Source organism: Argentina silus (genome assembly GCF_951799395.1).
Source record: "Argentina silus genome assembly, chromosome: 2".
Lineage (NCBI taxonomy): Eukaryota > Metazoa > Chordata > Actinopteri > Argentiniformes > Argentinidae > Argentina > Argentina silus.
Genome location: NC_139656.1, coordinates 26,778,182 through 26,848,497, shown reverse-complemented (window position 1 = coordinate 26,848,497; position 70,316 = coordinate 26,778,182). Strand labels below are relative to the sequence as shown.

The 70,316-nt window shown below is 44.9% G+C and overlaps 6 protein-coding genes across 9 annotated transcripts in view; 2 read left to right on the top strand and 4 right to left on the bottom strand.

Moving 5' to 3' along the window:
• Window positions 1-12,552: 12,552 nt before the first annotated feature.
• LOC310801283 (GTPase IMAP family member 8-like) lies at window positions 12,553-16,700 on the bottom strand. Its single transcript, XM_083665277.1, has 3 exons — window positions 16,587-16,700; window positions 14,148-15,709; window positions 12,553-13,535 (listed from the first exon to the last, which is right to left on the bottom strand). Exons 1-3 carry the CDS (start codon window positions 16,696-16,698, stop codon window positions 12,564-12,566), a joined length of 2,646 nt encoding a protein of 881 aa, XP_083521403.1. The 5' UTR covers window positions 16,699-16,700; the 3' UTR covers window positions 12,553-12,563.
• Window positions 16,701-20,442: 3,742 nt separating this feature from the next.
• Window positions 20,443-26,671, bottom strand: elmod1 (ELMO/CED-12 domain containing 1; the record flags this gene model as incomplete). The annotated part of the gene is made up of 10 exons (XM_083691099.1): window positions 20,443-20,618; window positions 21,051-21,184; window positions 22,244-22,294; window positions 23,071-23,139; window positions 23,433-23,566; window positions 24,161-24,290; window positions 24,541-24,638; window positions 24,777-24,805; window positions 24,937-25,082; window positions 26,655-26,671. The coding sequence occupies 10 exons, from the start codon at window positions 26,669-26,671 to the stop codon at window positions 20,443-20,445; spliced, it is 984 nt and encodes a 327-aa protein (XP_083547225.1).
• A 1,334-nt stretch (window positions 26,672-28,005) lies between these two features.
• On the bottom strand, window positions 28,006-33,427 carry LOC310815808 (solute carrier family 35 member F2-like). The gene is made up of 9 exons (XM_083685740.1): window positions 33,306-33,427; window positions 32,530-32,653; window positions 31,363-31,535; window positions 31,007-31,134; window positions 30,508-30,667; window positions 29,899-30,055; window positions 29,703-29,755; window positions 29,345-29,499; window positions 28,006-29,122 (listed from the first exon to the last, which is right to left on the bottom strand). Exons 1-9 carry the CDS (start codon window positions 33,370-33,372, stop codon window positions 28,856-28,858), a joined length of 1,284 nt encoding a protein of 427 aa, XP_083541866.1. The 5' UTR covers window positions 33,373-33,427; the 3' UTR covers window positions 28,006-28,855.
• A 1,435-nt stretch (window positions 33,428-34,862) lies between these two features.
• Window positions 34,863-46,220, top strand: cul5b (cullin 5b). 4 transcript variants are annotated; one of them, XM_083697478.1, is made up of 19 exons: window positions 34,863-34,897; window positions 36,086-36,195; window positions 36,339-36,438; window positions 36,713-36,889; window positions 37,012-37,153; window positions 37,717-37,862; window positions 38,662-38,742; window positions 38,930-39,023; window positions 39,454-39,584; window positions 39,723-39,830; window positions 39,975-40,039; window positions 40,492-40,624; window positions 40,725-40,856; window positions 40,983-41,106; window positions 42,779-42,954; window positions 43,161-43,322; window positions 43,946-44,064; window positions 44,432-44,555; window positions 44,860-46,220. In XM_083697478.1, exons 1-19 carry the CDS (start codon window positions 34,874-34,876, stop codon window positions 45,052-45,054), a joined length of 2,343 nt encoding a protein of 780 aa, XP_083553604.1. In that variant the 5' UTR covers window positions 34,863-34,873; the 3' UTR covers window positions 45,055-46,220. The 4 variants fall into 4 exon arrangements, with proteins under 4 accessions (XP_083553604.1, XP_083553603.1, XP_083553602.1 ...); XM_083697477.1 differs by having other exon boundaries at window positions 40,465-40,624; XM_083697476.1 differs by having other exon boundaries at window positions 38,930-39,068.
• Window positions 46,221-51,366: 5,146 nt separating this feature from the next.
• The window catches only part of capn5b (calpain 5b), a gene marked incomplete at both ends in the record, with an annotated part of 21,624 nt that continues 2,674 nt past the window's right edge, over window positions 51,367-70,316 (top strand). The window contains 10 exons of the mRNA XM_083664994.1: window positions 51,367-51,531; window positions 57,288-57,419; window positions 62,366-62,574; window positions 63,381-63,573; window positions 66,405-66,598; window positions 67,794-67,871; window positions 68,146-68,341; window positions 68,510-68,632; window positions 69,007-69,203; window positions 70,305-70,316. The exon at window positions 70,305-70,316 is cut by the window's right edge and continues 110 nt beyond it. Coding sequence (XP_083521120.1) covers window positions 51,367-51,531; window positions 57,288-57,419; window positions 62,366-62,574; window positions 63,381-63,573; window positions 66,405-66,598; window positions 67,794-67,871; window positions 68,146-68,341; window positions 68,510-68,632; window positions 69,007-69,203; window positions 70,305-70,316 — 1,499 coding nt within the window. The remainder of the gene's footprint in view (window positions 51,532-57,287; window positions 57,420-62,365; window positions 62,575-63,380; window positions 63,574-66,404; window positions 66,599-67,793; window positions 67,872-68,145; window positions 68,342-68,509; window positions 68,633-69,006; window positions 69,204-70,304) is intronic.
• ompb (olfactory marker protein b) lies at window positions 59,967-60,488 on the bottom strand (the record flags this gene model as incomplete). Its single annotated transcript, XM_083693689.1, has 1 exon — window positions 59,967-60,488. One exon carries the CDS (start codon window positions 60,486-60,488, stop codon window positions 59,967-59,969), a length of 522 nt encoding a protein of 173 aa, XP_083549815.1.

Sequence of the window (70,316 nt, the reverse complement as noted above, 5' to 3'; positions counted from 1 at the left end):
CCCCTTGCTGCGGGCTCACCTCTTTATCTGCTCTCCCTCTCTCTCTCTCTCTCTCGTGCGCCTCATCCCAACCTCTCTTTCTGTCTCTCTCTCTTGTAACCTTGTGAATTTGCTTTAATATTCATGGTGATTGAACCAGGGGGAATTCTGCATGTCTCTTTAATTTATGTGAGATAGGCTTCATTATTCACAGGCTGATTTAATATTCATCACAGGAGTAGTGAAAAAATAAATGGGGAAATCTAAGAAACCTGCTTGCAGGATCACTATGCTAAGATAAAAGTTCTGAGAGATTGAATGATATTTCTGTCTTCAGGCAAATGACTCTGTACTCCTGTACTCTGTACTCCTGTACTCTGTACTCTGTACTCCTGTACTCTGTACTCTGTACTCCTGTACTCCTGTACTCTGTACTCCTGTACTCCTGTACTCTGTACTCCTGTACTCCTGTACTCCTGTACTCCTGTACTCTGTACTCCTGTACTCTGTACTCCTGTACTCCTGTACTCTGTACTCTGTACTCCTGTACTCTGTACTCTGTACTCTGTACTCCTCCCGGTAATTTCCTCCTTCCCTTTTTTGTCTGTTTCTCTCCCCTCACTGCATCTCTGGTTGTCCTTCAACCTCTCTAACTCTCTCTGTCTTTTGCTCTTCCTCTCACACTCCCTCTCTCTCTCTCTCTCTCTCTCACACACATCCCCCCCCTCTCACACTCCCTCTCTCTCTCTCTCTCTCACACACATCCCCCCCCTCTCACACTCTCTCTCTCTCTCTCTCTCTCTCTCTCTCACACATCCCCCCCCCCTCTCTCTCTCTCTCTCACACACATCCCCCCCCCCTCTCTCTCTATATATATATATATATCCTCTCTTCCTCTCTCTCACACTCCCTCTCTTCCTCCCTCCCTCCTCCCTCCCTTTCCACCAACCATGCATTTCTATGCTATCTCTCCCTTTCACTTCTTCTGTATGCTAAAGAGGGCATTTGTATTCTGAAGTCATCGTGGCCAGGACACGCTTATCTCTTCAGAGAGCCTTTGAGAGAGGGGGGTGTGTGTGGGGGGGGGGGGGGGGGTGGGGTGGGGTGGGCTGATTCTGCATGAAAAGGATTTTTGATATGCAACCTCTGTGACATCTTATGACACGCTCACATACCGGCAGGGCTGAGAGCAGGAGGCTCCCGTCGGCCTCGGGTTTAACCCACCCAAAAGGATTGGAAGATAACAAGCACTTGACACAGTAACAAATGAACTAGATTACGCCACGCTTTCGCATGAAATGAGCGAGAAATTCCATACATTCTATTCAAGAGACTCCGTTCCTTTGATGTGTGCTCGTCAAAGAGCAGACCGGCAGAGGAGTAGGATGGCGAGAGTATATAGCTAATGGTGGCCCTCGTAAAGAACCAAAGGCCAGTTACTTGTATGAATTCAACACACTGCGCTCACAGCTGGAGATCCGCGGTTCAGTGGCGTAGCACACTAAGGGGTATACCACATCATCGCAAGGTCCCTGGTTCGATTCCAGCCATCGATATATCCTGCATGTCATCCCTCCTCTCTCTCACCCATCCTTCCTGTCAATCTCTACTATCTCTATCCCAAGAAAAAAAAAGCAGAAATGGCCTAAAGACATATTTAAAAAAAAAAAGAGAGTGTATGGGTGTGTACGCACTATGTGTGTACACACTGTATGTGTTTGTGTGCCTGTGTCTGTGTGTGCATGTATGCATACTGTGTGTTTGTATACATGTGTCTGCCAGTGTGTGCACATGCACAGAGTATATGTTTGTGTGTGGGTGCGTGCGTGCATGTTTGCGTGCGTTTGTGCATGCGCATACATACTTGCTTGCGTACGTGTGTGCTTGCCTGTTTGTGCATGTGTGCTTGCCTGTGTGTGTGTGTGTGTGTGTGTGCTTGCCTGTGTGTGTGCTTGCCTGTGTGTGTGAGTGTGTGTGTGCTTGCCTGTGTGTGTGAGTGTGTGTGTGCCTGCGTGCCCGCCTCAGCCCAGGCTCCAGCATGCTGACAGAACTGTTATCTGTGGACAGACTGCGGGTCCTGGCGGCTCTCCTCCTTGTGCCCTGGTGGATAATGTTTGCTCAGAGATGTGAAAGCTGTCAGGGGGATGCTGCTTACTGAGGCATATATCCATGTGCAGCCTCTCTGTCTCTCTCTCTCTTTCTCTGACCCTCTAGTTCTATATCTGTGTGCTGTATTACTCTATCACCCCCCACAGTCTCTCTCTCTCTCTCTCTCTCTCTCTCTCTCTTTCTCTCTCTCTCTGCATTTTCTTCATAATGATCCCCCATGGGGAATTATTTTAGAAAAAGGAAACAGAATTATAGGGGGAAAGCGGAACAGAATCAGTATGCTAAACAGGCTGGCTAGTGTTTGTGTGTGTGTTTTGCGCTTCAGAAAGAACTTGTCAACAAGGCAGGGACGCTCCAGGAGAGAAAGAACTCTGGTTAATCAGATGAAAGGCGGGAAATCAATGTCAGGAAGGTGTCAAAATATGAGAGCAGACGTTCCCCTCTGTGGACCATCTTTAAACAAATATATTAATCAGCCAGCCCCCATGCACCCTGACATGAGGTAGTCAAGCAGGTGTTACAAGGCGATACACTTCACGTGATTCCAATCCCAAAGATCTCCTGCACATCAAGGAGCAGGTATAAACTCAGCATCACTTACATGTGTGTGAACTGTTATACGGCCCAGAGACTGGAGAGAGAGAGATGTGCTCCCATAGGGAGTTGATGCATGTACTGAATGTTTGTGTTTGTTTTCCGAGGCATATGTTTACATTTCTGTCAAGACATTCAGTATACATTCATAGTGTAGTCACAGTCATGACCTTTCACCTGGGCCTCTGCTATACTCAGCCTCCACACCACTGGCTGTTATCCCAGTGTGTTGAGTTCATACAAGGAACTGGCCTTTGTGAACATCACAACCAACAAGGGTTGAGACCCTCTTCTTTATGAGACTGACCATTTGCTCTATATAGCTATCCTTTACCTCGGCTGGTCTGCTGTTTTGGTGGAAAAATGCATTTACATTATGTTTGTATTTGTTTTCTTGGTCAATCTGCATTTCTGTTGAGGCATACAGAGTAACTGGAGAGCCTGGACACAATCGGTATTTTTTCTCCCTAACCCTAACTGTTTTGCATAACCAATTACTTGTACATGACAAAATGTAATTAAAGAGCACAAGGGTCCAAACAGGGGCTACGTGGAGCACAGGAACAGTTTTTTGAAGTGAAATGACAAAGCAGTCCTTGTATTGATGAAACACGGCCAGAAACTGTATATTTCGATAAAGAAACCAAAGGGAAACCATCTCAAAGGAGACCTCTGATCTGTTCCGGGCTCTGTTCCTTTGCCATATGGAAATGTGGTACCCATTCACCTTCTCAAGGAGAGTGTGCTATTATCACCATGACAACATTCTCAAAACGTCAGTCAAAAGAGACACATTTGACGTGCTGCTGCTGAGGTTGTATCACAGCACGAATAACCGCTTTCAGTGGATGAACACAATAAATGAATCTGAGCGTGAATGAATGCCCATATAGTTTGAGAACACCTAAGCTCTTGCTTTTCCTCTACCTCTGCAAAGGCCCAAGGACTGTTAGCGGACGTTGAAAGAGCGTTTCTTTCCATGTACATAGGGTCAGTGCTGAGAGAAACCATGTCCTCTACATGTCCTGCTGCAGCCTGTCGCTGCTGTGTAAAAAACAACAGACTTTGTCAGTCTCCCTACTGTATATGTTTTTCTCTCTCCTACCGAACCGATAGTATCTTTCTTTTAAATGACGTCCCCAGATACTCTTGAAGTGTATAATGCACTGATCCATTGCGGATGGAGACACGGCAATTTCCCTCTTCAATTTGGGAGGACGGGAAAAAAAGGCAGCTCCACTGTGCGAGATCAAAGCACTCTCCCGCCCTAAGAGAATCAGAAACTCATTTCTTCACACTTAACTCGCTTAAAACCTTAAATGGGTTCAACACTTTTTTTTCTGCATGTACTTACCACAAATTGAAGTTTGTCAAGTGGGTTGTGTTACTCTGGTTCACGCTGTGAGCTGATCACTGGAGGGGAGACAACCGGCGTTTTTTTTGTTCTCGGACGCTGCTATTTCATTGGCCTGTCAGGGCGATGAGCCAATCAGAAGAGCGGGAGGTGAGGGAGACCTGTCTGTGACGTCATCTCTCCATGAGCTGGGATTTGAACAATCGCAGACATCTGACACATTCATGATGAGATTGACAAGTGAGAGGAAGAAGCCATCAAATATACATACTGCCTGCTGGCACCCAATTAGTATGCATGACGTGTAAGTCGAGCCCTACCAAGAGGTTCTACATGCATGCCTGGGTACAATATCCAGATATTGGGCTACGTTCAAAGTCACTGATCTGCTGCATTGCGTAAATGTTTCTAAAATGGTCCTGAATTGCATTGCCAGTCCTTGGTGGATGCAATTACCTGTACCTCAGCCACCACAACAGTTCAACAGGACGATAGTCCACTGTCAGTCAAATGTGGGCATCTTCAGTGGATTTATAGGCAAAGAGAAAATATGGTGGTTATTTGACGATTTGATCCAAAGCACTGCTTCTCCAGTCACGTACAGTACAGAGCCACCTTTGTTAATCTCTCCTACCTGCTCCTCCCTCTCTCTCTTTTTCCCTCTATTACCCTCCTCCTATCTCTATCTCTCTCTCCCTCCCCCTCCTCTATCTGTCATCCACCTTTTCTCTCACATTATTACCTCTATCTCTCTGTCCCTTGCTCTGCGGTTTGATTAAAGCTTTTTTCTCTCCTGTATGCTAATGTGAGGCCAGACCAGCCTGCCAGGGTTTCTGTTTTATTTAAAGCCTTTTTGTGAGATTCCAAATTAAACTCTTACTCACCATTCGCATAATTCATCATGACAAATACCCTCTCAAGTCTACAGTGGAAATCGGCTAGGATCCGATAACCTGCGTTTTCCTAGCATTAGTGGCAGTGAGGGGAGCTGCTTCAACATTCAATCCTCACTTGTCTCCCAGAGTTTCTGAGATCAAGGAGTCTGGGTGTCTTAAATTGCAATTAATCTACAACCGTACCTATCTGAGACGTCGGCGGTGCTACTCCTGTGTGTCGGCAGGCGCCGCGGTTCCCGATCCCACACGTTGGCTCCCTCCCGGTATCAACTATTAACAGAAACGAGTCTTAAGCACAGATAATGCATCATAAGGGGTCTCCAAGGGGCCCAATCAGCTACTGGTGATGAGAAAAATTAGCATACACGCATGCTAATTACCGATTGAGACTCTAATTGATCAAAAAGTGATGAGGACAGTGATGGCCGCGAAGGTGGTGGTGAAGACGACGATGATGATGATGAGGGTGATAATGTCATGATGGAGATGTCAGTGGCAGTGATTCCCTGTCGATATGAAACGGATGACAACAGCGATGACGATGATGATATTAGTGATAGCGGTGATGATGACGACGATGATGATGGGTATACCTGCGGAATATTAGCTCATCTAATTTCCCCCTCTGATAGTCATGTGTGATGGAGTTGCAGTAGTGGGATTATGCAAATGGGGCGTGGAGACGCTGGCGGTTCCCTCGCAGTCGACTTCAAAGCAGCAGGACTGGAGATGGAATTAGTGCTCTGCCTAATCCCGATGGAGGACGGAGGGGAGGTTTGACTTTATTAACACACCAGAATGCTTAATCAGAGAGAGAGAGAGAGGAGGAAGAGAGAGAGAGAGAGAGAGAGAGAGAGAGGGGAAGGGTGAAGGATACAGAGTGTGAGAGAGTGAGAGAGAGAGAGAGAGAGAGAGAAGAGAGAGCAACTGAGAATGAGAGAGTGAGTGAGTGAGTGAGAGAGAGAGAGAGAGAGAGAGAGAGAGTTGGACTGGGTGAGAGAGAGCGGAACATCATCGAGGAGTGGATCAAAGAGAATGGTAGCGCTAACCTGAACACTCCTGTGATTTCTCATCACCATTAACACGGATCTTCTCCTGCCGAAACACCTCACTAATACTGTTCATCCAAAGAGCAGAACAAGAGAAGCAGGAAAAGAACAGATTAAGAGTCAGAGAGTCAGAGGAAGAGAGGGATAAAAGAAGACAAGGGAGAGGGAGTGAGGGAGATCAATGATGGTACTGCAGATAAACAGAGCCACAGAATGTATCCTCAGTAGTCTTGTTTAAAGTCTTATGAAAACATCGGCAATGACCTCAGTCCATTGCATCATGCTGTTATCTCATAGAATATGCAGGAATAGTTCTGAGATCAAAGCAGCAAGGTCCTTTCATTGATCCCAGAGAGAGGCTTGACAGTGGAGGGTGGTCGGGCCTGAGAGTATTAGCTCCTAGAAAAGAAATGGTATAATTATTTATTATTTTTTTTCTGGGGGGGTGGGGTGGGGTGGGGGGGGGGGGCAATACAATTTCATCTTTTTAGAGAGAGAGAGAGAAAGAGAGAGAGAGAGAGAGAGAGAGAGAGAGAGAGAGAGAGAGAGAGAGAGAGAGAGAGAAAAGAAAGGGGAAGATTGGGACCCAATTCACACCAGAGTCAATGCCCATCTCATCTCTTGAGCCGAAGTTTTCTCACCGGCTTCGACACACATCTCATGATGCAGTTGCCAGATAATCAAATGCTAATTCTGCCAGCCCCCCCCCCCTCCTCGAGGCTGGCTGACTGCCCAGGTCTGCAGTGCTCCATGTACAACATGCATTTTACTAATTGGTTCTTATATGCCGATGGTTTGTATGTGTGTGTGTGTATGTGTGTGTGTGTGTGTGTGTGTGTGTGTGTGTGTGTGTGTGCGTGTGCGTGTGCGTGTGCGTGCATGCGTAGTAGCCTATATGTAAGGGTGCATGCTGTCCATTGATTTTTAGAGTGATCAAAGCGTGTGTGTGTCGTACGACTCAGCGTGTTTCATATGTGCTTGTACTGAGTATTCTACTTTACTTTGATGATTTAGATTGAGGCGCTATTGATATCAGGGTGTCAACTGAAATGTGTGTATGTGTGTGTGTGTGTGTGTGTGTGCTTGCCTGCGTGCCTCCTTGCGTGCGTCCTTGCGTCCGTGTGTGTTTACACCTATGTGCATTCATTTGTACAGTATGTGTATGTGCATGCATGTATGCAGCAGTCACCCAAGCCCACCAATGGGACTGCAGCATAGCTTGCAGTGTTGAGTAAAGGTTAATGAATTGATGAATGATCTGTACGTGCAATGGGTACTCAGAGAGAGGACAGACCTGTGTATGATCAGCTGATTTGTGTAAAGTACACCTTGATTACAGACCTTGTCTAAGTGCTGGGCTATTAACCTTCCTGTGATTAATTGTCGGAGTGATGACTGACAGTATGGAGCGGGCCAGAGAGAGATGTGTGTGTGTGTGTGTGTGTGTGTGTGGGGGGGGGGGGGGCGTTGATTTTTCATTTTCATATCAAATGATTGGATTCAACTGCACCTATGAAAGGGTACTGATGAAAGCAATTGAATCATTTCATTCAATAAAATCAAAGTGTATTTTCAATGTGAGTTGAAAAGGAAAAAGAAAGCTCCCTGTTTGTGCGTGTGTCTTAGTGACCTTGAGTTTTAACTTGAGTCCTTGAGTCCTACAACCACAAGCTTTGAATCAAAGCTTTAGCAGGAAACAAAATGGATGTCGCAAATCAACTTTGTTTATGTAATGAATTATTCCTGATTCAACCTCTCTGGATTCGTTAGCGAGATACTGTATGTATTCAGTCCACGGTGCATATGAATCTTTGATGGTGCATAAAGAGAGAGATTCATGAACTTGCCATCCAATAAAGCGTTGTGTAACACTCAATAGTACTGTATCCGCATGAGAGGTCCTGGGTTCCTGCAGGGGTGGCCGCACCACATGCCTGATCAATAAGGCAGTGTTGAAGAATTTAACACAATTACAGTTTTGAATATTAAATGTGTAGTTATTCAGCAATGCTCTTTGCCTGCTCCTCAGCATGAAATTGATTTTCATGGAAAACAAGCTATTGTTGAGTAATTGATAAAAAAAATTAAAAAAACCTGATGGTCCCATTTCAACCCTCTGGAGGTTTGTATGTGTGTGTGCGTGTGTGCGTGTGTGCGTGTGCGTGTGCGTGTGCGTGTGTAGGTTGGGATTGATAGCAAATACTAGCAATACAACATACAGACTTCTGCCATTAATTTGGGTTTAATATGACTTTGCAATACACATTCAATTTCTCAACTCACTGCAGGTATATGTATTGCAGCAGCAGCAGCAAACAGACACAGAGGATGACGAATGGAGGAGTGGAGGAGAGCATACTCGAAGTCACTGTGTGATGGCGCCTCCACATGGTCATTGACTGATACTGCAGACATTTGGCAGCACCAGACACATGCAACATTTTGACAAGGGCTCAGCCTTCAGACTTGTATAGAATCCAAGCATGGAGCGACGTAGAACAAATAATGACTGAAGCAATCCGAGTAAATGGAGGACATAACATGAGATATTATATTGAGAGAGAGAGAGAACCAAATCCTGCTTGGTATGTGTTCACCACAAGCCATGGCAACAATATATTCCAACTGCCTTTTCTCATTGGTGAACTCACAAAGTTACTGTCACTCTTTTCCTCTGTCCCTCACACACGCAATAAACATACAGTCACACGCATGCATGCACACACACACGCACGCACGCACACACGCAAGCACACACGCACGCACACACACGCATGCACACACACGCATGCACACACACACGCATGCACACACACCACATACACCAAACCATACATTCACAAACATCCAGTCAATCTCGGCCCCTAGAGCAATCAATAGTGCCTAGTCTCATATGATCCTGTTGTGTCTCTCCACACAGAGAAAATGCTGGTGGTCTTATGGGACTTTCATGAGGACTGACTGGTGGTCGGATCAAATCAGGCCTCAATACAAGACGGTGATTTCCCATCAAAAGTAGCAACACCTGATGGTAGAGTACCCAGTCTTTTTTGGTTGCTCCTTGCTGATAGAACATGGGCAATACAGTACTAGTATGAGTGGCAATAGTACCGTAATATGACACCACACTACTATTGTGTGGAAAATATGTGTTGTTCTATTAGTAGAACTACAGTAGTTGTATTGGTAGAGCCAGCATTTTACACCTAGGCTCATAATACGGAAAGCATAATAGTCGCACTCATAAGCTTTGCCCGTAGGGAAATAGCTCTGTCGGGGCTGTCTTTGGGAGTTCTCTCATCAGCAGAAGTTAGTTAGTTGTGCTGCTGACTCAAGTCAAGTGTGTGGAGGGGAGTGACGTTAGTGTGTCAGACTGCACTGTGCAGTAGTTTATCCCAGGACTCATTACCTCAGAGGCTTGTCTGAGGCCTGTATGGAGCTGATCCGCTTAAATCCCTGCTTTGATGTGATAGACAAGGCATTTCTGCTGTTTTCACGCAGGCCTCCTCTCTGATTTTTAAGAGGCAGACTCACTAGGAGGCATCCCACAAGTTTGACGATAGAGCCTTTTGACATGGCCAAGGCGGGATGTGTGTGTGCGTGTGTGTGTGCGTGCGTGTGTGTGTGTGTGTTTGTGTGCGTGCGTACGTGTGTGTGTGTGTGTCAAAACTGCCTTTCAAAAACTTACAAGTTGCATTTAAAATATTTGTAAATTGTCCTAAATGCCAATACATTTAAAAATGTATAGTTGTTGTTGAGATATTCAAATATGCTGAAAACCACAACATCAACTACTTACAAGTACTTTGACCCATGTCTGATGACCATAACCATAACAGCAATCCATGTGCAGGAGAGCAGTAACCATAATTACAGTAATCCAGTCACGACTGGCCTTGACCATGACCTCTGTCACAGTCAAACCATAGAAAAACATGTCCATTGCACTAAAACGCTGTACTGCATCTACTGTACTGTACACAAATGGGGACACAGGGACTGCGGCCGCTGAGGAGACGAGGGGGATGCAGCGTCTGCTGCTAAACAGATGTGTCAACATATGGCAGAGAGAGGAGCAGCAGGCCGCTGACCTCCAGAGGACACGCAGCCATGTGAAATAAACATGAGATCAGGCCGACCCTGCTCACGCCCTCACTGGGACGCACCGGGGACTCCGTACTCGCTCCTGTGGAGGGGGGATGTGATTGATCCGGCCCGGGATTAACCCCCAGAGTAAAGGAACCTGACATCATTGACCCCAATTAGGTGTCTGTATCAGCTTCTTTGTTACTAGACAAGGTGTATGTGCAGTGCGTCCCTGTACAGTGGAACTTGAGGATACACTGTACCCTGTACAGGGTCTGCGGTTGTGTTTAGGATGTTTTTGGGAATAGGATTGTGTTATCACTATCGTGGAAACAAACAACAGTCAGTTCATTTTGAGTACTTAGTTACTAGTACTGAGATCCCTGTTGAGATATGTGTGTCTTTCATGAGCAGAAGATGTGTACTGCATCATGTTAAACGTGATGTTTCAATTGGACGTCCATGGTTAGGGGTCTTAAATGGTACATGCTATATGAGCAATTACACAAAATAAAGCACATTTACTCTTTTTGATACTGCTACCCGCAGGTTGACCTAAAAGAATCAGATTGGTTTAGGGCAAAACACATCAGATTGATGATTGATTCTAAAAAATCTAACAGGTTCTATTGAAACTATTGAAAACATGGCGAAGGTTTGAACTAAGAATCTTGTAAATCAATCTTTGAGTTACAAGTTGCACGTTTTTAAGTCATTATTGTGTTACAGTAGTCAGACAAATGTGACAATATCTCTAAGATACAACTGGTCTCCTGACTTGAGCAAATGTAAATGTAAACGTAAAAGGGTCAAAGTAAATGTAGTAAGCTATTAGCGACATGCTAAGCTAATCATATCAAGTTAGCTAGCTAAGCATTCAGCAACATCTTAGCTACTCATGTTGAAGTAAGAAACAGAATGAGCTAGCTAGGTGTCTTTTTAGAAAACAATTGGATTTGTATTGCCCTAAACCAATCAGATTATTTCTACCCTTAGAACAAAGTTGACAACACTTTATGCCAACCTGCGTTTTGCCCACAGAGTTTATGAAACACAGTCTACAGAAGAGGGCAGAATTACAACAGAAAAGAAGGAAGGCCTGAGATTCTGCAAAGACCACATTGCCCTTTAGTGATGGTATGAACTACAATTGAAGAAGGCAGAAATCACAAACAATTGCTGAGTGGCAAAGAACACATAACAGAGTGATAAAGAACACATAAATCACACAGTAACCTGTCAGACGTGTGTGTAGTAAGGACATTAGTGTACTCATGATTAGTTATTTGGAAATTACCGTCAGAACAAATATATTTCTGAGTTCATAAACAGGCAGCATTTATGCATTCATCCTTTTTTCCTATTTACATGCCAGAGATAGTTATCATATTATTATATCATATTATTAGCACACTACTGACAGGAATCTGCAATTGGCTAGAAATCCTGTTTACCAAAACCACATGACAGTCTTGAGACACACCGTGTCAGAGACAAGCATTTTCTGTGTTGGTGTTCTTCATGACCTCCGTTCTCTTTAATCCGCTTATCTATGGTTTTGTGAAGCTCTCTGAAAAGAAGGTTTGAAAAGCTGTAGTCTACAGAAGAGGGCAGAAAGCTGTTTTCTCTTCTTTTTTTTTTTGCTTTTTTTTTGTAATTGTAAACCTGTATTTAAATTGGGATTTCATGGTTCGGGGACTAACAAATGTGTCTTAATGGTGCATGCCATACTGTATATGAGCAACTACACAAAAGAAACACATATTTTACTCTTCTCCCACATGACTCATGGAAACACACTACAGACGAGAGCAGCATGAAAACAGAAAAGAAGGTACAGTAGGCCTGAGATTCTGCAAAGACCACATCACCCTCTAGTGGTGGTATAAACTACAACCGAGGAAGTCAGAAATCATAAACAATTGTGATCATAAACAACGTACCCTGTCCATGTATGTGGACTAAGTGCATTTGTGTGCCCATGATTAGTTCTTCGGAAAGTTCCTGTTCATCAGTTGTGTTGGTATTGACATGTGCCCTTGCATGGTCCTCAAACACAGGATGAAGAGAACAGCTTTGATGATGTAACTATCTGATCTGATTCACTTAAGAGGTACAGTATAACGCCTGATGAAGAGACACTAATTGATCAGAAGAAGAAAAAATGTGTGTGCCCATTAGTACTTTGTAAATTACTGTCAGAACAAATATATTTCATAAAGAGGATAGTTCAGAAAGAGGCAAAATATAAACATTCATCCTTTATTTATATGCCAAAGATAGTTTTTTATCATACTACACATTCTGTTTTTAAATGAACTGAGACAATATCTGACAGACGTTAACACAGCTATGAACACTCTTTCAGTTTATTAGCACATTACTGACAGGAATCTGCTATGGGCTGTAACAAAACCACCTCATAGATTGCAGCAAGCAGAACAATTAGAAATCCCGTTTACCAAAACCACATGGCAGTCTTGCGACAAAACCACCTCACAGTATGCAGCAAGCATTTTCGGTTTTGGTGTAATAACCTCCGTTCTCTTTAACCATCTTATCTATGGTTTTGAAAAGCTCTCTGACCTGAAAGCTGTTATTTCGTTTATCTTTATTCTCACAAACGTCTCTCTTATCTCCTGACTGTTGGTTCCTTGACTGACCAGCTGTTGAATTGGAACCTGATGTCAGTCCTAGCTGTCTCATGTCAAACAACAGGCATTGTAGTTCTTCTATTTTCTGTAGTGCTTCTGTAGCCTCGCCACTCATCTCATATCTCAAACTGTTACAAACTCTCTGTAGAAGATCAGCAGTTGGATCAACACTGTCATCGCCCGAGATCCAGTACTTGTTATCAATGACATGAACCCTGTTTCTGCAAACATGAACAAGATCTCTCAAATGAGCATTTTCATCGATATAATCCATCACGGTCATGCCGTCCTCGAGGTTATCAGCATGGGTGAAGAGCACAACAGTGTATTTGAATATGGCATCTCCGAACCAGTCCCTGATGTTCTTCACCACAGACTTCTCCTCCTCAGTGAACCTGCCAACTGTCAACACCAACACAAAAGCATGAGGTCCGGGGGCGCAGCCTTTTAGACCTGACATGATTTCACTTTTTACCTCCTTCTCAGGCCTGTCAATGTCACAGATCCCTGGTGTGTCGATGACGACGACTTTCTTCCCATCTACAATATTTGTTCTTATCTCACAGTGTTTTGTTACAGCATGTGAGCAGCAGGATGTCTGGAAGCCCTCTTTTCCCAGTATGGTGTTCCCAGCACTGCTCTTCCCAGCTCCAGTCTTTCCCAACAGCACAATCCTCAGATCATCCGGTCCTTTAGGAGAGACGAGAATGACCAACATGAGGAGTCTGTTCATGTTCATAGGTTGTATTGGTATTGACAGGTGCCCATGCATGGTCCTCAAACACAGGATGAACAGCTTTGATGATGTAACTATCTGATCTGATTCACTTAAGAGGTACAGTATAACGCCTGAAGAAGAGACACTAATTGATCAGAAGAAAGAATTAAACATTTTATTAGTGTATTTCATAGTGCCATACATTTAACATAGATGTTTTACATAGACATTGAATCAGCAGCCTTCAAAATCCATGTCTAAACTTTGAAGAATTATATGTATTACTAAACAATGTGCAGTAATATAATGATAACAAATACAGAATCATCTTTCAAATAATCACAACAATTGACAAAATGTTGAATCTAAGACCAAAATAAAAAATAATAATAAAATAAAGTTGTTTTTTAGTTGATGTTTAGTTCTTTTTATTTCAAACTTTCCATTTGAAAGTAGACCAGTAATCTTGATGCAATGTTTCAATAAAGTGATGCAATACTGCTGTTACCATTGTGCCAAATCATGTGCACTCAAAGCTCTCATTCAGTTCAGTTCTGATTTATTGGCGTGATTGCACAGTATAATGTTGGTAATCTGCTTCTGGCAATCTGCTTCTGGTTATGAAATTGTACTCTTCTCCATGTCGTTTGAAAAGTCTTACTGAACACTTAAAAATGTCTTATTCCTCATTTAGTTTTTCTCATTCGCAGCCTGATGGTACTGAGCTCCTTGTGGTTGGAAAAGCTTTTGAGTGGCTTCCCAAACTCCTGTAATTGCTTTCTCACTTTGGTCGACCACGGATTTAAGTGCTTTCTTTGCTGCTTCATTTGAATCATCAGATTTCTTTGCAGCTTGGGCACCCTTTATCCCCCCTCCGACTGCCCCGGTGACAGCAAGAACCCCTGCTGTCACTCCAATTGCTATACCTGTAATAGCTTCGGCTCCAATTCCAACAGCCCCTGTTACCCCTAGTGCCCCTGTCTCTGCACCTAATGTCCCTGCTGTTGTCCCTGTAGTTCCCACTGCACCCACTCTCCCAACTGTTGCAAAAGCAGTGCGTATATTTCTAGCTATATCTTTACCTGCTCTTACGCCCGTTATGATATCTTTACTGGCCACATTTGCAGATAATAGTACAGCAAGTACTATTGGCTTTCCCTTTGCCAGGTTAGATGCTACATCCATGCAAACTTTGGTTCCCAATGAGCTCAGGAGTCCAGCCACAAGGACAACAGGAAGTGTTGCTCCTACCGCCACTCCCAGTAGTGCTCCCAGCAATGCCCCGGTGCTGATACCTGACAACAATCTCAATGTCCTATTCCTAACCCTTTCTCTGGCTCGTCTCTTGATCTTAGACATCTCCTCTTCCTGTCCTTCTTCCTCCAACTCTCTTGTTATGTTCTTCACCTCTTCCTCTATTTCTTTAGCGATTATCTCAAGAGTTCCATTGGTGTAGTGACCACCGTTCTCTTTCCCCATAGTCTCTATGGTTGTCATGAGCTCTGAAACTTGAAAGCTGTTACTTCTGTACTCTCTCTCCACCCTGCCATTTGATGCACCCCCTAATGCTTGTCCAGCTGATGCTCCAGAACTCAACTTCAGCAGATTTGTGAACCTTTCCAGTTGTTCTGCACTCGTCCCTGGCATCATTCCCATCATCTCTAGAATGTTGTCAAACTCATTTGGAGGCGGCTTATCTTTCGTCTTCCAGTGCTTGTTGTCAATCACATGAGCTCTGTTTCCACAGTCTCGAACAACGCTCTTCAATGTGTTCGTGTCGTCTTTCTTCTTTCTCCCTTTGCCGCTGGTGCCACCACAGTTCTCATCGCCACCTTCGTCATCTAAAAATGTTCTAATGGTCATGTCATCCTCCAGCTCATCTCCATGTGTGAACAGGACAACGGTGTGCTTCAGGGCATCCTCTCCGAACCACTCCCGGATTGTCCTCACAGTTTGTCTTGCTTCCTCCGTGTATCTCCCCACTTCAAACACCAGCACAAAGGCATGAGGTCCAGGTGCACACTCCGTAAGACATGACACCAGTTCATACTTAAGGTCTTTCTCAGACCTGTTGGTGTCAAAGATTCCTGGGGTATCGATAACCGTGACCTGTCTCCCAGCCACTGTGCCTTCTTGTCTATTGCAGTCTTGAGTTTGAGATCTTGAGGAACATTTTTCATCAAAGAACTTCTGTCCTAAGATGGTGTTTCCTGCACTGCTCTTTCCAGCCCCCGTTTTACCAAGCAGAACAATCCTCAGTTCATCAGATCCTTTAGGAGAGAGATAGATCATGATTGTTGTCTGTTTAAAATATGCTACAATACTGTACCAGCTGCTCAATTGTCTTGAATATTTAAAAGAAGGACTAACACCAGCCCCAAATAGTTCTTATATTAGCGTTTTATATACATAAATAGATACATACATACATATACAGTACCAGTCAAAAGTTTGGACACACCTTCTCATTCAATGGTTTTTCTATATGTTTTATATTTTAGATTCTTCAAAGTAGCCACCTTTTGCTTTGATGACAACTTTGCACACTCTTGGCAAGGTGTGTCCAAACTTTTGACTGGTACTGTATATATATATATATATTTTGTTTTTGTATAGTTTGTATTGGTTTGTTTAACACTTTTTTGTTTACTACATAATGATATGGTACTGTGTATATATATATACCTACAGTGCCCTGCACAAGTAGTGGGACAGTGAAGCATTTTTTCTTCTTTCAGCTCTTCACTCCAAAATTTGTATTTAAAATCATTTAGCTATGTTTCCAATAGTTTATTTTCTGATTTTTCAGAATACAATGGCTTCCTTGACTTTCACTGACTCCTGATGCTGACAGACACCAATAGCAAACTCCAAAGGCAAATCCAAAGCCTAGAATAACTACTACACATTGACAGCTCTCTTATGCCTCCACAAATGATGTTTGTCTATATACAAACAAACACATATCACTCAATGTCATAAATCTATTTTCTAGGCTATGAATGGGAACCAACCAATGTATTATTCATGTCACATGTTTTACAAATGTCTTTGTTTACCATGCGTTATCATGCAGAAAATAATCTGTCATCCGTTTTTAGAGGGTTTAAGAATGAAAAACAAATTAATGAACCTACATATACATACCATCTATCATTTCCTCCATTGCTGTATTTCTTTCCTGTAAAGATTGTCGGGAAGGCGTGCTTTGTTCGTCTTGAAGACGCAAAGACAACTCGTTCATTTCAATTGATTCCATAATCTAAAACACTCCATCCACATCTATATATATACTCGAAACCCAACCAGCCCAGTTTCGTTTTCCTTCGTTTTTTATTGTGTTTCGTTTTCCAAAGCAATTTTTTTACATTAGTTACTGAACGAATCAGGAGCTGTTGCTAGGCGGAATGAGTCACCGACAGACATAATACAGGGAATAGAGATCAACTTGCTGCTTTTTCTTACAACGCAAAATGTACTGTAAGTAAAAGACTAAACGAACCCTGGATAGGGTAAGGGTGAGTGAGAAAATAAATAGAAATAGGAATAAAAGAAAAGAAAAAAAAGAAAAAGAAAATAATCATAATTTGTGTGTGTGTGTGTGTGTGTGTGTGTGTGTGTGTGTGTGTGTGTGTGTGTGTGTGTGTGTGTGTGTGGCCAATAGGGTAATCATTGACTGGGTGTGCTCTCTTTGAGGTAATCATTGACTGGGCATGCTCTCTATGGGGTAATCATTGACTGGGTGTGCTCTCTTTGAGGTAATCATTGACTGGGTGTGCTCTCCATGGCGTCTTTATGAGGGGGAAACTGCCAATGATACACCATACCATATCCTTAGCTCAGTCATGTGAAGACATTTCCAATCAATGCAAAGTGTTAGAAAGGTGTTCATGAGCATATGTAAAAGGGTGTGAATTGATGCATAATAATGTCAAGATCAGAATTGAATTCAGCGACTGGAATGAGCACCAAAAGACCCTCAAACTAGACATTCATCCCACCACACTCCTTCAAAAACATATTACCTAAGCTGCTAAATGATCATTGTTGCTGTGTTGTTTATTCTTTAATGTTGGCCACGTCGTCATTGTAAATGAGAATTGGTTCTCATTTTACCTATTTTGTTTAGTTCATAGTTCACATAGTTTACTGCTATTGTCATCTATCAAATTGAGGGAAACTCACTAGAGATTTGTTTTCTCTGCATGTGTGTGTGAACAGGACTCAGAGAAGTACGTGGAGCAGCTCCTCACACTGTTCAACCGCTTCAGTAAGCTGGGGAAGGACGCCTTTCAGGACGACCCACGCTTCCTAACAGCCAGGGACAAAGTGAGACCTATTGTGTTCTCCAAGCGTTAATACAACGTTGTCAACTATTTTTGTCACAGTTTATACCTGGAGAAATGGCAGAAATATGATGGTTGTGATAATTGTTGTGAATGGGTGTGAATTGATGTGTACCAATGTCAAGATCAGAACTGAGTTCAGTTCCAGTTTCATTTCCGTTAGTTGAACTGTACAGGTCAGACTGGTTTACGTCATTCTACATCTACATCACACCTTCTGTGTCAACAGATGTTTTATAAAGAATATGGAAATAATGACAGGGAGGTGGTGACACACACACACACACACACACACACACACACACACACACACACACACACACACACACACACACACACACGTTCCATAAAGGAAAAGAAAGGCACTGACTCAGATATAACCTTTAATTACATTTAGCTTTGTTCGTGGTCTCAAAAAGCACAAGTCACACAGCACAAAGTATTTAAGCATACAGAAGTGCCTAACTTCTAGAATGTGTATTCTCTTGTCCAAGGCGTAAACACAGAAACAGCACGAGATGCTGAAGCAGTGACATCATGGACATCATCATGCATATTGGTCTGAAGATGATCTCAGTGGTATCTCTTAAAGCAGTATGAACAGCAGCACTTATCTAACTCCATCTAGAACATTACTGAGCATAACACTGTTACACTCAATGAATACATACTACTGTTGCACTATCATTGATATGAAATCGCATGTATTTACAATAGTGCAATGTCGACGACAGCAAAGCCAAAGAAAGAGCAAATGCAAGCATACAGTAGGATGGAACCACACATTGACGTTCAATGAAGTGAACTGGCGCGAAATATGCCTACTATTAAAAAGCATTGACATTCACTTAAAAGGTACCTTTTAAATACTATTCCAAATAAAATCAACTGTGCAAGCGTAGCATTAAAACAAGACATTTGTGTTCTTGAATAGAAGGCTTGTGATAAGAAAGTGTGTCACTCACTGACAGCCCTCTGTTGATGACATCATGCAGTGGACCAATATCTAAATAAAAGGTCTTGAACAGAGTGGATTTGACCTGGCTCAACACAAGTAAAATAGCAAAGTACAAAACATGCACACACCAGGAATAATATTCATGTGTCACTAACTTATAAAACAATAACAACAACAACAACAACAACACAGCAATTAAGCATGGAGTCATCGGTGTTGGCTCATGTGTGACATGTGTAGGTTTTCATTGATTATGTCACTCAGTGAGTTGTGAGTGCATGACCATAAAGAACACACAGGCACCAATGGTGCAAAATCATCATCAACTGAACAATACAAGTCTTCCGGGATGAATTAAAATTATTGCTTTGGCTACTAAAACAGTGTACATGTGTCACATTCAATGCATGAAGAAAGATTTATACTTGAAACAATCATGGAAATAGCTGGACACATTCATAAAATAATCAAACAAGTCTTCAAACTGCTGTTGTGATTATGGTGAATTATGGATTTTGGTAAAGAGCATTCGGCTCATTCGGCTGAAGTGATCTCATGCAATTTGACTTGAATTGTGAATACAATCCATAACAACTGATTAATACAGGAATAAGATATACATTTATTTTATAACAGCCTTGCGTGATTGGCTGAGATGATGTCTGCATGTGACTTAATAGGATGAAAGAATGTCAGCTAATTCTCTTTGACTTAGCATAAAATTAATTGAGCTCCTCCTGTTAATGATCACAAAACCCTGGCTGCTTCCCCACTGTAATCTGTATAGATAGGCTACATTAGATAGGCCAGTATCTCTGGTTTCTTCATGGCCGTAACCAACACAAAAGCATTGGAAACTTGCTGTTTGGGCATGACAGTGCTGTGACTGTTCAATAGCGCCATCTACTGATGAAAAGTAGGCAACGTGTCCTTACTGTAATTCTCAAGACCAAACATTCTCAGGATTAATGTTTGCCATTTAATGTATGCCATTTAGCTGACGCTTTTATCCAAAGCGACTTACATTGCAGTGAGTGCATACATTTCAGTATATATGGTCCCTGCAGGAAACAGCAGCAAACCCACAACCTAAGCGTTGTTAGCGCCATGCTCTACCAACTGAGCCACAGAGGACCAAAATCAATCCCAATACTCAAGGGTCTAATGTAGTTGAGAAAACAAAGCACTTGTAACCGTTATGGTTGAATAAAATGCATACTAATCAAAACCGGCAACTAATGGCTGTCGTACAATCGTATCATTAATCAAGCTACAAATGAAGCAACAAATAACAATGACTCAGTGATAATGTGGTGCAGCCTCCTTATGCACCCCTACAATCGCCATGGTCATCTGTGGTGCTGGTGTTGCTGTGGGGGGAGAGGCAGGGGGTGGACAGGTGTGTGTGTGTGTGTGTGTGTGTGTGTGTGCGTGTGTGTGTGCGTGTGCGTGTGTATGCGCTGGCTGGGTGAGCGGTTGGCAGTGACGTGACGTAGCTGGGAGGGGGGCGGAGAGGTGTAGGACGAAGTTGCCCCAAGACGCTGATCTAAAGTCAGTTTAACTTAGTTGGGGTTTTTTTACACTTAAGATTATGGTGACTGTAGGACTGGGTTGAGCCCATAAGCTGATCCTAGATCGGTTCCCAAGAGTGGGCCAAGACATTGAGGGGTCAGTGGTGAAGAGGGGTCAGGAGGGGTGTCTACAGGTTGACCAGGTGGAGGTCGGAGGCGGCGAAGTGGGGGCACAGCGCCATGTCGGGGTTCTTCAGCTGGCGCAGCACCCTCCTGTGGAACTTGGAACGCACGCGGTTGAACTCCATGATGTCACAGGGCTCCTCCTCGATCCAGAACCGGTGGAACTCCTGCATCAGGTAACCTGGAAGAGGAGGAACCAAAAGTCAGACAGAACCACGAGAGTTGAGGACGCATGGAGGACAACGGCCACCTTTCAGGTCCTCTTCGTTGCAGGTTGCCCTTGGCAGATAATAGGATCCCACAATGCCGGAGAAGTGTTTGATATACAAGAAATCACATCCATATGGTATTGCAGTCTCCTGCTCTGAGAAGTATGACTGCTATGAAGATGACCTAGATAAAAACCTGTCTTACCTTCAGTCCAGGGGAGGCTGTGTGGAGGCAGAAATCTAAGCACGGGCTCATTGTAATGCATGGAATGGTAATGAGGAATGGCGTCACACACGCCATTCCTCATTCCATTCCATGCATTACAATGAGCCTGTCCTCTGATTTCTGCCTGCACCCAGCCTCCCCTGATACAGTCGGTAGGAGGGTGACACAGGACACTCACAGAAAGTCTGCTGGAAGTGGGCCAGACTGGGCATCTCTGGAGCCACGTTGTACAGATGTGTCTTCAGGGCACCGCTCACCAGGAGAGAGTAGGTCAGGTCAGTGATGTTGATGCCCACGATGGCAAAGGAGAAGCTGGAATTGAGTGATAGAAGCTGTGGTCAGAGTATAACCCTTTGGTAGAATGTCTAAAGAATGTTACAAGTGTGCACCTAAAAAAAAAACAAGCTCTGACATTGACCTGACTGAAAGATCCACTTTTCTTTGTCGTGGACTCCTGTAGTGTAAGCATTACAAATATTGCTCAGTGTGTTTTGACCTATGGCTAAATTAATTTATCGAGGAAAGTTTAACTGAAGGAATAAGAAGAGATGAATCCTGGAACATCCAGTTCTGTTCACATTTTATCTCCTTATAAACCTTGTTGTGACTGCATCATGACATGAACACTGTGTGCTTCTCTGTCTGTGTCCTCTGTGTGTGTGTGTGTGTGTGTGTGTGTGTGTGTGTGTGTGTGTGTGTGTGTGTGTGTGTGTGTGTGTGTGTGTGTGTGTCTGTGTGTCTGTCTGTCTGTCTGTCTGTGTCTGTCTGTGTGTGTGGAGCATTGATAATGGATGTGGAGACTGTGCATACTCAATACACACACACACACACACACACACACACACACACACACACACACACACACACACACACACACACACACACACAGTAAGCCCATGGTACTTATCAGAGTTAATGCAGGCTGAAAGCAAATGACAGGCCAAGGCAGCAACAGCGGTGTCCTGCTTTAAACCCTCTGACACAGCAGCAGGGTTCAGAATACAGACAGGGGTGCTCAACACACACACACACACACACACACACACACACACACACACACACACACACACACACACACACACACACACACACACACACACACAAACACACACAGTCTGGATACAGACATCACAGAGCTACTGCACTGCTGAGACAGCCCCTCTCTACTCCACAGCACCACCCCAGACCTCCTATTATCCCTAGACTGTAGCACCATGGTGTGAGGGGAACATGGATATCAAAGGATCCACCATGAATCTTCACTCGCCATTTTTTTCTCTCCTGTCTTCTGAGAGGGTAGCTACAGGGAGGGTAACTACAGGGAGGGTATACATATGCACTGGGGGTGGTGGAGAGGAGTTGGGTACTCACCCAATGGCTTTGTCTAAATTCTGCTGCTCCCACTCAGCTTTACTCATCTTGCTGTGGACACAAAGATAGTCAGGGCCTTTGTTATCTTCAGCTGAGAGTGAGTCTGCACCTACAGAACAACTCTGTTCTTGATAACGACTAAGACCTTGAGCTAACCAAACAAGACAGGAGAATAGGCACAAAATACCAAAATCGCTTTCATACTAAAGTACAGTTTAACAACAGTAAGGTAAAGTAAACTCACTGCCACTAAACGGATTAAAACAAAGAACTGTGGTAAGCATGTTACGGAAAGAAACAAGATCACAAAACTAGCTAACGTTGCAAAGAATGATCTGAATGAAAATGAAATGGTGAAGTACCTTGCCTCTTTGGGTATACTCCTACAGGTGAAAAGAGGGATGGAGAGAACGGAGAGAATGGAGGTGGAGAAAGAAAGGAAAGGCAAAACGTGTTCAGTGGCATGAGACAGTGAGAGCGTGTCCAGTGAGATGCTGATCAAAGCTAACAAAACCAAACAACATGAATAAAAGAAACTGCCATCCCAACTGCAGAAAAGCAGACACACTCAGACTGAAGCAAGGGCAAAGAAAGAGCGGAAATCAACCAGCAGTCAAAACAACAAAGAGATATGGTAAATGGAGTTCAGTTTTTTTTAACTCATTGCAATGTTAACTCCTAAACCAGTGGGACATGGACTTCATGATATCATTCTGGACCGGGACTTCAAGATATCATTCATTCGTGTGAGGAGAGAGTGTGGCCCATTCACGGGGCCATAGAGGGTCTGGGGGGTGGGGGATAGGGGGTGGGGGAGAGAGACCCACCTGTGTTTAGGCTGCAGGGAGTCATGGAGCACCTGGAGAGCAGTGGCCTTGTCATGCTCAGCAAAATATCTACAGCACAGGAGGAAAAACAGGAAAAGCATAAACGTGGGTTGTGTATCTTGTCTTTCGCTGGCTGTTTGCAAAGGACAGGGAAACACAGTCACACTGATTCATAAACTACTCTGTAGTACTCTGTCTGCAGAGGAAAGTACTGACACAATGACTCATCTTACACACACACACACACACACACACACACACACACACACACACACACTGCTCCTGCCTGAAAAAGGAAGCCTGGACGCTCAGGCACACAAACACACACACAAACACACACACACACAAACACACACACTTACAGAAGATTGTAAAGGCCCAACAGACCCATGCCCCTAAAGTCAGTCTTAGGGTCGTTGCCTTGAAAACCGATCTCACACCACTGCTTAGAGATTCGCCCAGTGAGTGGCGAGTCAGGACGCAGCGCCTTCCACAGCTACAGCGGGAGGGGGAAAAAACAGACGTTTCAACAATAGAAGATACTGAATAAGAGACAATATCAGCAGATGTTGTCAGATAAACCTCAACCTCTTCAAACACGTAGGAAAGAACAGCTCTTCGTTATCAGTGACTGCTGACCATAGCTAGTCAGTCCCTTTAAGTTCGTAAACAAGCAGTGACATACAAACACCATAAAAACAGATAACAGCCACACTCGTCGGTTTTGACAGAATGATGTAGGGTGATGACAGGATGATGTAGGGTGATGACAGGATGATGTAGGTTGATAACAGGATGATGTAGGATGATAACAGAAGGTTGTAGGATGATAACAGAAGGTTATAGGATAACAGGACGATGTAGGATGATAACAGAAGGTTATAGGATAACAGAAGGTTGTAGGATGATAACAGGATTATGTAGGATGATAACAGAAGGTTGTAGGATGATAACAGGATGATGTAGGATGATACCAGAAGGTTGTAGGATGATAACAGAAGGTTATAGGATAACAGAATGTTGTAGGATGATAACAGGATGATGTAGGATGATAACAGGATGATGTAGGGTGATGACAACAGATCAGTACCTTCATCAGCATCTCCTCATGCTCAGGGTTCTCACAGTCGTACGGTTCCCTGCGCAGCTTCTCCACCTCCGCCACCAGGCTCCTGTAGCCCACGATCTGGAACAGGCTGGCCTGGAGAGAGATTCCTAGCCTGGGGGAGAGTCAGGGACACAACAGGGTGAGCCAAGAGGGGAAGCATTCCTACAGCAGGTTAGCTCCTACAAAGGATGCGGCTTGGCTTGAGCTGTGTGAGGACATTGGTATTATAATACTGTATTAAACCAGGTCTGAATCACTTTGAGTGTAAGACTTCAAATTCAATATGGTCCACGTTGTGAGGTGAGCTGTTAAAATCAGTTGTTTGTCGTGATGGATCCATCCAGGGCGGAATACTGTCTTACTGTGGGTTTGTGTCGGGGTTGATCTTCTTCAGGGTCATGATGTCATCGATGGTCTTCTCCACTGAGTCTGGGTGGACGCTGAGGGCAGACTGCAGCCGCTGGGGAGAAGAAGAGGAGGGGGAGGACGTTAAAGAGGAGACGTGAGAAGAATGCACAATCACAGGGCTGTTAAAAAAAAAAAAAGCTGTAGAGTGGAATATGTTTTCAAAATGCAGGTAGATTCAAAGTCTACTCACTTCATTCTTGGAGTATCTGAGAGAGGACTCTAGAAAGACAAAGTAAAACAACACGTTCACCCCTCAAGTGACACCATTCTGTCACTCAGTCAAAAGGGCAAATACTGACGACACAAACATATTCTACATTCATATCCATTCAGGCAGTGAGCAGGCCTACCGATCTTGAGGGTCCTGCGCGCCCCTGGTTTGTTGTTGTAGCAGATGCGCTGCAGCTCGCAACGCCCTGTGACCTTCCTGATCACAAACTTCAGGCCCCGCCACAGGCATTTACAGTACAGGAACACAAAGAACTGCGTCACAACCCTGAGAGTTAAGCGAGATAAAGAGTGTGAGAGAGAGATAGAGAGAGAGAGAGAGAGAGAGAGAGAGAGAGAGAGAGAGAGAGAGAGAGAGAGAGAGAAAGACAGAGAGAGAGAGAGAGAGAGAGAGAGAGAGAGAAAGACAGAGAGAGATAGAGAGAGAGAGAGAGAGAGAGAGAGATAGAGAGAGAGAGAAAGACAGAGAGAGAGAGAGAGAGAGAGAGAGAGAGAGAGAAAGACAGAGAGAGATAGAGAGAGAGAGAGAGAGAGAGAGAGAGAGAGAGAGATAGAGAGAGAGAGAAAGACAGAGAGAGAGAGAGAGAGAGAGAGAGAGAGAGAGAGAAAGCATTTCAACACATGGAGGAGAGGACTTCTGCCTGGGGAGTTTTTGGACTGATCAAAGCACATCATTCGACAGGTGACAGGTGAACAATACAAATGCAGATGAGATGCAGACAGGAGTGGAGGCATAAATACATTGCGTATCTGAGCAGAAAGTCTCTTCTTCAAGGCTTAAGTCCTAATGTTGTTTTAGATATGAAGAGTATCGCTCTATCCATTCTGTCCTAACCCCCATCTCTTTCTCTCTCTCTCTCTTCCCCTCTCTCTCTCTCTCTCTCTGTCTGTCTGTCTCTCTCCCTCTCTCTCTCCCTCTCTCTCTCTGTCTCTCTCTCTCTCTCTCCCACTCTCTCTCCCTCCCACCCTCAGGCTCCATATTTAGGACTGAGAGGGCCATTTCAGATGCCTAACTGGGGCAGAGGGAGACGTATGACGTGGGTCGTGCTCAATACGATCTCCTAATGGACCACAGAACTGACAACACCACTGGAACTGGGTCACTCCTATGCAAGACTGCCTGCCATATTGTATGTGTGTGTGTGTGTGTGTGTGTGTGTGTGTGTGTGTGTGTGTGTGTGTGTGAGAGAGAGAGAGAGAGAGAGAGAGAGAAATATGTAGGCCTATGCATGGGGGACTGGGTCTGGTGTCAGTATTAAAGGTGTAAAAAGCAGTTGCCTTTATCTAACATCAGCGCATTGACCATAGACTACACATCTCAGAGGACACACTGCCTCCCAACGAGACTGGCATGCTAAGCAGCACACGCAGCGCGCTCAATCATACATTTGCCAACTCCATTAGCTGTGGTGGAACCGTGAGCACTAAGCACTGCCAAGGGACTATGGAGAAGGCGGGGAAGGCGCGCTTGCACACACATGCACAGTAATTAAGAGGTACTGTGGGCTAACTAACTAGTTCAACCGAGCATCATCCTAACAGCTCTCTGAAGAATTCGGGAAAGGGCACGAAAAGGGTCTAATCGTATTAATGTCGTATCCGTTCAATTCATTTAGCTAGATTGTGTTCCATTAAATCGCTTATCAATAGCTTTCATTCGAGATATAGGCCAATAGGAAAACAACATGTCTAGAGATTATGGAGAAAAAAAAATAAGGCTGACTTTAGGCCGACTACTCCGCATACGTGAAGTAAAGCTCTGACCCTTCTTCATAGCCTACAGGCTGGAATATTGCGAATTCCAAAGCCGAGAATACATCAACAGACAGGTAGTATTTACCTCAAAAAATGCTTCATTTTCCTCAGTTGGCTTCGTCTTCTGACTCGTCTTTAGAATTGACCAGTGTAGTCTACCAGCCAGTGTAGATATAGTCCTAAAAAGAAAAAAGAAAACAGTGTTTTCATGCCTCGTTGCCAGTGCAAGGCTTATTTGTCGGGAGTTGCCATGGTGCTGTCCGTGGTGCTGACGGATTAACCGTGGCTCATATGTGGACTAAAATACTCCCGTCTATATGTCTGCAATATGCTGGGTTTCATTTCCTATAGCCTAAAGACAAGCATATTAATGTTGCTGAACAGTTTTATGGACGGGTGCAGCTTTATTAATGATATGAATCTAATAATTAGCACCCCAGGCACACCATGCATACACCATGCAGCCTAATCCAAGCTCTCTCTCTCTCTAGAGTAACAAATCAATCATGCGTATTCGAAAGGAGCATATAGCCTACTGTAGACGATTCACAAACAAATCCATTGCACTCACAGGCAACAAGAAAGGAGAGGACGAGACGCAATAAATTGCCGCAGGTCGTTGTCGCGTTCGTGTTGCGGTTGTCTTCTTCACTCGATGGCAGGTACCTGTTCTTCCTCCATGATGGTAGCGTCACTGAGGGATGAGGAGACGGAGCCCAACAGCATCGCAATGCAGAGTCGCTGCCGCGCGGCAGTGAGAGCGGCCGCCCAGCCCAAGATGCGCGCAAGCCAGATCTAAAAAACAGAAGAGTTAACGCTTGTATACTGTACGATTCTAGTTCACAAGACTCATCATAGCCTACAGAATCTAATTTAAAGGCCTATTTTTAGGCGTAGATTTTTTTATTATTATTATTTTTTTTAAATGTTTCGTCCTTTTAATTATTCTTTGCAAACGCCGTACGGATAGGCACATTTGGCGCATCGAAGCTGTCTATTTCAGTGATGAATCTACATTCTGTTTTGCAGGCGACTTTGTAGGTTGTCAAATGCACCTTATTGGCAGGTTCTTAATTGTGTCTAAAATCACAGTAGGTCTATGTACTCCAGTGGGCTGTAGCAAGACCTTTCCAAATTTTCCTGCATCTTCTCCACTATAGGCCTACTGTATATCTGATTGTATATGATCTGTTCTCGGTGTGCAAACGTTGGATGGTGTCCAGTGAGTTGAAGATCGAGAACTGGCACTTTGTCAAACCCTGGTTGCACACCTGGGCAGATCATCATACCATACAAGGAGTGTGAAACATACTGGTCACTGGAGGATCAAGTACAGTTGAAAAACTGAAGTTTCTCAATATAACAATGATGAGCACAATAAAGAATATAAAACTTTATTATCAGTATAAAGTACATCTCCATAGGCATTTTTTTGGCATACATCATTTTGGCAAACAAAGTGCTTTCTCCTGTAGACTTAACAACACCAAAATAACAAAAAAACATCTCTGCATCAAGATTCAAATTACACATTGACTCTTGGGGGTGCACAACAACTCTTGGGGGGGGTCATTTTGAATCTTTAGGGGGGACCACATTGACATTTCCATTCTTATGGGGGAAGTGCTGATTCGTTATGGGGGGCTAGGGCCTCGCCTTAACCCCCCTGTAATTTGAACCCTGGAGTACATGTCATATGTACATGTCATATGTGCATATGATTGCAAAAACACACTGAATGTGATTTGTATAAATACATGGTCTTCATGGGGAAAAAAATACAAAAAAAGATCAAACACACACCTTACAGTACATCATAAATTGATTAGTTAACCAATGAGGCAAAGCAGAATGTCGGTCTTCGGTTTAAAAAAAATCATAAAATATATTTAGAAATGAGACATAACGGGCGAACTCACTTCAACCAAACAGCAACAGAGTGATCGTGAGGTTGTATGGTCTAGGTAGCACCAATTTATATGAATATTCTCGCTGGGACCATATATACTAAGAAATAAGTCGCTTTGGATAAAAGTGTCTAAAAGCTAAATGGCATATATTATTATGTTTTTGAATCCATACATTGTATGCCATCTTGTGCTTTAGGAACTAAAGTATATACTCTACAGTACTGGAGTGGTTTAATATCAAGCAATCTCAGTCCCTCAGGGTAAAAACAATCAATAACCGTCCAGCAGCACTATAGTGTAAATTCAAGATTGAGAGAGGAGGAAGGCCTTTCTTCTCTGCCTGGTGGGCTACACCTCAGTGCTGCTGCCTGGTGGGCTACAACTTAGTGCTGCTTTCTGTTACGTACATCACTGCACAGCGGCTGTTGCATGCCTTTGTCCCTTCCTCCTGCTCTGCCCCCTCCTGCGGCAGGTCTGAGGCGGCACCTTCTTTGTGGGGTCTGTACTCATCAGCAGAGGCCAGGTTGTCAGACTCTTCCTGGCCAGAACCTGGGTCGGGTACGGGCGTGTAGGTGGGCACGGCATTGAACATGACAAAGCCCACGGTGATCACGAGAAAGGACATAATGTACAGGCCTGAAAACTGTGGAGAATGGAGAGGATCAGCATCTTAATGACAGGACAGTCAGTAAGACAAGGCTCCAGGGCAGTAATTGCTCTAGAATCACAGATGCAGTATGACTGACACAGAAACATCCCCAACACAGCTAAATTGCAACTACAGTAAAGTACCTTCATCTCTGCTGGCTGTTTTGCTGTGTTACTACTACTACTATTAGACCCATCACTACTGTGGTTGACTCACTGTGTAGTGGAAGAGGAAGATGCCACAGAAGAGGCTGAAGAGGTCAGCGGTGAGCAGGGACAGGTTGACCGCCGTGGCGCTGGTCATCTTGACCACCAGGGGCATGAAGCTGTACAGTGCGTACATACAGAACGCATAGGAAGCAAAGAGCACAACTGTGGAGACACATCAACAGAGTCTTAAATTGGGGAATTACATTGGGCTACAGAAGAAACGCTTCAAATCAAACTGTTTTCATGCAGCTACACAAAATGATTCTTACCATGGGGTATTGTGCAGACAAAAATAGACTGAATTGGACATAACCAAATTAGGGGAGATCTAATATGCAGAAAAAAATGGGTTCTAATTAACTTACTGATTTTCCAGTCCCATTTAATTGCTGCCACAGCACTGGTTTCCAATACAGCTCTGCAACACAAGACAGGAATGAAGAGCTGCTTCAGTCAGTCAATCAATTAACCCCCAAAAATTACACAAATATTTCTGATTTCTGACAGGATTCATTTAGCCTATGGCAGCGGTAGTGTTTGAAGGGGAAGGACGTGTCTTACAGTTGTATGCCGCTGATAAGGGTGCCAAACAGGCCCATCATGCCCAGGAACTCCCCTCGGCTCAGGTTCTTAACCGTGTACTCCTGACACACATTGGACACGGCATACAGGGCCGCACTAACCAGCACCAAACTATCCCCCAGCAGGACATCACTGGCTGGAGGCCAGGGGAGTGGAAGATATCAGGGGAGCGAGAGAAAGGGGAGAAAGATGTTAAGGTTAGTTAATTTAATTGGAAGCAAAGGTTTGTAAACTCCAGTGCTCATGTTCTTCTCTTCCGACTGAGGATCCTAATGACATGAATAAGCTCTAGGGCTTAGAGGAGAGTTTAATGATGTCCGTGCAGTGAACCTTGAGGCCTTCTCTGATCAGATAACATACCGCCCTGTTCATGTCCAGGCCACAGCACTCTGGTAGACTTAAAGCTATGTTCTTATATTTCACTTATCTAAAGGCCTATCTGACTCATCTACCAACGAAAGTGAACAGAAAAAAATACAGACAGTGTAAGAGAGAGGAACACAGACACTCAAGACGAAAAGAAGGTTCAGAGATTCTCAGAGTAAGGTGTGTTGATGTTAATCGTGTTGACAAATGTAGCATTCTCACTGGATCCCTGGTCTCTCTCAGCCAGTAGGTCAGCCCCAACCATGGCCCCCACCCCCAGCAGACACACGGCCACTGCCACAAAGTGCACCAGCTTGAAACGGGTCTTCAGGAAGAACCAGGACAGCACCATCAGCACCGGGATCACAAAGCAGTCCAGCAGCTGTCACAAAACAAAGGTTCTGTTTCACTAACAAAACCACACATCATGCACTGGGAATCTAAATCGGACTCACTTTTAAGATGCCGTGTGCTCTGAGGTCACACTGCCAGGGCCCAGGGTACTGTACAAAAGAGTCACCTAAATAGACTCACCTAGGAATCACCTAAATAGACTCACCTAGCAATCACCTAAATAGACTTTTTTTGTAAAAGGTAGATTGGTAGGCAACTGAAAGGCGTTTTGACATGGATTTGTTGCAAATTTGGAAAGAGATAAAAGTTAAGATGACTCAATGGATGACATCAATCAGTTCACTGAAAAGTTTTGTGTTTCACTTACCTGTATGCTTGTCAGTGTTGTATACTGGTAGGCCTTCACCACCGCATAGTTTGCCTCCACGTCTGTCAGACCCATCAACAAATACCTCCACCATTTTGTTTTTAAAATCTGTAAAATATTCCCATCACCTATTGAAAGAGCAAACAAAGGAATCCAGGGTAAAACAAACGTGTAGCTGTGAGCAGGAATGATGAATAAGTGCATCTGGACTGTTTTCACTCTTTTTTTTTTTCTGTCTGTTGTTCTACGACTAAGATTCACAAATACCCTCAGTACATGAGGAACTGTGACTGACACTGTCAGTTCTTCTGTTGGCGAGTGTAGGATGGGTGTTGATGAGGGTAGTGACCTCTGACCTTTCTTGAAGCACAGAGAGGCGGTGTAGGTGAGCAGCAGCAGAGCGTAGTTAAGGAAGCTCTGGAGCATGGGTGTATTCACCCTTTCTTCAGCCAGGTACTGACAGCTGACTGCTGTCCCACAGATCAAAATGGACAACGCCTGGCCCATGGCAATGGTCTTCAGGAGACGCCTGTGGCAACATTAGGGCCACTTATTATCATCATGTGGTGAATTTATTACACAGAGTTATTTTATCATGGATGTTATGCGAAGTCATTTTATTACATACAGTTCCCTGCATAAGTAATGGCACAGTGAAGCATTGTTTTTCTTCTTTTGGCTCTATACAGAAATATGTTTTTGAAATCCAACAATTATTATGAGGTTAAAGTAGAGATTGTCAGCTGTTATTTAAGGGTATTTTGTCATTCAGGAATTATACATAGTCCCCCTATTTCAGGGTACCAAAAGTAACGGGACAGATTCATATTATATGCAAATTAAGCACTCATGTTTAGTGTTTGGTCGACAATCCTTTGCATGCAATAAGTGCCTCAAGTCTGCAACCCATTGACCCCACCAGATGCTGGGTATCTTCTCTGGTGATGCTCTGCCAGGCCTGTACTGCAGCCATCTTCAGTTGTTGTATGTTTTGAGGTATTTTTGCCTAAAATCTTATCATCATTAAATGCAATTCGATTTAAATCTGAAGATTGACTTGGCCTGGTAAGTTGCTATGGCAGCATTTGGGTCAATGTCTTACTGTATGATGTAGCACCACCCAATGACTTTGTGCTTGTACTCAAGCAGACAAGATTTTTCTGTACACTTCAGAATACATTCTGCTGCTGCCGTCAGCAGTTACTTCATAAATTAAGACAAGATCTGTTCTAATGGCAGCTATACAGTGCCCTCCATAAGTATTGGAAAGGGGAAACATTTTGTCTTCTTTTAGCTCTACACTCCAACAGTTTGGATTTGAAATCAAACAATTACTATGAGGTCAAAATAGAGATTCTCAGCTTTAATTCAATGTTTCAACGTCTTTCTTTATTATGCAAATTATGGGATGGAACACACCTTCCTATCCAGAAACACCTGTTTTCTAAAGTGAACAGTGAACCAGGCAATGTTGCTTCTGATGTTAGTGTCTGTTCATGCCTGTCTTTTCCTCATTGTCTCACCATGTTAAGAGGTCCTTCAGCTTGTAGCCTCGTAGGAGTCCACAGGCGGCCCTACAGCTCCCGTGTGCACAGACAGGAGTCCGTTCATTGGGCTCAGAAGCCTCCATTTGTTTCTGATGCAGCCCTGAGAATCAAGAGAGAGATGGGGAGAGAGAGTGAATGAGAAATGCCATACTGTTTCATTATCAAGCAATGTCTGCATTAGAGTGTACATACCCATGCATGCCTGTGTATGTAGTAATCTCCCCTGGAATTTGGGCTCATTAAATGGTGATCATGAGGCTGCCTTCAAAGGAAGGTAATAAGCCACTGCTACTAATTCTCTTTTAATGTGTCAATCCATTTCATGGCGGATTAGTATATTTCCACAATGACTGACTTTAAATGTTCCCAGCCTTTTTAACACTGGTTGTGGAGATCTTTTGACATAGGCGACCGATTGTTTCACAAATGCAGCTAAATTAATTCAAATGAATATGAACATCCCTATTAGCGGAAGTCGACGGCTACAGGCTCGATTGCAATTTCTACATTATTTGTAATTTCAATTTCTCTGGTACGAAAGCACGTGTCATCGCTAAAAAAAAAACACAACTATCAACAATCAAACAGCCGAAACGTAGTCACTGCAGATTATACTTCATTAACTATGGCTATAGCAAATTCGACATGATAACGCACATGATCTGCACTTCACAAAAATTAATAGAAAACAACAAATTAACGATAGACCTATTTAAGTAGTTTGAATGTCATCAGTGACGCTGGTACGCTACCTGCATATGTTATGCTCTCTCTTTCATTCATTTCAATTTTGGGGCAAATCGACAGATCCGACGACATTTCATAATTCTCGTGGTCGAGAGCATCACCCTGTTATCAATGACAGCGGGTCAACCTAACCCTGTATGTTTACCTTCGCTGAAAGGACCGCCTCCTACACCGATTGGTCAAAGAGCAGCGTTAGTCGTGCTTTTATTTAGTCCCGTGCTGTCAATCCGAGTCTCATCTGCGTTTTGAGTTTTTTGCAACCAAACTAGGATGTGGCGCTGCAGTGACAACTCCTTTCGCGTGTGTAATCCACACACGTCAATTAGGCGCACTCTTTGTTGATATTGTTCTAACTTTTGACACCATGCCAGGTGCCAGGTGGCATGAAGTGCCAGGTGGCATGAAATAAGCCCCTTAGACTAGGCTTACATAAATCAAAGTAAACTCTTATCAATAAGAAACGTGTGTGTGTGTGTGTGTGTGTGTGTGTGTGTGTGTGTGTGTGTGTGTGTGTGTGTGTGTGTGTGTGTGTGTGTGTGTGTGTGTGTGTGTGTGTGTGTGAGGCAGATATGATCCATGCTGAAATGATAACAATGGCAAAGTTATTGTGGGAAACCTATCTGGCCGTCCTTGAGCAGTAAAAACACGGTTTTGTATGGGATTTCACTCCCCTGCAGTTCTGCATGGGTCTCTCTAATATTGCATGGTTTTAACCCAATGTTGCCCATATACTATGAAGCCTGCTGTATTGACGGTTAGAATAGCCTCTAAAGTCTAGTGTCTAGTGTTGTATAAAAGCAGGAAGACGAAATTGTTGCCCTTTTGGATGTTGTTCCAAATGTTACCAATGTGCACCTATTAGGTCTAATAACATTAACTCTGGAAATTGACTTGTGTCATTACTGTTCTATCACACAAGGCGACTCTCATGACTTGAGCTTCTCCCTCGTTTACCAAAGTGACTTACCTTATTTTGAAAGACCTATTGATCCAATCGCGTAATATAGCATATATATTGTGTAGTACAATATATTGTTTGCTTTTTGAAAATTTCAGGTTTGGTTTAAAAAGCGAGGGCTCTTCTGACTTGAATCCAGCCTTTATCATAAAATACAACGATCTTTTTCGCATCCCAGGATAGATTATACAAAGCTGACTTTGCAAAACTACTCAACTTACCCCTGTGCTCTCTGTGCTGTGAGCGCCTGTGTCGCGCTCACGTGCATGACGCAGTATAGGCTATGATTAAGATTTTGGTCTCACTGGAATTTATTAAATGTCAGGCCTAAAGACAATAACATTTTATATAGTTCACATCACACATACTGTGTTTCAGAGTGTTTTATGGTACTACTAATACTACTAATTACTAACGTCAAGTAATATACTTGACTTTAATAAGACATGCGGGATTCTTTTTTTTTTCTTTCTTTTTTTTACCCTTTTTACCATTTACGAAAATCTATCTGTGTATGATTTTTTGCGTGATGATCCGTCAGATTGGTTAAAAACCCCATAGCAACTACAACCCGTAGGGCTCGCGAGATTCTGCGAGGTAATAAGTTCAGGGAACATGGCGACGTCTAATTTGCTAAAGGTAGGAGGCACCTCAATTCAATAAATTTGATAATATTTAGTCAGTGTTTCTTGCGTAATTGACGGTGTATCACTGTACAACGAGTAACGCGCTGCTTTGAGGATGGCCTTGCCCTATAGGTTGATATTAACTCCAGTTGGTTGCCTTTTTAGCACTAGCGTTAGCATTTTAAAGGGTTGTGCTATTTATTCACTGACAGCTAGCGGCCACTGCTAGCTACCATTATAGCTACGTTCTCTACGCCAGTCAGTCCACAGCCAGCTATCATCATGAAACTTGTCATGGCAGGCTACCGTTGACATGCCTCTCTGAGTGGCTAGCTAGCTAGCTCCAGTAATCCAGTACAGTAATTACAGACAATTGGCCTTTCCATGAAAAACAAATTAAGTCAGCTAATTAGCTTTTTATCACAATGGTCGGTCTCTACTTTTACCTGGCTAGGCAGCCTGCCACCCGTCAATGGGACGCTGAAAATTAATCTAACTGCTAAAACAATAACTATTATTCATTAATGCATCATTAATCAACGTGTGGGATATAACTGGTGACTGGTGTGATGGGCATGATGATTATTTGTGGTTAATAGAACGGGGTTTAAATTAAAGTGTCACTGCCACTAAAGCACTGGGTGATTATCAGATTTGTCTCCGCGATGTCGATGGTAACTAAGGAAATACAGTAATCTGTGTATCTACCTACAGTACAGTAATGATCACAATGAAGTCATGTACAGAAACGTAGAATTTTTATCGCTCACATTTCCAGATTATGGAAAAAATTAAACTGGCATCTTAATATGCAATGTTATCGTTATGGATATCCTACTATTGAGAGAGGGGATCAGCTGGGAGTGAGTGAGACCGCTGTAAAATTAGGATCTGTAGCCATTTTCCATTGGTCCACCCTTTGTAAAGTCCTAAAATGTCATCACTTTATGTGTTTTTTTTTTTTTTTTTACTCAAGCCTCATGGCTATTCTAATAAATGCTACCGGGCCTCAGTGTCATGCATGTCCCTTGCACTCTGACAGATGACATCATGCTTGTATTAATCTCAGAACCTCGGAAGATTTTCAGAGTTTGAATGGAGAGACTATGCTTGTATATCACTGTTATTTGCCACGGTTCAACTGTTATACTCATCATAGCTGGGATGTGATGTTTTAGTGAACCTTCTACTGCTCCTTCAGAACAAAGGCTCCCTCCAGTTTGAGGACAAGTGGGACTTGATGCGTCCCATCGTCCTGAAGCTGCTCCGGCAGGAGTCTGTCACTAAACAGCAGTGGTTCGACCTGTTCTCGTGAGTATGGTGTCAGTCTGCGTGCTCTCTGTCATGCTAAGTCTTTCAATTCAGGCATTGAATTTATGCCTGTCTCAGCTGTTAAGACATTGATTGATCGACTGACTGACTGATTGATTGGTTAAACAACTTTGTTGCCATAGAGATGTCCATGCAGTATGTTTGTGGGATGACAAAGGCCCAGCCAAGATCCACCAGGCCCTGAAAGAGGACATCCTAGACTTTATCAAGCAAGCACAAGCGGTAGGTCCTTAATCAAAGTGTGTTTATGAAACCTTAAGGTAAAGTCATAATTAACCTTATCCATGTCGACTTTTAGGCCTTATTTTACCAATTCAGTCAGTGGTAAACTGATGGAAAACACATGTACAGGTAGTGCACGCACATCCAGCAGAATACAGTGTCTAAGCTTGGGGAAGGTTCTTTCCAAGCAGACAAAGTACAGGTCTTAATGAGTTGGACATACGTATCAATTCAATAACAGTTATTTAACTCTGGCTCCTCTTCTCCTGCACAGCGAGTGTTGAGTCACCAGGATGACACAGCCCTGCTCAAGGCCTACATTGTGGAGTGGAGGAAGTTCTTCACGCAGTGTGACATCTTGCCCAAGCCCTTCTGCCAGCTGGAAATCACCCTCATGGGCAAACAGGGGAGCAACAAGAAGTCCAACGTGGAGGACAGCATCGTCAGAAAGGTGAGAGAGAGAGAGAGAGAGAGAGAGAGAGAGAGAGAGAGAGAGAGAGAGAGAAAATAAATATAGTCTTCAGTCTTCAATGTGCTCCCTCTCATTCTATCCTGGTCGCTCTTCCCTGGCAGCTCATGTTAGACACGTGGAACGAGTCCATCTTCTCCAACATTAAGAACAGGCTGCAGGACAGCGCCATGAAGCTGGTCCACGCTGAGAGGCTCGGGGAGGCCTTTGACTCTCAGCTGGTCATAGGCGTGAGGGAGTCCTATGGTGAGGCAACACAGTTACATTTACATTTTTGACATTTAGCAGACGCTTTTATCCAAAGCAACTTACAACAGGTACATTTGTCTAAAGTAAGTGAATCATCGATACATCAGTCATCATAAGCAAAAATCTATGCTAGGACCAGGTGCCATTGGCAGTCACAATGCTAGAAAAAGGATTATTATAAAAAAACATATATACATATATTTTTTTTTATTATTAACAGTAGATGAACTGTACAGAGGGGTAGTGGGGGGGTGAAGAGGCCTTAGGACCTTAGTCTTAAAACCAGTATCGCTCCTTAGCAGCATGGCTTCAAAACCTCCCATCGTCTCTTTATGTACTGGGTCACTTCTTCATCACAGTTCTTACCCTCCAAGACTTGGATTCTTGGATAATATAACTTATAAATGCCTCGTCAGCTTAGTTCAACTGTCTTACCCCATCAGAACCCTAAAAAGTGGTGGGGTGACCGCTTTGTTGTTGTTTGACTCCCAGATTGCCCCTTTTAACCTTAGTTGCGAATAGATGATGTCTGTGAACATGCCGTCATCTTTCCTGTGCAGTGAACCTGTGTTCCAACCCTGACGACAAGCTGCAGATCTACAGGGACAACTTTGAGAAAGCCTACATGGACTCCACAGAGAGGTTCTACAGAACACAGGCGCCCTCATACCTGCAGCAGAACGGAGTCCAGAACTACATGAAATATGTGAGCAGGCGACCCTAATATTAGGGATGGACCATTTGAACTGTTTTGACTGTTTGAGTACTCGCATGATTTTATTTTGAGAACTTGTATATAATTATTTTTGTATTAAAAACGTTTAGGCCTATTCAATAGCTAGTCACTCTGGCATTTCTTCTATCAAGGTCGCTCTCTATGCCTGGCCTGAATTTACATGGCAGTTATTATGTCTTTGAGTCAGTGAATACAAACTGGTAGCCTGTTGCATTTAGTGACATCACTATTTGCCGTTAGTCCCTCCTCCTCTCTGCAGTTAGTTTTTAGATCAGGTTACGTAGTGAAGCTTTTTAGGGAACTAACACATCAGGGCCAAAATAAAGCTGTAGCCTACAGTACATGCACAAGTCAAACTGATTTGCTGTAAAAGCCCAAAAATGAAATGTTCTTTTCACCACTGACTGAGCTTTGTGTCACAACCAAAACATAGAGCAACCTCGCTTATCTACATTGCAAAATCAATAGCAAGCGTGTTTCGAATTTACAGTAGGAGGCAGGAAAAATATGATCTCTGATTAAAGACTGAGTTTCAACGTCTTTTTGAGTACTCATGCCCATCCCTACCTAATACCCTCTGTGACAGTGACCACGACTTTCCTTGGTCAGCACATCACAGTGAAGGTGTGTGTGTGTGTGTGTGTGTGCGTGTGTCTGTGCGTGCATGTGTGTGCGTGCGTGTGTGTGTATGCGTGCATGCGTGTGCGCATGTGTGTGTCAATGCGCGTGTGTGTGTGTGTGTGTGTGTGTGTGTGTGTGTGTCTAACAGGCAGACGCAAAGTTGAGGGAGGAAGAGCAACGGGCGCTGCGGTACCTGGAGACGCGACGTGAATGTAACTCTGTACAAGCAGTGAGTATCATCATCCCCAGGACCTGGCCTTGCCTCTCTGGCATCTGCTGTGTGAGTGAGGCTCTGGTGAACGCTGGGACCCCTGAGACACTGTTTGCTGGTATTCCTAATTAATTGGTGATGAAGAAGAGACTAGTGACATTGCCATTTTGTTGCCCCCCCTCCTTCCCCCCTCCTCTCCTCCTAGCTAATGGAGTGTTGCGTGAATGTGCTGGTGACATCGTTCAAGGAGACCATCTTGGCCGAGTGTCCAGACATGATCAAACGAAACGAGACTGAGAGTGAGTACGGCAGGAACGCTCCCGCCAAAGGCTCAGCCAGCTCAGGTTTGCATAAGGAGATGCTCCGCGTCCGTGTCCCACTCCCTGTCACTGTCCGCGTCCACCGCTGTCTCTGTGTGTCAACGTCACCCCGGTGTCAGTGTCTTGACTAAAACCCAACCATGTCTGTCCTAAGTGTCAGGACAATAACAATCACCCACCGTGTACACCCTGATAGTTGTGTGTGTCAGCAATAACCACTGTGTGGTTGGTGTCTGTGTACAATGCTGTACTTTGTGTCTGAAAAGTGATTTGTTTGGTATGCATGTTATGCGGCAGTATAATCGGGAAATAAACCCTTGACATTTGAATCCCAGATTGCCTCTTTAAAAGATTCCATTCTAGAGTCTCCAGCCTCAGTGTCTGCTCCTCTCCTCCTCGTCTGCCACAGAGCTCCACCTCATGTTCTCCCTCATGGACAAGGTGCCCAGTGGCATAGAGCCCATGCTGAAAGACCTGGAGGATCACATCATGAACGCTGGGCTGGCAGACATGGTGGCATCAGCTGAGACCATCACCTCTGTGAGTGACACACACACACACACACCTTGTATGAAGACAGATTTTTATATTCATTGTACATGCTATTTTCATCTATCTAGTTGCAAATTGACAGAAACTCACTAGAGATTTGTTTTCTCTGCATGTGTGTGTGAACAGGACTCAGAGAAGTACGTGGAGCAGCTCCTCACACTGTTCAACCGCTTCAGTAAGCTGGTGAAGGATGCCTTTCAGGACGACCCACGCTTCCTAACAGCCAGAGACAAAGTGAGACCTATTGTGTTCTCCAAGCGTTAATACAACGCTATTTTTGTCTCTGTCTGTACTGTACCTGTAGGCAGAAATGTGATGGTTGTGATAATTGTCATTGTAGAAGATAACACGTTCTTTTTATATTCCTTTTACCCCCAGGCTTACAAGGCAGTTGTGAATGACGCCACCATTTTTAAATTGGAGCTCCCATTGAAGCAAAAAGGGTAAGAGACACACTAATATGCAAGTTTTTTCATTAAGTATTAATAATATCTATATAGTCCCTGTAGTGGCTAATCGTTAGTACTCTACTGCATGAAGGTACTTGAAAGTGTTTTTGACGTGTCACAAACTCCAATGTCCAGTCATAGTCAGATCTGCCTTTGGGCGGCAGTCCCATTTAATAGTGATCTAATCTGTGATGCAAACAATGTGCCGGATGTTTACTGTGGCAGTGCCAGTGGTAGTGGTGTCAGAGCAGACACAGATGTATAGCGGTTGCCGGGTTAGGGTTGCGATGGTGAGCTGCGTTGTGTGTTGCGGTTAACACCCCTAACCTGACCCATCACCTGGTGCACTGCTGCCTCTAGTGGTAATACGTGCTACAGCCCAATAAACAATAATACTAACAGACAATTGGCTCCTACAGTCCCCCCCATCTCTCCTGTGCTCTCAGGGTGGGGCTGAAAACCCAGCCGGAGTCCAAGTGTCCTGAGCTGTTGGCCAACTACTGTGACATGCTCCTGAGAAAGACCCCCCTCAGCAAGAAACTCACGTCAGAGGAGATAGAGGCCAAGCTGAAGGAAGTGGTACGTACGTGTGTGTGTGTGTGTGTGTCTTTCTTTCATTTCAAAATCTCTTACAGTTTTGCTGATTGCGTTATTGTATTTGATTCTTGTCCTTGTGCAGTTGTTGGTGCTGAAGTATGTCCAGAACAAAGATGTTTTTATGCGGTATCACAAAGCCCACCTGACCAGACGGCTCATCCTGGACATCTCTGCAGACAGTGAGATAGAGGAGAACATGGTGGAGTGGCTCAGGGTAAGTGTGTGTGCTTATGTGCTTGTGTGGGTGGTGGCATTTGAATATGGAAGTGTGTGTCTTTTTATCCACTTTGAATCTGTTTCACATAACTCTGATTGGCTGACTCTGGTCATGTGCCCTCAGGAAGTAGGGATGCCTGCGGACTACGTCAACAAACTGGCCAGGATGTTCCAGGACATCAAAGTGTCAGAGGATCTGAATCAGTCCTTCAAAGATAAGCACAAACACAACAGGCTGGCCCTACCAGGTAAACGATAGGACCTAGAGTAATAGTATGTACAGTGCTGCTTGAAAGTTTATGAACCCTACAGGGATGGTCATTATTTTTGTATAAGATATTAAAATTAACTTTATCTAAACCCCAATTCGTAGTAAAGACATTCCAAATAAAAGACACAAACAAAAAAAATGATGTATTTCCATTGTTTATTTAACAAAAACAGTAGCTTGTGGCACCTCCATTAGCAGTGATAACTTGGAGTATACATCTCTTATAGGCACTAATCAGATGTCTCTGACATCTGTTTTGAGGGATTTTTGCCCACTCCTTACAGAACTCAGGCAGTTGATTGAGGTTTGAGGGGTGTCTGACATGAACCGCCCGCTTCAGGTCCTGCCACAGCATCTCGATTGGATTTAGGTCAGAACTTTGACTTGGCCAATCCAAAACACAAATCTTCTTTCTCCTGAGCCATTCTTTAGTAGATTTGCTTGAATGCTTTGGGTCATTGTCTTGTTGGAAGACCCATTTTCACCCCAGCTTTAGCTCCTTGACTGATGGCTTGACGTTCTGTTCAAGAATCTCCAGGTATACCTCAGAATTCATGGTTCCCTTAATGATGTGGAGTCGTCCAGGTCCAGAGGAGGAAAAGCAGCCCCAGATCTTGACATTCCTACCACCATGCTTGACTGTTGGGATAAGGTTCTTTTGGTGGTAGGCAGTGTTGGGTTTTCACCAACCATAGTGGTTTTGATGGTGAGAAAAAAGGTCAGTTTTGGACTCATCACCTTCAGGCTTGTCCAGGTGGTCTCTGGCAAAGTTAAGACAGGCAGTTTGGTTCTTTTTTGAGAGGCTTCTTCCTAGCAACCCTCCCATGAATGCCATTTCGATTCAGTGTTCTTCTTATTGTTGAAGCATGCACAGTTACTTGAGATGCAGCAAGGGAGGTCTGCAAATCTCTAGATGTTATGTTTGGGTTGGCTTTTACCTGATTTATTATTTTTCTTGGGGATATTTTGGAAGGGCATCCACTTCTAGGTTGAGTTGCTATCATGTTAAATACTCTCCATTTGTAAATTATTTGCCTCAATGATGGAGCTCAAATCTTGTTGAGATGATTTTATAGCCTTTCCCAGACTGATGTGCTCTCACTACCCTCTTCCTGATGTCCTCTGAGATCTCCTTTCCTCTCGGCATGGTGTGTTTTGCATTCACCTGTATGGGTAACATTCACCTGTATGGAAACACAAAACTGACCAGGTTTCTTATCTCTATTTATCAGAGTCCTGCCCAAATTCTTTCCTAAAGATCTCTCCTTTGATTGGTTCATTTGGTACCCAATTATTTACCCACCTGATTCTACTTACCTACTTGATTTAACCAATGCAACTTGGGGTTCACTTATTTTTGCACCTACACTAATTTCTTTATAATTTAGTTTTTCTACTACAGGCATGATTTCCTCTTAACCAACATATGGAATTGGTAAATATAAACCTGTTATGTCAGATAAGAAAGATCAAAAAAGGTTCTGATTAAATAAAGATGTCAGGGTAAAAACTAAAAAAAATCTATAATTCCACAAGGGGTTCACATACTTTCAAGCAGCAGCACTGTATGTATGTTTTGCTGTATTTCTAATATATCAAAGGGTGTGTGTGTGTGTGTGTGTTGACCTATGCTTATATCCCACCTGCAGCTGACTCAGTGAACATAAAGATTCTAAATGCGGGTGCATGGTCTCGCAGCTCGGAGAAGGTGTTTGTGTCCCTACCCACCGAGCTGGAGGACCTGATCCCCGAGGTGGAGGATTTCTACAAGAAGAACCACAGCGGCAGGAAACTACACTGGCACCACCTCATGTCCAATGGCATTGTGAGTGGAGCCCCCTGCTGGAGGGAAGAGTTCACAACCGTTTAGTACGAGGAATAGAGTTGACTCACATGCATGAAGATCACAATCAAGAGAGTTAGAGAAGCACAGTTAAATTAGAGGATTTTGATGCCAGCATCTATAAAGATTTCTATGGAAATTCCGGATGCACTTATCATTCTCTCCTCTCCTCTTCTACCTCTCTCCAGATCACCTTTAAGAACGAGGTGGGGCAGTATGACCTAGAGGTCACAACCTTTCAGCTGGCTGTGCTGTTTGCCTGGAACCAGAGGCCTCGGGAGAGGATCAGCTTTGAGAACCTGAAGCTGGCCACAGAGCTGCCTGACGCTGAGCTGAGACGCACTCTCTGGGTAAGGCTCCTCCGGGGTCAGAGGGTGAACTCTCTGGGTAAGGCTCATCGGGGGTCAGAGGGTGAACTCTCTGGGTAAGGCTCCTCGGGGGTCAGAGGGTGAACTCTCTGGGTAAGGCTCCTCGGGGGTCAGAGGGTGAACTCTCTGGGTAAGGCTCATCGGGGGTCAGAGGGTGAACTCTCTGGGTAAGGCTCCTCGGGGGTCAGAGGGTGAACTCTCTGGGTAAGGCTCATCGGGGGTCAGAGGGTGAACTCTCTGGGTAAGGCTCCTCGGGGGTCAGAGGGTGAACTCTCTGGGTAAGGCTCCTCGGGGGTCAGAGGGCGAACCGTTGGCACATGGCAAAACAGTTTAACTAGGTCTGTCTGTCTGTCTGTGATAAATCGCATAGCATCATCAGCACCTTTTGGGGGTTTTATGTGAAACTTTAGGTCAATTTAAAAAACATTTTTATGTATCTTACTCTTACACAACAGCCACCTTTACTATTTATCATAACAAATCAACTATTATGTGCATCCTTTCTCTCTCTCTCTCTCTCTCTTTCTCTCTCTCCCCCTTCCCTCTCCCTCTCTCTCTCTCTCTCTCCTTTGTTTCTACTTACCCTCTTTCTTCACTCCCTCCAGTCGCTCGTAGCGTTCCCCAAACTGAAGCGGCAGGTGTTGTCGTACGACCCGACAGTGGGTTCCCCCAAAGACTTTGACGAGGGAACTCTCTTCTACGTCAACCAGGAGTTCTCACTAATGTAAGGACTGTTTCAACCTCTAAACATTACACTTGTCACAGAGAAATAGTCTGAATCACAATAGGATATTTACTTACTTACTTATTTATTTATTTATTTACCAAATCTCTATTTTTCACTTATAAGGCAATTACACTCACTGAACACTTTATTAGGAACACTATACTAATACTAATAGAGATTTGGTAATAATAAAAATCCTGAACTTATCCTTTTACCCTTATTCAACCGTATGATGGCTTTACTCACAGCATGTTTACAGGCTAAGCTAAAGCAACCTGAGGTGCTTCACCTTGATTTCAGCGCAAAGGCCCACAAGCAACAACCTAACATTCTGCTTTTCAATCTTTGCGCCCCTCCCCCACAGAAAAAACTCCAAGGTCCAAAAGCGTGGGAAGATTAACCTGATTGGCCGGCTCCAACTCACCACCGAGCGAATGAGAGAGGAGGAGAATGAGGGAATCGTCCAGCTCAGGATATTAAGAACACAGGTATGGGGCTAATGATCCCAGTCCCAGAACAGCTCCCAGTGAGGAAAGGATACCACTGGGGTCACATGATCTTGAAGCAGGAGTCCATATGCATGCAGCTCACTTAAATAATGCATATGTTGCCTGTTGGAAATACTTGATGTGATGGATAGTCGTCTCTCAAACACCCATGTGGTTAAAAGGACCTAAAGGACCATACAGAGATCCCTGTGTTTAGGTCCTTGTGCATGTTCAGTATATTCAATAAAATGTAACCCCCCCCCCCCCTCTCTCTCTCTCTCTCTTTCCTTCCTTCCTTCTCCAGGAGGCCATCATCCAGATTATGAAGATGAGGAAGCGCATGAACAACGCCCAGCTGCAGACAGAGCTGGTGGAGATCCTGAAGAACATGTTCCTGCCCCAGAAGAAGATGATCAAGGAACAGATGGAGTGGCTCATAGAACACAAGTACATCAAACGGGACGAGACAGACCTCAACACCTTCATCTACATGGCGTAGCACAGCGGTGTGTGATTTGATGGTGACAGTGGTTATTGGAGTCAGGCCTGATGGACAATATAATATTTCCAGGCCTTCCTCCTCAATCTGTTGTGTGGGGAGACAGACTTGATTTATGACTGAGAGTGGCAGACATATTTAAAAAAAAAAAAAAAAAAAAAAAAAAAGGAAATCCCTGCCTTAAAATAAAAAAAATAAAAAATAAAAGTTACAAAAAAAAAATTATGTAAAGAAAAGAAAATGAGCTCAGGCTAGCAAGAGTCTTCACCGTGTTTTTCAGTCGTTTTGGCCCGTAGGTGTTTCCAACGTCTTTAGACAGGATGTGGCTGTGAAGGTCTCTACCTGTTGCTATGGTGTCCTCCTCTACCATGTCAACCAGTCACCATGCAGACCATGCCCCCCCCCCCGTCCATGGACACATCACACCCATTGGAGTGATGATGGTTTGTGTAAGGTGTCATCAGAGGCATGACACAGGAAGAACTGAAGAAGCTTGGCCCTCTCCATACCTGCAGTCCAATTTTGAAGCCAGGTCAATGCCGGACCTCTGAAAACAAGCTTTGCCCCAGCACCCCGGCACAGTTGTGGCGCAGGTGGAAACTGTTTTACCCAAACTATGGCCATGTTTTTTGCGGCTGCTGGTGATGATGAAATTGAGGCACTAATGACAATGACTTTCAGTGGCCCCTCATGGGGCTTACTCCATCCAGACGCTTGGTATGTTACAGTGTGTTCCAGAGAAGCTCACACAAGTTGTTTGTTGTTTTCATGACGGAAATAGACCGTGGACTTATAAAGGCCCAATTCCAAATCGAATCAAACCACCACAACCATGGGCACTTGTGTAGAACTTAAAGGATTTCAGGGGTGTAATCCACTCAGCCTGCAATCCATTCAAATCTGTAAGAAGTGGTTTGGGGAAGGGGCTTTGGGGCTGGTTTGGAATTGGACCAATTGACTCACCCTCTGCTCCACATGAAGAAGCAGGTTAACGGTTACAAACCCCTTCTCTCTACAGGTTGCCTAAGCCCCTGGGGGAAATGGGTATTACACATGGTAACTACCACCATACAAAGCTAAAGGAGTGTACAAAGATGTGAATAATGAGATGATGAAATAAACAGCACCTTATTATAAAACAACACTATGTTTTCATTCAACCTGCAGTGTGCTTCACATAGCAGTTTCAAGAAGTTCCCCAGCTGACTTTAGTAAATACTCAGCTATTACTCAAGATTTTCTGGTTTAAAAAGAAATTGAAAATCGATTATTATCATTTCATGTTTTTTGTCTCTCTTTTATAAACTGGGAAATGTGGAGTTGTGTCTGGATACTTTGGAAAGGCAGCCAGTTAACTCATTGATCCTGAAGCTTTGTGAAAAATCCCTGCCCATGATGGCGTCTACCTATCCATAGACAACAGCAAGCCTTACTCCTCAGTCCCTGGACACCTGTGTAGATCTGAAAAAACTGGGTAGGTATATGTAAATATCGGGGGGAAATTCCCCCTGTTCTATCAAAGAGCCAGGTGGAGTTACCATCTTGATTATCCAATCTTTCAAGATCCACAGGTCGTAAACATGAATGGGCCAGAGGTGTTTCTCAACATGGCTTTACCTGTCGATTGTCCTTCCAAACATGAGCACTGTTGAATCCACTGGTGGTGTATGAGCCTGGAATGGAAAGCCTACAGGCAACACCACTAACTAACGTGCTGTTAGTTACTGTCTTACAACGTTTGTATTATTTATTAGTTCCACATATTGGCCACAAGAGTGGGACAATGTGCAGCAATTAGATTTGCAGTTCAAAAATCTCTTGAACACTTACTCTGTATGATGTGTTGCCCTGAGTTGGCCTGTGTGTAATAGAGCTGTCAGATCCGTAACTTGGCATTATCAGATTTGCATTAGTCAAATCGAAGACATGGATAGTTAAAAGCATATGCTAAATCGTGTACAGTGGGCCTACTTATACCACTGCGTAATTGCATCCGCTTATCGCACGGGGGAGATTTAAAGTACAGTAGTATGTTTATGTGTGAGGGCTGCACATGCTCAGTGTGTCTCTTCTGAGCGTCCAGCTCGTAGGCTCCTCCCTGGCGTGCGCGTGAGGAGGGGAGAGATCCGCAAGCGGATCAGAGGGGGGTGCGTCGCACAGACCGAGGAATCACAGCAGCCCCGGGACCGCCAGACCCGACCGCTGGATCCCCGGAGGACCGGAGAGAACACGTCGCCAAGGGAGAGGAGCTCTGTTCAGGTAAAGGGGGAAGACAACACCGCGTTAGAGACCGATGCCGCTGCAGGTGCCGTTGTAATCCGCGCAATACGCCTTGATGGCTGTGTGGTGGCGAGAAGGGATGGGGAGGCGACGGTGATTGGAAAACATTAGGCTATAGGCTATGAGCTACAGAGGAGGCTCGTGTTGTGCTTCAAGCACAAGGGATGTGCTAGGCATGATCCTATTATCACCTGATTTATGCCTCGCCGTCCCGCATTCTGTGCACGAACCGTTTCGCTCGAGGGGGCATGCTTATTAGACCAGTCGCGTGCTGTACAGCGCGCAAAGGAAGCCCATAAAAATGTGGTTATCAGCAAGGATTTGCTCTGCGCATAATAGGCGACACATAAAAACATATTTTCCCTTACAATGAATTTCACAATAAGAATTATTCAAATAGTAGCCAGCTCATCTATCTATATCAACTTGCTGTAGGGAAGCCTATTTTCTTATTTATGGTATTGAGACTTGCTTCGGATGATTATCCAGTTGTTTCGGAACAATGCATTGCTATCTTGTTCCTTATAATCTATAAAGACCAAGTTGCTTGTTGCCGGGTCTTGGGACCAACACCCTCGCGCATCCCGCCGTCTCCCATAGCTACCGGTGGTATTCCATCCCCAAAATGAATTTGTAGAGCTCTTTAGTCCAGCCTAAGCCTACATCTCAAATCATAACAAAAATAAATAGGCTTACTGTGTCATCTCCCTACCCTGTGAGAAGTTGCCCAAACAATAAATTGGCTCATGCATGTGTTTTCTGGTTGTATTAGGCTATGTCCATTTGTCAAACCATATGCCATCTGACAGATGTTGAAAATAAATCATGCTGATTGAAAATGTAGTTCCATCCATGAGGGAAAATCTCTATCCCCTGTCAGTATTTGTCTGCTATTGTAGATTATAGACTGTCTATAATGCATTTATTTACAATAGCCTCTATATATGGATGATGAGCAGGGGGGTTTAAGAGAGACTTTCAGCTCAGGTGTCAGATGTCATGGCCAGTGGCTGGCTGGAGGAGACTGCAGAGAAGATGACATGATGCTGGGGTAGCCCTCATCACAGATTTTGGGAGAGGGAGGGGGGAGATGGAGAGGGAGAGGGAGGGGGCGATGGAGAGGGGGAAGGCCCTATCGTGCACCCCTCCATCAGCCAACTAGTGCAGGTATCCCTCTCTATCCCTCATCTCTCTAACTCTCTATCCATCTCTCTCTCTCTCTCTCTCTCTCTCTCTCTTTCGCGCTTATGTTTTTCTCTGCACTACCCCCCCCCCCCCCTCTCTCTCTCTCTCTAGTGGTGTAGTAGTGCATTACTGTTCCTCAGATCCATGAGTGTAATCAGTCTGTCAGCAGAGCAGACTCAATCAGTCATCATCCCCCCACAGACGATCCCTCTCTCAGTCTCAGACCAGATGACCAGTCTCTGCTGTGTGCACACCAGAGGCTGCAGACAGTTCTGAAAGGAGCTGCTATTATTGCGATATTGCAGTATTTGATGCAAAGTATTCTATTTTTATATAGGCTATTGGTTTATAGGCTATCCTCAATAGAGGGACAGGTCCCAGGCCTACCTGCAGGAAGGCTTTTGGTGTGTTTTAAGGTTATACATAACCATAATATCAGTTGCTGATATATTTCATGAAGTTGAGAAACAATAAATAAGTGACCTGTCTAAAAAAAAACAAAAAAACAATAACATGTTGAAAAGCCCTTTTAAAAGCAGTGGGAAAATAATCAACAATCCTTATTCCTGCAGTATCCAAATGGCCCTGAATATGGGATGGTTTTGTGAGTGGGGGAATTGGTGCTGAGCTTTGGGGAAGGATCAGCTGGAGCTGGGGGGTAGGCTATTGAATGCAGTGTACAGCAGGTAGCTGAGCCTTATATGTGTAGCTGTGCTCATTCTTGTTTGATTCCAAGCCAGGGACATTGCAAAGTCAATAGTGAATTCTTGTCCCAGAATTTAAATTTGGAATTTTACTAATAGGCCTAGTAGGCTAGGCTAGGCTAGTGAGAAAGAGGTCAGGTCAAGTAGGGCAAGGTCTTGAACTGAAGCTGCTGAAATGATGCACATTGTAACGATGTGCAATGTTCTAGTGGAGTGGGAATTGCAATATGCCAATGCATAGGCTTACTGTAAGTCTATTGAAATTGTATATGGATTTGACTGATCATCAACAATTCAATGGAGAGAAGGGGAGTTCTCGAACCGTCAGCCGAGCCAACGTCATTTCACTATTCAGGTTTGCAGGTAAATGAAGCGCGGGAAAGAGCGTGCGCGTCGCCGTGGAGCGCTGGTTTTCCCGCTGCAGTGGCGAGCCGAGCCTCTGCGCCATCTGCCACGTTTAGCGCCCAGCTGCGACCTCTTCATTTCCCCAGGTATTCCGTAAAGAATGTCATCAGTGAGTCAAGAACGAGCCAATACTTTTTCTTCATCTAAAAAAAAGCTATTGTCACTTTGCTGTTTTAGGCTATTTGATTAGCCTACAGCCTATTATTAAACAAGCAGCAATGGCAATGTCTCATTAACGGTCGGCTTACCACGGACCGTAGGAAGGGTAGAAAAATAGCCAATGTTCCAGAGATTTGTAGTGGACGAGAGACAATTATGAATATCTCTGGCCAGAGCTCTGAGAAGCATCAGTTGGAACATTGGGAGTCGAGATGAATAAATTGAGGGAAGCTGTGCTGACATGAATAATTCACCGCAGGACTGGTCCGGATCCTGAAGTTGAGAGCTGCGATTGACAGCGAGCTTGTTGTGCAGCAGGTTTACTTTCTGACTGTACAACTGAAGCCAAAAAGTGTGGATTCCTGCCTAAGGAATGTTCGTACGCCAGCCTATTGTCTCGCACAGAGAAACGTGAGCAATGCTTTGTTTAGAATGTGTTATTTCATTTAGGCCTCACCCGTTGGATAGATGATTCCTCAAATGATTCCTTCTTCTCCTCTGGGAAATGTCGTATTTTCCCCTCGATATTAAGGTTGTTGCTTTACTCTCCAAGTTGATGCGATTTGGAAATGTCACGTTGGCATTCCTCCATTCATCTCAAAGATCATTCCTCCCTGAAGACCACTTAAAGATCAAACAGCAACAAAAAAAATGACAGCTTTTTGTGTAATGGTTTTATTTGATTAACAGGTGTCATTTCAAATGTAGACAGACCTTGTTTTACAAGATATGACAGGCCTATACTGCTCATGCACTTACACTTAGGGTTTATTAAGTTAGGAATTCCACCTAACATAGTTACTGATCACTAGCCTACAGTGGGCTACTTGCCTATTGCTATTGCCTTACTACTATTACTGTACCGTCCTCTGTCGCTCATTTGATAGAGCATGACGCTAACAAAGCTTAGGTTGTGGGTTCGATTCCCACTGGGACCAAATATACTGAAAAATGCATGCACTCACTGCAATGTAAGTCGCTTCGGATAAAAGTAGTTGTATTTGTGCTTCACTTTGAGAAGTGAAATGAGGAAACAATGGTGTGTGCTTTCCATTGAATGTGTGACATCAGGTTAGACTATCTGTACTTAGGGAGATGCCAAAAACCTTAAAGGATCAAGTGTGATAAAATGTACAGCTCGTCACATATGTCCCTATTCGATGCCTATTTGTTAAACATCTCATCTTTATCTTATTTGTTTTTTTGGCTGTTACTGAAGTGGGAGAATTATAATTCAGCCCATATCTTCTTCACTTGTTCTTCCCCCCATATAACAAAGGGCCATGAGCTCTCTAAAGTGTCAAACTGACTGATATTATTATTAAATGCTCTACAGTATTCGGTGTGTTTCTGTTTCTGAAGGCTACAGCAGTTCATCTTGTCCATGTCCCTTCCGAGGACCGCTTGCCTGTAGTTGTTCCCATCACATTCAACATCTGATTTTTATTTTTATTTTTTTTATTGTATCATGTGTAGAACCATGACCTCTTATTCTAATTGTAGGTTTATAGGGCATCATGTGTTCACAAGCAGTAATAGTGCCCCCTGTCTTGTGTGTGCGCTCCCTGCAGGCTGCAGGATGTTCACCTCAGCGAAGGCCTTTGAGGGGCAGCAGTACTCCACCCTGAAGAGGCAGTGCCTGCAGAGCGGGCTGCTGTTCGAGGACCCCCGCTTCCCTGCCGTGGACGAGTCTCTCTTCTACCAGGGCAACAGGATCGGCCGAGTGCACTGGAAGAGACCCCGGGTGAGCAGGCCACCACCAAGTGGTAGAACCACTTTCACAGCTCTGGGTCGAACCACTTTCACAGCTCTGGGTCGAACCACTTTCACAGCTCTGGGTAGACCCCCTGTAACCCTTCGGTACGGTAATGTCAATGAGTGTGATAGGGTAGCTCAGAGCTCTTTTCTATCCGTGTCACTCATAGAAGGGCAGCGGGTGTGGGCGGGGAGGAGACAGGCAGGGGAGAACCTCCTCTCCGAATAGCTCTAGGATCAGTATTCCATTGGGTTGGGAGGGTTGTGGATTATGGGTTGGAGGTTGTGGATCCACAAAGTTGTTTAACAAATCGTAGGTTGAACGGGGAGGAATACCGTGTTAGAGGCTGCCCAGGGTAGCTCGTGAAGTTCATGGCTGGTAAACCACACACATCTTCACACCATTACTTCAGCAGGTGGCTAGTAGAAAACACTGTTCTTCACACCATTACCTCAGCACTTTTACAGTTGAACTGCAGCGTTAGCAGCACCACCAGCACCACGTGTTTGCATCTGCACCTCAACCACATACGGAGGAAATGCGAAGAAGAGAGGAGATGGCAGGCAACAAGCAAAATATATGGCAAGCAATATGTACTCTCAATCTGAATCTGTTCATTTATCCTAATCCCATTTCGGCCAATCTGCTAGTCACAGTGTTTGGCAGTTTTGATTTTACGACTTGGTGAACAGTAGCTCTCAGAATAGCACATACGTCTCTCTGGCTTGCCAGGAACGCTGGTATATGGTCTGGAGATATGGGCACGGAATCCCACAGGGAGAAAACACAGGCTAAAATATATATATTTTTTTTTAAAACACAGCGGTAGCGGCTAACGCCCAGGGGCAGACAAAGTGTTTGGGACTGTCCAAGTCAATTATCCCTCCTTCCCAACCTCTCTGTCCGCCCCAGAGCGCCGCCGCTCATTCCGGAGTCTCAGAGCAGAGATGAGAAGTGCGGCACGGCACCATCCATTAGCCGTGGCGGAAGCGGTTCCGGACGGAATCGTCATCCCGCCACATGCTCACCACTGCTGTTCTGACGGTAGCGTTTATTGCCGCGGTAACTGGGTCACACAGATTGTCTGTTTCGGTCTCCACAGCGAGCCTGTAATTTTTGCACTGTGAGAGACAGTTTGGTGGGGCGTCGGGTCGCTTAGCAGAGAAGTGTAGGAAATTGAAAGGTAGAAGAAGAAAAGCATCCTCTCTCATTTTGGTGTCTTTCTCTTTGTCACATTGGGTGTTACTCCTTTTCTTTCTCTTGCTCTTTTATAGTGTTGGTTCTTCTCATCTACTGTATTTCTCCTGGGGACGTTGAATATTATTTCACTGAGGTATTGATGTTTTAATGTGACCCTATCAGACAGCCAGGAGAGAGGTCCAGCGGGGGTTAAAGTGAGGAGTTAAATATTAGAGTACACAACATGTTTAGTGCCATGCTTGTTTAAACGGCACTTAGGTATGTTTATGGCCACAAGTCAAGACAGCAGAGCATGCAGGCATAAATAAGAGGGCCTTATAAAATGCTCTCTCTCTCTCTGACTGTCTCTCTCTTTCTCTTCCTCTTTCTCTCTCTCTTTCTCTTCCACTGCTCCTCCTACCTCTCCCTACCACTCTCCACCAGATTAATAGGGGTTATTTATGACATGACAAGCAATACAATTTGTGAAAGCCATTTATCTGTTTATCTGGGCTTGCCTTACAGTCCTTCCAAGCCAAAGCCATCTCGGGCTAAATGAGCTCTCGATTGGCGTGGCAGTTTGATTGCCCTTGCCTTACTGTCAGTTGTGATCCTGCAGTAGACTTATTAATACGAGCAAAGTGCAGCATTGTGTGTGCGTGTGCGTGCGTGTGTGCGTGCGTGCGCCTGTGTGTGTCTCTCTGTGTGTGCGTGCGTGTGCGTGCGATGGAATCAGTAGGGCTGGTATCAGTAGGGCTGGTATCGAGCTTTGGGCCATGACTTTGGCAGGAGGTGAGTGATTTGGTCACAGAGGTACATTGGTGTGGTGTGGTGGGGTACGAGGTAATGATTTGGTTAGCTACTGCCAGCATTAGTGATGCCATTCACATTATTTCTTACCCTAGGGGGAGAGGGATCGATACCCCATTTCTCTCACACCTGAGCCAATCCACACTGATATGGAGAGTAAGCTCTGCTTGTCTTACTGATGTTGGGAGTGAGCTCTGCTTGGCTAGACTGTGTTTTAAGCTGGACATGGATATATTTGAAAATAGAGAATTTGAGTTGGAATTTAAGATCAATGTTTACGTAGATTGAGAAAGGTCATTAGAAATCTCTCTCTCTCTCTCTGTCTCATACACACACACACTCACACACTCTCACCTAATTGCACACACTTTCACACTGGTCTTTATGAGAAGCAGGACTGTGGTGAAAGGGATTGTAAGACTGTAGGGCCTCAAGAGGAATCTGCAGTCGCAGTGTTTTGCCTGATTTAAAATTTGAGTTAGCTTTTGCAGCAACAAGCTTTCGGCTGAATCTGCAAATTACTGACCTTGGGTGTGGTTGGTGTGTGCCCTCCTGACACAGACACATACATGCGCTCAGCAAACACATGCACACACCACACACACACACACACACACACACACACACACACACACCACAGGACACACAGATATGCTGCAGTGATGCGCAAACAGTTGCTCTCTCTCTTAAGCCTCCACACTCACATCTGTACTCACACGTGCGAGCACACTTACTTTACCTCTTTTAGTTTTACACTGCATTACAGTGAGTTAAGATGAAGTGCATTTGAGAGGCACGCTCACTAATGGCTTTACCTGAGTAATGGCTGGTGCTTCAATCGACCCTCTCTTAGCTGTCCAGGCTAGTCCCATAAAGCAGAGAGGTAAAGACCATTCACACCCCAGGAATACACAGAGCCCAGCTCTATAGAGACTATCGGCTCATTAAATAGTAAGAGTTGGGGAGCCGGTTCCTTCCTCTCTTTTCAGCTCCTTGTATCCATCTCTTCTTTCACAATGGTGTTTTTCAGTATACAGTAGTGTGTGTGTGTGTGTGTGGTGTGTGTGTGTGGTGTGTGTGTGTGAGTTTGATAACCGCGTCTCCCTGGGCATGGTTTCATTTACACTGCTGGGCTGAGATGGGCATCATAAAAGCGTCCAGTGCTCTCTGTCCCCTCAGTCCATCAGAGGGAGGCTATAACTGCCTGTGTCTGGGGCTGGTAGCCAGAGATAGAGCCAGCCAGGCACACAACAGCACCCCGCTCCCTAACCCCCACACCACCCACCCACCCACTCACCCACCTCATGAATTACCCACTCACTCTGAAACATGGAGGGGGGATGACTTTGGAAATTAGCTGGTGAGGAATAGCCAGCTACATTTTTTGGGTCAAAATTTGAAAAGATGCTCTATCAATCTCGAAACAAATCATTTATATTGTGGGAGAGAAAGAGGCTCCGCATGCATCTCCTGTACTGATCTACTGATTCATCAAACCTGCTTACATATTTATCGATATAGAACCTCGTACTCCAGTCCGCCTTGCATATTCAGTGCATGTCTCTCCAGAAAGGCTCTTGGATCTCACACTGTTTTTTTTTAATGAAACGATGCCAACACTTGACCATGGAGGCAGCTCGTCTTCTGAGGGAGGATGGATTCACTCAGTCAACAATAGACTGTGTTTAATGTACGGCCTCTTATCAAAACCCATTTCAGCACAGCTGTATTGAACTTGTGTCATGGGAAACAACAGATAGGATTTTCAAACCTAGGTTTCAGGCGATGAGTGAGTGAACCAAGTGATTTTATCTAGAAAACAAATGGTACATTCAGTGTTTTCTTTCCTCTACTAAATTCATGTATCAGGGGTGCAGTGCACAGAAGTTGAACCGTTGGCAGATTAAAAGATTGAAGTCAGGATGCTTCTGGGCAAGACAGGAAGAAGGTGTGTCTCTGGTGCCATCTATCCGAGCCCTGCGGACAGATTTATTGGGTAGAGGAGCCAATGATGACATCACTGTCGCCCCACAATCAGACATCAGCCCATTGCCTGCTCCCATTATCACACCCCACAGGGGAGAGGAAGAGAGGGAGAGGGAGAGGGAGAGAAGGAGGAGGGGGAGGAGGGAAAAAGAGAGAGAGAGAGAGAGAGAGAGACAGAGAGATGCGAGGAGATGCAGTAGGGTGTCGGCAGTCCACACACCCTGATCAGAGAGACGGATGAAAATCACCACACACACACACGGGGAGTGAGATAACATAACATGAAAATAACACTTGTCTGTCTCACACATGGAGAGAGAGAGAGCACCCCGGCCCACACTGAGCGTGAGATGATGATGATGATGATGATGATGATGATGATATCGTCATACTCTTCATTGTATCCTCAGAGCGACCGGAGGATATCCATCAGCATCCCCATAGCATCCTATAGGCTACATGCTGTTAGTCATTCAACATCCCCATAGCGTCCTGAAGGCTATAACAGATCACTACTGTTAGTCAATCTGCTGGCTGGTGTGGAATTTGAGTATCCTTGGTGCCAGTATGTTTCTTCCTTAGCCTTTGACAGCAGGGGGGGACGTTGCTGGAGGTAGAAATCGGCCTCATTGTAATCCATGGAATGGAATGAGGAACGGTATCAAACGCACGTGTTTGATATGTGTTTGATACCCATTCTTCATTCCATTGCATGCATTACAATGAAGCTGTCCTCTGATTTCTGATTTCTACCTTCCCTGCCAGCCTCGCCTGGACGATGACACCAAAGGAGTTGGCTGAAGCATAAACGGCCTGGCAGGGCTGTGTACTGAAGGTGTTTTTCTGTCTTGTCTGAAGAGGCTCCAGCAGGGCGCGGGTTTCTGACCAGCCCAGATGAAGCTGTGTGACCCTGCAGCGCCTTCTCTGTGTCGCCACATTAATCTCCACAACACCTCAGAGACTGGATTTATCAGCGGCCGGTGGCTCTCTTGCTCACCCGCTCACTCTCTCTCTCTCACACACGCGCTCGTTCTCTGTCTCTCTCTCTCTCTCTCTCTCCCTCCCTCCTTCACTTACTTGCATTCATTCTCTTTCTCTCTCTCTCTCCCTCTCTCTCTCTTCTCTCTCTCTCTCTCTCTCTCTCTCTCTCTCTCTCTCTCTCTCAATTGCTCGCTCATACTCTCGTTTCTCTCTCTCCCTCTCATCCTCACTGTGTCTCTCTCTTTCATACACAAATACATATACTCTTACTCTATCATCAACTCCTTCTCAGTCTCTCTTTCTCTCCTCTCTCTCTCTCTCTCTCTCACTCTGTCTTCTCTCCCTCCCTCTCTCCTCTCTCCCTCTCTCTCTCTCTCTCCCTCTCTCTATCTTCTCTCCCTCCCTCTCCTCTCTCTCACTCTGTCTTTTCTCCCTCCCTCTCTCCTCTCTCTCTCACCCTCCCTCTCTCTCTCTCTCTCTCTCTCTCTCTCCCTCCCTCTCTCTCTCTCTCTCTCTCTCTCTCTCTCTCTTCTCTCGTCCCTCTCTGAGTTGAGGCATGTTCTGTGATTGATTGAATGTGAGCGTGTCGCATTGCCTCATCTAAATTCCGATCGATTAGGGCCTTAATTAAAGAGTCTGGGCCATGCCTGGCCTGCATCGCCATCCATCCGTCTTCCTTCCCTTTCTCTCTGGCTCTCTCCCCTTTCTATAATTTCCCTCACTTTCTTCAATCTCTCCTCTTCCTTCTCTCCCTCAACCTTTTTTAACCCCTCTCTCTTCTTCTGTAGGAGCTGTGTGAAGACCCTCATCTGTTTGTGGATGGCATCAGTGCGCACGACTTGCACCAGGGCCAGTTGGGAAACTGCTGGTTTGTGGCAGCGTGCTCCAGCCTGGCCTCCAGAGAGTCCCTGTGGGGGAAGGTAAGGACACTTAGTTACATTAGCATACTCGGATGCCGTTCTAGGGTTAGGATTCTCCACCATAGATACAGAAGTGGTTGAACTCTTTCAAAGGAGCCTCATTTGTTGCGTGCGTGCGTGCGTGCTTGCGTGCGTGCGTGCGTCAGTTTTCAGTGACAGAATGATAATTAAGGTAATGCAAATCATTAATGATGACTTAGTTAGGTCTTAAAGAATTTTAACTGAATTAGAGAAAATCTGACGATTCAAAATACATAGGTTTGACAAGGTGACATGTAGGCTGTGTTTGTGTTCCTTGGTGTACACGCACTGTGTGCATGTGCATGTGCGTGTGCGCATGTGTGTGTGCGCGTGTGCACGTGTGTGCATGTGAGTCCCCATTAGGGCCCATTACCTGATGAGGGGTAAACAGGTGGAAGCTACCCTCACTAGAGGACTCATTACTGCACATCAACACCTCTCTAGGTCTCACAAGACTACACCACCATGGCCCTTGGTAGAGTGAACAACCTCAAAGTAGACTTTCTCAGAGGACTTTTATCAGGAGAGTCTGTACACAACAGTATCAGTAGAGTATGCTGCTAGACTATCTCAGTTGTTATGTGCATATATCTTGTGTTTTTCACTGTTGCTCTGGAGAGTCCCATTGCTGCCAGCCTCGTAAGTGCGATGTCGAGACTGGATTTACAGATGTGTTACTACCCAGGCCATGATTTCTGATTGCTTGCTCATGAATAGTAAATGCCCTGTCCTTTCCTGTTTCCCCCCCCCCCCCCCCCCCCGCCCGCTCCCACCACCATCACTACCCCCGTCTGTGAACGGTGTGTTTCCATGGCAGCAGTGCAACAATGCTGTATTAGTGACACAGGGATGCAGCGGTGCAATAGATGGAGAGGGGCTTGGTCCCTGAGGACGAGGTGGTATGTGCACATTCCTAATGAGCCCACATGGTGACAGGCAACTGTAAGTATGAGAGAAATGTGATTGTGAGGTCTCGTTATTGAATAACGAGGACAGTAGAGACAGTCTTGGATTGATAATTACACACTTAAGGCTGCAGGCGATTTGCCTAATTGAGACTCGGGAGACTGTATGCTGCTCTTCAGCTCTACATCATGATCACTCCAATGGAGTGGAAATTAAAATTATTTTTGATGAAACTGGTCAGCCAGAGACAGTAAGTCTAGCGGATAGGTAGGGATTTCAGGTTTCGGATTGACAGGAAACTCTCCTGAGTCCTTTATGTCTCTCTGCTCTTTCTCTCTTGCTCGGTTCTGTTTCTCTTTCCCCCTTTCCTTGTCTCTCTCATTCTCCATCCACCCTGCACACACAATTATTCTCTATATACGTAGCTCTTGCCCTCTCTCTCTCATATACATACACACACACACACACACACACACACACACACTCTCTCTCTCTCTCTCTCTTTCTCTCTCTCTCTCTCTCTCTCTCTCACTCATATATGCCCTCCTGTGGGGCCCTGCCTCTGTAGGGGTGACCCTGGGGAAGGAGGTCAGGGGGCGGTTGCTGTGCAGATGTAATCTCTCCACCCCCCCACCCACACCCTTCCCCTGTCGTTCCCTCCTTCCCCTGTCATCCAGGGCCAGACAGAAATGGATGAGGTAATAGGAAGCGGCTCTGCTGTCCACCAGGACATTTGCAACACTACCACAGTGTCCCTGCCACCTCAGGTGGGACTGATCTACACCAAGCCGTTACTTCCTCAAGGGCTCAGGTCAACCAAACAAGGCCACTCATTTGTCAGAAGGAGAGTAAAAATAACATGATTCATAAGCCCACACAAGCCTAGTTCAACAACATCATCATACTGCAGCTGACAATGTGTTGTGATGTTTATCAACCACAAATGCAAAGAGAGCAACTTTTTTGTTTTTGAAAACATTTATTCGGATGACCATTTAATTTCAGATGCACATAGATTACCAAGAAGTTAAAACTTGTTTCTTTAATCTCATTACTGTATCAAATATTCCTTGCAAGAAATGAAAGATATTTCTAACCTAAACTGACAGTGGCACTTATGGTAACATTCACAAAAATGTCAACATCAGCAACGTCAAATTATTTCTCAAATGCTCAGGCATCTTGATATACTGCTTGTCTGTTATCTGGATGACTACAGAAATCAGTCATGTTGTAATCCAATAGAATGTCCTGGTTCAGATCAGAAGGGTCTATCTCAGTTTCTGTGGAATATTTTGAGACTGGTTGTAACCTTTTGTAATTGAATACAGGGAAGATAAAAAAGATTTGAGAGGAAGGAAGCCGTCAAGTCATGGGAGTAGAGGTGTTGGACCTTTTTCAAGGCCCATAGGAGGACGTGAGTGCTCTTGAAAGTCGGTCTTTCCTCCCCCGTGGGCGTTCTTCTTTGGCCATGCTGAAGAAAGCACAGAAGAAGTGCTCTCTAATGCCATTCTAACCATTAAATCTAACCACAACCTTACCCCTAATCCAAAATGAAGAACAACAACCTCATCTACTTTCTAGCTATCAGCTGTGATGACATTGCTACTTTAGTCTGCTCTAGCATGGCCGTCTAATGACTCCCCCTCCGCCTGCACTCTCACTTGGCACCTGGAAGGTGATGGAGCAGTCGGAGCTCGGCGGGCTGCAGCCTTGCTCAAAGGCAAATAGGAAGAACATCACCTTCCTCACCTTGGCCATCTCGGCGATCCTCTCCCCGAACTCCAGGCTGTCGGCCTCGTAACAGTGGGTCGGCATGTTGGGGCCGTCGCCCTGCGCCCTCCAGAAGACCCCAGTGGGCTCGAGCAGCTGGCGGGTCATGAGGGGGGTGAGGTCCGGGGTCCACAGCTGTGAGATGGCGGTGACAGTGAGCCGGCCAGGCTGTGACAGACGAACGCTCCAATGGGAGAAGGCCAGGGCCTGCTGGGAGAAGTCCAGGCAGTAGATGGCCTCGTGGGGCCTCAGGAGGTGTTCGCCGTCCTGCCTCTTCTGGCCCCGCTGCTGCAGGGACTGCGCCCGTAGTCGCATGACCTCTGTCTGCTGGGGGTCTGGCCGGAAATGCAGCTCCAACATCGTGGACATGTTTGAAGGCAAGTTTTAGGAGGTGTGATGAGTTTCTAGGAACCGCAAGGGTCAAGGCTTGAAGAGTTTGCTCTCAGGATCTCCCTCTCTTTGTTCTCTGTCTCTATGTTCTCTGCTTTCTGTTATATTCTCTCTTTTTCTTCCTTTGTCCAAGTTTCTCTCTGTCTCTTGACTGTTTTTCTCAAGGTCTTTTTTTCCTCTCTTGCTGGCTAAGTGAGACATACACAAGTCTAGATGCCGCTCCTTGGCCTGCTGTGGCCTCCCTCCTCCCTTGCTCTACCTTGGTCTCTATGTCTTGTATTCTCTTTCTTTCGTATGTGTAGGAAACAGACACACACATGCGCAATACACGCAACACAGGAGTTCTCGTTGGCAAGATGAGTGGAGGCGCTAGGCAACTGGGGCTAATGACGTTTGAGGCTGCGACACGGGGATTGCCCTTGGGGATCCGGGGACAGCTGTGTTTGTCACATATTTGTTCACCGCACGTTCGCCGATGTGCTCTACTAATGGAGGCTTGCCTGTCACTGACTCTCTGTATGACGGGGATCAGTTAGGTGTGACCACAACCAAACATTTAGTCAGTCTGCCAAGCAGTTTATAACACGTTGTTATAACAAGTTGTCACGTAGTCATGTAATAATGACACTGTGTGCGATCAAGCTGAGGGAGTCTCCCTATGTTAGATCTTGATGTCAGATTTAAGGGGGGGGGGGTACCTCCCAATCCAGTCTGATCAGCACCACTGCTATGGGAGGAGACTGCAGGGATGGGGTTTGCTGCTGGCCAGCATTCAGTCCCTGGCCGGTGCACTCCCCTTCCAGAGTACACTTAATATAGGGCTTTATTGTGTTCTGGATAGAAGCCGAGATGGATTCTCTCTCTCTCTCTCTCTCTCTCTCTCTCTCTCTCTCTCTCTCTCTCTCTCTCTCTCTCTCTGTCTTTCTCCCCGCAGTCCAAAGTCATAGAGAGAGCAGAAAGCGAGAGAGAGAGAAGAGAGAGAGAGAGAGAGAGAGAGAGAGGGGGGCTGTCTCCCTCATGGCTCCAAAATGACTTGGGGTTTCCATGGTGCAGTGATGGTTTTTTTCCCTCATAAAGGAGCTGCTTCACACAGCAGATCTCTTGAGAGGCAGAAAGCCCCTACATCAGCAAAACAATCCGGACCCACCGGACCAGAACTGCTCAGCTTTTAGTTGACTCCTGGACCAGAACCACTCTGGGCTGCTCTGGGCTTTTAGTTGACTCCTGGACCAGAACCACTCTGGGCTGCTCTGGGCTTTTAGTTCACTCCTGGACCAGAACCACTCTGGGCTGCTCTGGGCTTTTAGTTCACTCCTGGACCAGAACCACTCTGGGCTGCTCTGGGCTTTTAGTTCATTCTCTGCATTTCCAAGGGCAGCAGCAGCTGCAACAACAACACTGATTAATTTGAATCCAATTTAGCCTCTCCTCTCCATCCAAGACACTTCCTATTTACTCTGATTGAATATTTCACCCCGGTAACAAGTATGTGCCTTGTTTGCATTTTCTCTTTCCTGTGTCCCCAATGCAGCCCAAAGGGGAGCCCCGAAATGACTGGCAGGTTGCTCCACGCAGGCAGTGGTTTCCTGTCCCCGTGTCCTGTTTCGCCAGTCTCACTGCTGGAGTTGTACTCTGAGAGCGTAGTCCCCTAATCCGTAACGTATCAGTCGGCGGTGGGGACGCCGCAGCGTGAGGCTGACAGGCTTTCCACCAGGGCGGTATTTACAAGGTGCAGCGGCGGCTGTTTGTTTGTTTGTTCGGCTTACTCACACTGTGCCCAACACTCTTCCACTCTTCCTCCACCCCCTCCCTCCCTCCCTTCCTCCCTCCCTCCCTCCCTCCGCCCTTCTGTGCAGGTCATTCCTGAATGGAAGGAGCAGGAGTGGGACACGGAGAAGCCCGACTCCTACGCTGGGATTTTCCACTTCCGTTTCTGGCGCTTCGGGGAGTGGGTTGACGTGGTGATTGACGACCGGCTGCCGACGGTGGATAACCAGCTGGTGTACTGCCACTCGGATGACAGCAACGAGTTCTGGAGTGCCCTGGTGGAGAAGGCCTATGCCAAGTCAGTAGAGCCAGGAGACAATCAGGCGCAGGGTTTGGAGCCAGACAGTAATTTAGAAGCCCTGGGGGATCCTGTGATTTAAAGGGATAGTTCAGCCAAATTATAAAATCACATATTTGGTTGCTTACCCTGAAAGGAGTCTATGGACAACGACAAACTTTAATCCACACTTTGGTTTTGTTTCTCTGGGCACTGCCACTAACCGCTAACTGTTTAAACATTTATTTTTAGTCAATCCATCGACTGTAAACTGTAGCATGTTTGAAATGTCATGCCCAAATCATCTCAAAGTCATTTAACTCAAGTCATTGAGCCTTTTCTGAGAATTTGGGATGATTTGGGCATGACATTTCAAATACTGTATGGTAATTTAGGGTCCATTGACTTCCATTGGTTTTTGGTTAAAAATGTTTGTGGTTAATGGCAGTGCCCAGATAAAGATCTAGAGTGAACTCTATCCTTGTCCATAGACTCCTTTCAGGGTAAGGAACCAAATAGTGATTTTGTAATTTCGGTGAATTATCCCTTTAATGCACTATATTTAAGATAGTTACTCTAAAGGATGATTATCAAATCTATGCTTACTGTCTAGAGTCCTTTTGATTCATATACCCATATCCATATCCAAAGACTAAGAATATGTTCTCAGTCAACTTACCTGGTTTAATAACAGTCAAATGTTATCAAATGACAACATTGTGTTTTGTTTGCATCCGGGTGTCAATGACACTCTATAGACAGCATTGGTACAGATCATTGATCTGCCGATCCATACCACTTACCCCCCTTTCCTCTCGTCTCCGCAGGGTGTACGGCTGTTATGAGGCCCTGGATGGAGGCAACACGGCCGACGCCCTGGTGGACTTCACTGGGGGTGTGTCGGAGCCCATGGACCTGCTGGAGGGCCAGATGGCCACGGACGAGGTGGCCCGAAACCAGCTGTTTGAGAGGGTGCTGAAGGTCCACAACCGCGACGGCCTCATCAGCTGCTCCATCAGGGTGAGTAAGGCAGAGCTGAGACGAAGACCGTTTAAAGTGGTTATGTAGAACTTTCAACCTAAGGGGGAGCACTTGAGCTAGGTGGGTCCCCTAAATAGACGGAAATTGTCAAGAAATGTCCTGATTGGGGGCAATCCATCAATCAATCAAGTTTATTTCTATAGCGCTTTTTACATAGACAAATGTCACAAAGTGCTTCACAACAAAATTTATACTGAACAATATAAACAATAAATACAATACAAACAATATGATCTAACATCATAGACCCCCAGGAATAAGCCAAGGAAAACAAATATATAGAGCACAGTGGCAAGGAAAACATGAACTTGATAACATGAACTATACAGTCAACATTGAATCCAACATTTTATGTACGGAATTATTAATGGGTGGGGGGTTGCTCACTCCTTTCTGGGTATCAGTAAGATTCAGTAAATGGATGAACTACCCCCTTAAAAACAGTAAGCACAAACTACAGTAAATGATGCTCTTTCTTAGGGATTAACATTGTCATTACACCTTTATTTAGTCAGTTGTGAATGTAAATAGATGGACTAGTATAGAAGAATGCTGGAGTTTGCCCATCTCCCTCAGTCAGTCAGTCCATCTGTTTGTGAATCTAGTATGTGTCCATTTATCCACCCATCTGTCCAGCTAATCACCCAATGCAGCCTCTACGCTGATGAGTTAGATTTGGCTGAATGCACACACTTCCACAGTGAGCTCCTCTCCTGACAGGGAGTATGTGCATTCATTCAAGTGAAATGAGGACAGTGTCTAATGTCAGTCTGTCTGTCTATCTATCTATCCATCCATCTATCTGTCAGTGCCAATATGGATGTTGTTTATCTCTGTATGCATCTATTTATCTATTCATCACTAAGCACATCTGCTGCGGGGAGCTACATTAGTAGGACTTGCGCTTTCCCGGCGGTGAGTGAGTCCCTCCTTTGATTGTCTGCTGTTGTGTTTGTCCAAGCCCAGACAGAGGTGCTAGCTGAACTCATTTACAGGTTTACGTTGGGATTCCAAGTACCACACAGCTCGACTTTGACCAATACCCATTTCATATTCATGAGGTTTTTTCTTCTTCTGAGGATCCATTTCGGGACAACAACACAAACAGACACACCAAACCCCTAAACACCTCAACAGGAGACGAACAGCCCCAACAGTCCAGAAAGCAGACATCATTAATTCCCTGACGTGACCCAGTGGTTGTTGTTTAGTCATTGTTGTACCGTCCTAGCGACGTTGCTAGACTCTCACACAGGCTTTTGTGGCAGGGCAGACTGATTAGAAATGATACAAAAAGCTCTCAAAAGCCACACTCATGCATCTCTCCCGACTCCCAACTTAATTGCTTTTCTCTTTCTCTCCTCTCTGTTCTCTTCAAAGCAGTGGAGGTGAAAAATGATGCGAGTCGTGGGGAATTCTTAAAGCTATTTCACCAAGCCCACATGTAGACAGCCTTCCTACTTAGCATGCCAAGGGGTAGCAGGATCTGTCCTTTGTCTGTCTGTCTGTCTGTCTGTCTCTCTGTCTGTCTGTCTGTCTGTCAGGGGGTAGCAGGATCTGTCCTTTGTCTGTCTGTCTGTCTGTCTGTCTGTCTGTCTCTCTCTCTCTCTGTTTGTCTCTCTGTCAAACAGGTTTAAAGGTCCATGGCTGGGTCTAAGCCTGGAGGATACTTCATAAACCCTGCTACTGAATGCTTCACACACGAAACAAACATAACCTAAATACCTTAGTTATTGAATAATCTCAGATTATATGAATTTCAATGGAGGAACTACCTTGTTGAAATGTGGGTGTCTTTCAGTGATAGACCACTGCTATCACACCACCATTTATGTTGTGGGCCAAGGGATGCTAACTCATTTGGTTTCCTCCTGTTCCTTCCTCCTGTTCCTTCCTCCTGTTCCTTCCTCCTGTTCCTTCCTCCTGTTCCTTCTCTTGCTGTTAGTTTTCCCCTGCTACCGTTTGATCACTTTTGTTTGTGTAACAGGCTTTCATCTGGGCATCTCAAGATAAAAGTACTCTGATGATAACATTTTACATAGACTTATACTCTTTTCTAGAGCCCAACATATATATCGGAGCACCGATATTATCGGACGATATTGGAGTTTATAGAAATATCTGTATAAATACATGTTCCTCCGATACAGCACCAAAGATGTGCGTCAGCCTCACATTCTGAAATGATAGAAAATCAGTGTAATTGTTTTTTTCCTGAGCAAAATGTATACATACAGTATGGATTTTTATTAATTAATAAACTTGTTTATTGGCATTTGCTATTACTGGGCTGCCTACTGAAATGACTGTATTTAGCAAAACAAGCTCTTTTTTCAGATAATTATTGGGATATGGACTTTTGCCTAATCAGCATTAAGAGCATCTTTTGCCATTGTTTTCCTATGACAACTGTGTTAAAAAGGAATTCTGTAAAAAAATAAATTACAAAAAAATCAGCAGATATATAGGTTATCGTTGAATTGATGCCCCCATAAATAGGCATCGGTATCAGACAAATTACATTTTTGCCATTTAGCAGATGCTTTTATCCAAAGCGACTTACAACAGGTACATTTGTCTAAAGTAAGTGAATCATCTATCAGTCATCATCAGAAAAAACTACTCAGCCAAACGCAGCTGAGCTTGGCTGTGGTCAGGTTACGCATCCACAAGAGTTGCTGGAACTGTGCTGGAAAGGACAATGTGAAAAGAAAATACATCCGAGCCAGCACAGTACGTTCAGTTTGGCCATGTAGTGTGCAGACAAAGCCCTGTAGAACTCAATTTCATTCAACTGGCTGGTCTCCTAGGCGACCACAGTGGAGGACATGGAGGCTCGGCTGGATTGCGGCCTGGTGAAAGGCCACGCCTACGCGGTGACGGATGTGAAGAAGGTACGCCTGGGTCACGGCCTGCTGGCCTTCTTCAAGTCAGAGAAGCTGCAGATGATCCGCATGAGGAATCCCTGGGGAGAGAAGGAGTGGAGCGGACCCTGGAGCGACAGGTAAACACAACACCGCCCCCCACTGGCCCGGAGGTGTAACAGCAGATGTTAGTTATGTCAGCTATGGGGAACACGGGGGGTCTCAGAGAGAGAGTGAGGGAGTAGGATGAGGTTGCCTCTACTGTAGATGCTGATCAGTCAGTTTGCTGTTTTCCCCCTTCAGGTCCAGTATGAAGATTTGAGCGTTAAAACAGGGCTACATGGCCATAGGGTTAGTAAATCGTAGTTGGTAAATCGGTAGCCATCAAGGAATGAGATCACATGATAAAGAACGTTCAACATATGCCGCTATTAGAAAACGTAGCAAATGTTTCAGTGTCGACAAAGACGGCAGCAAGTCGAGCGAGAGAGGAAAAAACTATAGGCAATTCAGAAGTCATCATCCTTCAGAAGTCATCATCCTTCAGAAGTCATCATCCTTCAGATATTTCAAGTGTAATTCACTCTTCCTCCCCTACAGAGTGAAACTGTCGGTCTTGCTGTGCGTGGTGGAGGCTTCCTTTCGCATAGCTCTGTGCCTTGAAATGATGGATTGTTCCATGTACGAGGTGGGGGTAATGAGGCAGAGAGAGGTGTCTTCCCTCTGCTAAATTGGAATACCTCTTGTTATAAGAATCCCCCCTATAAACTCTCCCTGGGGGACAATAGATGGGATTGAAATATTGTAATAGAAAGGGGGCGTCTTATTATTCTTGTCACTGAGTTTGTGACACCAGCTGAGATTGTAGTGCTGGCTCAAGATGGGCCCTGAATTATTGAAGAGGTAAAGGGGAGAGATGTTATTAAAGGGAAGCGAGTCTCTCTCTCTCTCTCTCTCTCTCTCTCTATCTCTCTCTCTCTATCTCTCTCTCTCTATCTCTCTCTCTTCATATTTTCACAAAACTGAATTATTTATTTGGGGTTTTGAACAAAACTGGGACTGGAGAGGCATTCTCCTCGAAGAGTCATGAACAAAGAGTGAGTCTCTAAGAGGGATTCAACCATCTGAGCTATTAGTCTTCTTAGAGGTCACCTGGTTTGGTGCTCTCATGCCCTGTGACATATTTTACAATGAATGAACGTTAGCCCTATATATTTATTTTTTAGTCCTTATGCTTCACAAGAGTTTTCTCCTCTCTGTCCCATGTTTAGCGTATTGTCTCGTGAACTTGCGTTGCGCTAACTAACATGACCTCACGTCCTGTCCCTCTCCCAGCTCTGAGGAGTGGAAGAAGGTGAGCAAGAGTGAAAGAGAGAAGCTGGGTGTCACCGTGCAGGACGACGGAGAGTTCTGGTGAGAGAGAGAACCGGATCTGTGCCGTACCCCCCCCCCCACCGCTGGTCTACCATAATCTCATTGGTCTTATTCTAAATCCTCTCTAGATTAAATCAGATCATTCTCGCCAATACTCTCATACAATACCAGCCGTCTGTCCTCATTCCTTTGTTTCATGTCTTCTCTCAATCAGACCGTGACCATACTACCCCACTAGCTGTTGTTTATCCACTCTCCTCCTTTCTCATATTTTCTCCTTCTATCCTTCCCGCCATGCCTCTCCTGACCCCAGGATGACCTTTGATGATTTCTGCCAGTACTTCACGGACCTGATTCTTTGCCGCCTCATCAATACCTCCTACCTGAGCATCCACAAGACCTGGGAGGAGGAGGTGATGAGGGGCTCCTGGGTCCACCGCCAAGACCCCCTCCGGAACCGCTCTGGGGGCTGTATCAACCACAAGACCACCTTCCTCCAGAACCCACAGGTGTGTTTGTGTTTGTGTTTGTGTTTGTGTTTGTGTCTGTCTGTCTCTCTGTCTGTCTGTTTTGTCTGTCTGTCTGTCTGTCTGTATCTGTGTCTAAGCGTGCCTCTGTGTGAACGTGTCTTTGGAGCAGACAGAGGATCAGGTTGTGAATAGTGTCTCTCCCTACAGTATGTGTTTGATGTGAAGAAGGTGGAGGATGAGGTCCTGATCTGCCTGCAGCAGAAGGAGAGGAGGGCCACAGCCAAAGAGGGCAAAGGAGAGAACCTGGCCATCGGCTTCGACATTCATCGGGTAGACACACACACACACGCACACGCACACACACACTCACACTCACACTCACACTCACACTCACACTCACTCACTCACTCACACACACACACACCCACCCACACACGCACACACTCACACTCACTCACTCACTCACTCACTCACTCACTCACTCACTCACTCACTCACACACACACACACACACACACACACACACACACTCACACACACACACATGCTTATGGCTTGTCCAGCTTGTCCGTTGGTCCAATAATATTTGAGGGGTTATTGTTGGGTATTGCGTCCAAGCCATCGCAAGGACATTTTTCCAGACCCATTCACACACACTTCTACGTCTTAAACTGAAGCTGATGATGAGTCTTCCCTGTCCCTAGGTGGAGCTGAACAGGAAGTACCGCATGCACACGGCCCAGCAGAAGGTGGCGGGCTCCATCTACATCAACTCCCGCTGTGTGTTCCTCAGGAAGGAGCTGAAGGAGGGCCGCTACGTCATCATTCCCACCACCTTTGACCCCGGGCAGCAGGGGGACTTCCTGCTGCGGGTCTTCACCGATGTGCCTTCAGACTGCAAGTAAACCAGCCGACATGCTTACTTCGTGTTTTACCCCCCCCTCCCCTCCCCCTTACTTCGTGTTTTACACCCCCCTCCACCCTCTCCCTTACTTCGTGTTTTACCCCCCCCTCCCCTCTCCCTTACATCATGTTTTACCCCCCCCCTCTTACTTCATGTTTTACCCCCCCCCCCCTTACTTCATGTTTTACCCCCCCCCCTTACTTCATGTTTTACCCCCCCTCCTCCTTACTTCATGTTTTACCCCCCCCTCCTCCCCTCCTCCTTACTTCATGTTTTACCCCCCCCCCCCCCCCTTACTTCATGGTTTTATCCCCCCCCTCCCTTACTTCATGGTTTACCCCCCCCCCCCCCACACACACACACACACACACATTTTGTATTCTATGTAGACAGTAGACTTGGCAATGAGATGAGGAGCTGTGGGATGGGGTACAGTAGATTGTTTGATCTTTTCTTACTCTGACACAGGCCTGAGTTTGAATGATTGCGTTTGATGAGAATAGTGCATTTGGTTGATGAATAAGTGATATGATGTAATAGTATTACTGTTGTCACATCAGTTATAGGCTGCTCGATCAGGCCCTCTCTTGTCTCTCTGCCTTAAGAAGGATTTGTTTGGTCTTCGGCCAAGCTGCCTGGGCCATTCCCACACTCAGCATGGTAAACAGGTTGACCTCAGATGTGCACCAGCTGCCCATGTGATAAGACACAGATCAAGAGGGGGGGGGCTGAGCGAGGGCATTCCATTTACTGTCTCTGGTACTTTTCCACTGCTTGTAGTTGAGCCTAAAACTGGGGACTGGACTTCAGCTCCTCCTACTTTGCTGTATGCTGGATCTCTCTCCTGTGTGCACATTGTTTAAAATGACTGAAAGACTCCAGTGATCTGATCTCATCTTTTGAATCCACACGTCACACCTGAACCGAACACATTTCAGTGATTTACACCCCACAGCCTCACCCTGTTTCTCCTCACGTCTTTGGTTAGGGACCGTTCTTTAATCCAACCGCCCGTATGACTGACTTCAGTTTGCCATTGCGCTGACTCCCCAAATGAATAACGGACCGACCCGTTCCCTCTCCCCTGCCCCGCCACAGAGAGTTGACCCT

Bases quoted from the DNA above. Each gene is read 5' to 3' on its own strand.
- LOC310801283 (XM_083665277.1), bottom strand. From the start codon at position 16,698: ATGGAATCAATTGAAATGAACGAGTTGTCTTTGCGTCTTCAAGACGAA. The intron at 15,710-16,586 runs GTATGTATATGT...TCTCTCCTAAAG, and splicing joins AATGGAGGAAATGATAGATG to GATCTGATGAACTGAGGATT. The intron at 13,536-14,147 runs GCGAATGAGAAA...GAATCAGATCAG, and splicing joins GAGCTCAGTACCATCAGGCT to ATAGTTACATCATCAAAGCT.
- LOC310815808 (XM_083685740.1), bottom strand. From the start codon at position 33,372: ATGTCGTCGGATCTGTCGATTTGCCCCAAAATTGAAATGAATGAAAGA. The intron at 29,756-29,898 runs GTAAGACACGTC...CTTGTGTTGCAG, and splicing joins CTTATCAGCGGCATACAACT to AGCTGTATTGGAAACCAGTG. The intron at 29,500-29,702 runs GTAAGTTAATTA...GTGTCTCCACAG, and splicing joins TAAATGGGACTGGAAAATCA to TTGTGCTCTTTGCTTCCTAT.
- cul5b (XM_083697475.1), top strand. From the start codon at position 34,874: ATGGCGACGTCTAATTTGCTAAAG. The intron at 39,831-39,974 runs GTGAGACCTATT...TTTTACCCCCAG, and splicing joins TCCTAACAGCCAGAGACAAA to GCTTACAAGGCAGTTGTGAA. The intron at 44,065-44,431 runs GTAAGGACTGTT...CCTCCCCCACAG, and splicing joins AACCAGGAGTTCTCACTAAT to AAAAAACTCCAAGGTCCAAA.